The sequence below is a fragment of the Euphorbia lathyris genome, chromosome 2, assembly GCF_963576675.1.
Source record: "Euphorbia lathyris chromosome 2, ddEupLath1.1, whole genome shotgun sequence".
Lineage (NCBI taxonomy): Eukaryota > Viridiplantae > Streptophyta > Magnoliopsida > Malpighiales > Euphorbiaceae > Euphorbia > Euphorbia lathyris.
In genome coordinates, this window is record NC_088911.1 from 94928236 (window position 1) to 95000324 (window position 72089).

A 72089-nucleotide genomic window follows, 5' to 3' on the forward strand; every position below is an offset into this window, starting at 1 on the left:
AAATAATGATGCTCCATGCTTGTGCTTTGTGAAATTACAAACTTGCCCCTTGCTTGATGTCTATAAATAGATAGTTCTTGAACTTCATTTAACACCAATTGCATACTAGAGAGCTATACTATACTCTTTTCTTTCCTTGTAATTTAGATTCAGATTTTGTAGTTAAACTCTCCCCCTCGAGAGCTTGTTCGGTTGTTCCGGCGTTCCATCGAAGTTTCGCTCCATCATTCGTCACCAAGCTCGAGAGTTCCACCTCCACGGCCTAGGAGACGGCTTTGAGTCCGGTTAGCTAGTTCCAAGGGCGGATTCTCCCTTTTTACTTGCTAATTAGCTTGTACTCTTCCTATGTACTAGGCTTGGTTGTATTTCATCTAAACACTTCCCATATTTATAATCTATGATTTATAATCTCTATTTCCCTTTACGTGGTAATGTTTATTGCTTGTTTTGATATTGATAATTGATTATTGTGTAGGAGCACGCGATTACCGCCGCAATCCGGGCTATCTTTAGGGAATTATATAGGTGTTGCCCTACCGGAAGTGACAAACCGGAAACCGTAGGAATTGACAAGCCACGGAACTTACGGGCCCTAATTTCTAGTTCCCCCGCATTAGACACGCCTTGACTAGGAATCACGTAGTCTAAGTACTTCACGGGTCGGTCTTACTACACTTGGTCGTCTTTGCAAGAATAAACCATTATCCGTATACATTTAGAGTCGTTATTTATCGTGGTTATAACTTATCATACACGCCCCGCTTCATAGAGTTTTAGCTACACGAATCTGTGTCGCCAATAGTTAGGAATAGTGTGTGGTTGTGTCTTACTTTACCCCAAAGTAATCACCGCTTAAATAACATACGAAACCGAATCGTCTAATACTTGTAGTTATAAATCCCGTGGATTCGATACCCGGTCTTAACCGGATTATTACTTGATACGACGGGATACACTTGCCCCTAAGCAGTGACGTCTAGTAAAGATAGAGCATTTGTAAAGATCACATCCATAGTCCCATAGCACACTCATATCACACTACATCCGTAAACACACCTAGACGAAACACGCATCACCTCCCTTGATAACCGAATTATAATCCTCAACCCTGTTAAATTTAATGACATAGTAGTCATTTTCCAGGTCAGTAATACTGACTTTACCTTTCCTTGCCCACTGCGCTTGTATTCTTTGGGCAAAATAGTTAAAACTAATTCGCTTACCCAGGACAGTAACAATCAAAGACACCTTCCACTTCTCTCTAAGCTCACGCTTCTCTGCAGCGGAAAGTCTAATGACCGGACAGAGAGGATCCTCCTGGCCATTTTCTTCCTCATCAGAATCCGAGAACATATCATCAGAATCTCCCACCATTAAAACTTCCTCTAAAACCGGCTCTTCCTCAGCCATCCCCATGACCGTGTCCTTCCAAGAGTTTTTACCAATCTCGCTCATCTGAACCCTAGGTCTGGGGGAGACCGTCTTCCCATGAGCTACTCCTACAACACCCACCCTTCCCAAATTATTAGAAACATCCAGACCCGAGGCAGCCTGCCTCCCCGTCGTAGCCCCTGCCTGCCCCTCACTACCCGGAGGAGAGGATCCCGCGCAAGGCACTGCGCCGACAGCCCCAGCCCACTGCCCGGCCGAGGAGCCGGCAGCGCCTGGGCAGTGCCCGACACTATCGATGCATAGCCCTGCGCCAGGCACCCCTCGCCCCACTTCTCCCCCCGAGATTGGGGGAGCCTTACCCCCGGCATCAGAAAACCCAGCCGCCCGTATCTCCCATTGATCCGCACCCAGCCGCGACAACCTTGCCGAATCTACCGCATGTGGATCGCAAAGATCCGTCCCCAGCCGCACGGGCGGCGCCCGCGAGAACCCTGCCGATGCACCATCCATGCCCACGAGATCCCTACCGACGCCCCTGGATTCCCCTGCCTCCACCCCGCCAAGCGCCCCGCCCCGATCTACACCAGGCGCACGCTTGCCGCCAACAAAACCTGCCTCACCCTTCTCGCCCCAAACCACCAGGCCGCCGCCCCCTTCCTTGCCGCAAATCCCCTCCAGATCCGACCCCCCCTCGCCGTCCACAGCCCCCCTCTCCCTAGATCTATCCCTAACACGCTTTACCATGAACCCTAGCCGAGAGAGAGAGAGAGAGAGAGGAGATAGATCTAAAAGAGAGAAAAAGATCTAAAAGAGAGAAATAGATCTGAGAGAGAGAAGATAGATCTAAACGAGAGAAAAAAGATCTAAAATAGAGAAATAGATCTGAGAGAGAGAAGATAGATCTCAAAATTCTCCATCTTCATACAAATATATTTTTTAATTCTTATCTAACATCAAAATGTCAATAAAATTTTAAAAAATTCAAAAATTTATTAATCAATCAGTACATCTTTTTTATTAATTAGTCCATCTATTTTTAAAAAATATATTATAATATATATATATAATCAATAATATATTACAAAATTTTTTTTAATAACTAATAGCAAACAAAATGATAAATTTATCCATCTACCATATATTGTTTAATGTTTCATAATATTAAAAATAAATAATACTCGTATAATATTTAACTATTAAAATATTTTAGAAATTCAATATTGCACATATAATAAATACCATATAATTATGAAAAATATATTTAAATTAAAATACTAAATTATTATAAAACTGATTATCTATTTTTAATAAAAAATAAACTAAATAAGAATATAATTTTAATAATAAATATTATTTTTTTATTCTTGTATTAATATAATAAATAGAATTATATAAAACTTAATTAGACATATATGAAAATTGACTAGATAGAAGGATAAACGTGTCATTTTATATAAAATTGATGGATTGATGAACTAAGTAGTTAGTTTTGTCAAAATTCAAGAATATTATAATATGTTTTTAAAAATAATTAAACTAATTAGTGTAAACGGATAAACTCAATGACTAATAAATTATTTATTCAATAATTTATATCATCATATGAACAAAATAAATTACTATTTTATATATTAAAAAAGTCAAAATGAGATAAATTAATAAATTAAAAGATTGAATAAGAAGAATACATAAAAATTATACAAATGTCTCAATATTAGATAAATTATACTCTCTCCGTTCCATAATATTTATCTTTTTAGAGGATTTGTTTGTTCCATAATATATGATGTTTTGATTCAATCTATGCACATTAATTGATTTTTACCAAATATACCCTTCTGTAGCTGCTTTTTTTATTTTGGGAATAGATAAAAATTAATTAGTGGGTGCAATTAATACAAGCAAAAACTTGATGCGCGTTTTACGTATATGTGCATGTGGAGGCAAGTGTACCTTAGTCACGTATCAAGTAATAAAGTGAAAGTAGAGTATCGTTCTCACGAGGATGATGATTATAAGTACTAATCTCTTTGCTTACTATCTATTATTTAAACAATTAAAAGGTAGATTTAGTTGGACAACCAAGTTAAGACTTAAGTAAGAAATGAAATGAAAATTATACAAATTAGATGAGAGATTACTTGTACTGAAAAAAACTAAGGCTTCTAGCTTCACTTAACCTCTTTGATTGGTAATAACACTTGCCTTTTAAGTTGTTTTATCTTTTTTAAGATGATAATTTTTCTTATTAACTAATAGATTCTCGAGATCGACTCTAAACTCTCGATTAATTACTTTCACTTGGTCCGGCTCAAGTAATTAATCTAGAGAAGTATTAAGATTTATTAATCTAAACCTTTTTAACCTACTTTACCTTGGTCCTGCTAAAGTGATTACTTAAGATTCAAGAAAAACTGCTCGAGTAATTAGTTCTAAACTTTCGATTAATTACTTTCTCTTGGTCCAGCTCAAGTAATTAATCCAAAGAGCATTAAGTTTTCTTAGTTCCAAACCTTCAATTTATTACTTTCCCTAGATCCGGCTCAAGTAATAAATCTAAGATTTGTACTAAGATTCATGAAAAATCTTGGAAAACCAAGCCACACTAAATTGTCATTAGGTCCAACTTATGAATTTTGATTAATCAATTTAATCACGGTCAATATAAACGATCAATTATATTCAAGTAGGAATTTGGTCCATCTCCTACAAGTATTAAGAATCATAAGTTAGTTCTAAAAAAGGATAAACATAGCTCAAATAGGCTAAACATAATTACCACAAAATTAAGGTTAAGATCCGCTTTTAGCCTTAATTAAAGGGGGTTTTAGCCCATGATTAGATTAAAACACACATTAGAAAGATAGATAATGAAGTTCATAATAATAAAAGAGATTTAAGTTTAGAAAAAACCGTAATAACGATTGCCGAGCGAACTTCTTTGGTAACTTAAAACTTATTTTTATTGGATGAGCTTTTGCACAAACAACACTTTGAGAACAATGACAACAATTACAACAACACAAACAACTGATTCTTAAAGAGAAGAATCAGCAAAATAACATTATAGAGGGAGAGATTTAGCATTGAGTACTTTTTGTTGAAACACCTTTCCACAAGATTTTGATTTGACAAAATCATCCATGATTAAGAGACAATTAAATTTAAGTGCTTTGATTTAATTGTACTAATCCGTTTGTTCAATGTTGAGTAAAAATATGAATGCAAAAATAAGACAAGGCAAAAACACAACGTAAGCTGAGTAAAGAGCATCTCAGCATCATAAAAGATAAGTCATCATCACACCAACAGGCTGAAAATAAAGATGATCTGAGAAGCTGAGTAAAACGGAACTCAGCATAAAAGAAGAAATGTCTGCTTCAGAATGAAGTCTTACCGAACGAAGCTGACCTTGGAAGCTAAGTACGGGAGAACTCAGTATGAAATCTGGCAAACAATCAAAGGCAGTGGATAATGAAGTCAAGCTGAGTTATCCTCAGGACAGCATGAAAAGTCCGTTGGCTAAAAAACAAAGATTGCCAACCCTCTGCGCCAATAATAGAAATCTCATAATTACACAAAAGCCAAATTCCAAGATGAATGGGTCAACTGTCCGTGGCTAAAAGACGAACTGCCGTAAAAAGACAAAGTCTGTAGGAAGAAGACAAGCCTGACGTCTGAAGAATTCAGGATTCAGGATTGGCCTACACATCTGAAGCTGACTAGAGATTTGTCCCCTAAAAGAGCCGTTTTGGACTCAACGGACAAATCAAATTTCAAATGATCTGTTCCTACATTCCAACTATAAAAGGAACAAATGTTTCATTTGGAAGATTGCCGATTTACAGAAAATCATAAGTGAGAAAGATACAAATCAAAAGCACTCAAAAACAAGAAAAAGATCTTACACCAAACTTCCATTCTTTATGTAAATGCTAGATTGATTGTAATCATCTAAAGTGTTCTTTGTTTGAAAGGGAACAAGTTCTTATCAATTGTAATATTGAGAGTGTATGCTGAGTGCTCGGTGTTAAGTACTTAGTGATAGAGAAAATCTGGGTGTTCGGTTATAGCATTCAGTAGGAGTTGAGTAGACGAATAGAGGAAGGTACTCTTGCATATTCAACTGCCTTGTAAACGGGTTGTGCTCTACCTTTAAAGAGCTCAGTATTGGATTCTAAGAGCCCAGAGGACTCTGGGGACTAGACGTAGGCAGAGAGGCCGAACCAGGATAAGTGATACTGAGTAATCTCTAACTCTATATATATATATATATATATATATATATATATATATATATATATATATCCGTATGTGTTGTATGGTAAACTTACTCAGCATCTAAACTCTGAGTAAATTAGAGTGCTAAGTTGAAAGCTGACCTCTGTGAGCGTCAATTCTCAACTTACAAGTAGAACAGTTCTAGTCAATATCTGACTAAAGCTGTCTTACGCTAAAATTCGGTCAAGCTGACCAAAGCTGAGTTGACAAACTTACCAAAACTGTCAAGTCAGCATAAATAATTAAAGAAAAAGTTATATTAGTTCCTAACCCCCCCCTTGGAACTAATCACATGGGACCAACACTTTTTGCCTCTTGCAAAATAACATTATACAATCTTGAGTATTGTTTTCCTCTTGCAACCACCATCGAACCTTTGGTGAGCTTCCATTGGCCATTGCAGAAGGTATTACAGAAGCCTTCTTCATCAAGCTTGTCTATGGAGATCAGATTCAGACGCATATCTGGAACATGCCTGACATCTTTCAATACTAACTTCATGAGATTCTCAGCTTCTAGGTGAACATCACCTTTTCCCACAACTTTGGAGAAGTGGTCATTTTCCATCCTTACAACACCGAAATCTTCAGGTGTGTGATGAGAAAAATTCCTTTCGAGGCGTGGCATGAATAGTAACACAACTATCAATCACCCAACTAGCTCCTGGGTTACAAGATTGATAATATCAGCATCATAGACAATATTGAACTCGACAGTAATGTTTTCTCCATCGGTACTGTCATCTCTCTTCTCTTCCTTGCCTTTACTTTTCTCTTGCTTGAGCTTCCTACAGAATCTTCTGATGTGACCCTTTTTCTTGCAGTGATGAAACTCAACATTGGCATACTTATTGAATTTTCCTCTGCTCTTGCCTCTGTCTTTGGATCCTCTAGCTTCGCTCCTTCTCCTAGAATTCACAACTAAGATGTCTGATTGTGATGTAGATGCTCATTGCATTTTCCGCCGCATCTCTTCATTAAAAATTCCACTTTTGACAAACTCTATGGTAATTTTTTCATCTGGTGCTGAATTTGAAAGTGAAATTCTTAGACTCTCCCACGACTCCGGTAAGGAAGCCAGCGTTAGTAAAGCAGTGATCTCATTTTCAATTTTAAGCCTCATACTGGAAAGTTCATCCACGATCCCTTGGAACCCGGTCAAGAGATCTGCGAGAGAAGTACTCTCTCGATATTTTAGTTGAACCAATTTGGTCAAATAAAATTATTTATTGTTGCCGATCTTTGAGGCGTACAAATTCATAATCTTATTCCATAACGCCCGTGCATGAGTTTTACCAGCAATGTGATTATACACATTATCGTCAACAAATTGTCGGATAAATCCGCAAACTTGCTCATGCTCAAAGCCCCAGTCTCCATCAATCTTGTTGTCGGGTTTATCTGTCCCGAACACCGTTAGATGCATCTTCGTCACATATAGGAGATCCTTCATTTTGCTTCTCAATATGTGGTAGTTTGAGCCATTTAGACTGACTATTTTGCTTGTTAATTTTTCCTCCATGTTGACTAGGTTCTGATACCAGTTGTTGGGAATAACAACGAAAAAATTATTCCGTAAAAAAATATTGACGAGCAAAATAATCAATAAAAAATGACACTGATAATTTAACGTGGTTCACCATTGCAGGCTAATCCACGACTAAGCTCGAGAGTAAATTCTTCCACTATAAAATAGTAGGCGTACAAAGAGGGCGTTCTCTAGAAACTTTCTAGAGTTACAATGAGATAAACCAAAATAGTAGCACTCAGGTGTTTCCCGAAAATACTCAAGAATAATTATCTTAGTATTTTATCTCTCCCCAAAATAATCTGACTACCCTCTCAAAGACTTAAATCACTCTAAGTGCCCACAACTTCTATATTCAATCCGTGAGCAACGAACGTTTTTGTTCAACACAAAACAAAACTAATGAGTAATCAACCTTAAAATATAGCAATCACAATGACTGCCTCTAACGGAAATCGATACGAGATCAAAGAGAGAGTAAGAAATAAAGTGAATTAGCCGAGACGAAGACGGAACGGTTCCTCCTTCCTTTCTTTCTATGTTGGTCGAATTCTAGGGGTTAGGGTGTCTATTTATAGACTTCTCAAAACCCTAATCCCAGTTGTGTTAGGTAATTAAATAATTAGAATCTCATTCAGAATAGGATTGCTAATTAGATAATCAAATAAACACTTTATTATTATCTAAATAATAACTAATTATATCTAGATAATTATTATTAATCAAATTAATAATTTAATTATTATTAGGGATAATTAATTAGAGTTTCAATCACATAAAAACATCTAATTAATATTATCAGATAATCATTTAATTTATAATCATAATCTAATTACAATCATTAAATCAAATTAATTATTCCTACTAATTACTCTTTTGTCCTCTGGTTCCAAGTCCCATATGCGACCCATTAGGTTCTTTATTGCCACTAGCCGTATATATCCTTTGAAATTAATTCATCACGATTATTTCAACATATATATAACGGAATACCGTCGCGAGCTGTTACTAGCAGAACCTATGACATTCCCCTAGAGCAATTAAGAAGTCAGGTTGATAACTGACGTTAACCTTTCTGAATTAGGTACAGTATAATACGATCATTCATCAACTATATCCTGTCGGTCAATTCCTTATAACCATGAAACGTGTCAAGGTTACATATAATGAAGAGTCCGGTTTTACTTGTACAGGTTGAATTCACTCTGAAAGATAAGTTAAGTGAAATGTTCATTTCTACTATTAACTCTATCACCTTGCAAGGATTTCAGTTAATTCACCACAAGCGGCCATTTGGATATATCTCCCACTTATCGGGAGTGACGAATGCTCAATCTGACATTAACTATTTTGTAATTACTTTGTTTGATACCCAACCATGCGCTCACACACTCCAGGCTCTCACCCGTTGGATCGTGCTCGCACAGAATCAAAGTACCAGACTCCATAATCCAGAATCACTAATTAACGAATGTTTGAGTCTGAAGATTAGTTATACCTACTAATACCAATAAGATGAACAGTTGACACTTTTAGATAAATTAATCCATGCTGTTATCTCAAGTCGGGTCCCAATCCTAATGAACTCCTTCACCGGATCCATGTAACTGTCTAGATATCTAAATATCTAAAGCTTGTGAGATCAGCTTTCTGTCTCGACAGAAAACACTATTACATGTAAGTCTCAACAGTAATATGCCAACCCCTATAACATATTACTTAACTTGGGTTAACTTTAAGTTTATTGATCTTGTTATAAAGTATAGTCTCACTTCATGCTTGTATGAACCCTCTATAACTGCTTAAACAAACTTAAGATTACTTTCTTTATGAAAGATTTGTGCCTTTATATATAGTTACATTTTAATGCTATATATCTGATTGAACAAATGATTAAATAAATAATTCATTCATTAATATTTATATCCTAAAACAACTGTCTTTAGGACACTAAACTCCAACAGGGTGCACACTCAATTAATGCAATTGACTTTTTTTTTTAAATAATTACAAATTACAAAAATAATCATTTATTAATACAAATTATAAAAGTAGTCTCTCATTAATTGGGACATCACAACACATACTTCAAATGTTACACTATAACAATTCAACACTTATTATGTGCGTATTTATATTTATATTTTGATTTATATGTTAATAAATCTAATAAGATGAATTAATATTAATTCATCGATAACTAGTAACTAGATATTGATGATTTCAATAGAATTTTCAAGATACAATACAAGTATTCATCAAATCATTAGATAGATATTGATTACAATAGCATGAAAACCAGCTTTTCAAAAATTGGACCAGATCAGCCAGTTCGGTTTGATTAGTTCGGATTGAATTTATTAATAGTTATCTAGTTACCAATTCTACTTTGAATTCGGTTTTGAAAACATTGAAAAAGCACTATAAATACACAGAGACATTGGAACTTATAAAATCATATCTGTGTACTTAGAAGTGGCAGCAGCTTTTGTTTCAATTTTTCTAGTTTGGCTATGGTGGTCTACCAGAAACTCACTATTCATAGATTGGCCTGTGGTCGGTATGATCCCTGCACTTCTCTACAATGCATCTCAAATCCACGATTTCGCAACTGCTGTTCTTCAAAATAATGGAACATTTGTTTTTAAAGGTCCACGGTTCTCCTCCATGGACTTTCTCCTCACTAGTGATCCCAATGTTCATCACACTTTCAGCATAAACTTCTCTAATTATCCTAAAGGCCCTGACTTCAACCAGATCTTTGATTACATCGGAGATGGAATTTTCACCGTCGATTCGGATAGCTGGATAATTCAAAGGAATATGATTCATTCTTTGTTGAAAGACAAGAGGTTTGAGCTTGCCTTACACACCTCTTTGCACCAAAAAAATTCAGAATGTTTATTCTCGCTTTTGGATAATGCCTGCAAATTGGGAAATGAGGTAGATTTAAAAGACAAATTTCAAAGTTTTACTTTCGATCATATCTGTATTTTAGTGTTTGGTATGGATCCTAAGACTTTGTCCATGGAATCCTCAAGTGCTGCTGAGAATGCCTTAGATGATATTGCACAAGTTTTCTTTTATCGCCATATTGTTCCTGGTGTTATTTGGAAGCTCCAGAGATGGTTACCAATAAGATCAACATGCAAGAAACCATGAAAGCTCAAACAAGAAAAAAGAAAGATTTTGTTTCTGGAAAAACGAAATGTTCGAGAGAAAGAAAGCAAAGAGATGAAGAGATCAAGTACAACTGAAAAAGCTTTCAAAAGCTTTTATTTCTTGCCGGCAAACCCTTAGGGTTTCCAAAGGCAGTTGCGTCTTTTCTTAAGGCCAGAGGCTCTTTTGTCAAATACCAACTCCGGTATATTCTAGAAGAGGCACAAGTAAACAATGGTGCACCACAACACACCCAACCAGAACATCCCTTAATCATCACCATCAATTGTAAGCTCTAGAATTAAAGGATCTAATCATTCCAAGTGGCAGCACCCTTTTGGCCATTTAATTACTTAGCATAGTTGTTTTGCTTGGAGAGCAAACCTAGCAATAAGATAAATATGTAAATGTTAGAACTTTTGAATTAATGAGAACCAAGGGAATTACCCAAGTAATTGTTCATTACCTCATTCACTTTAACATGGTATCAGAGCAAACATCATCACTCTGTTAAAGCTCAAAATCAAGGGATCATGGCCAACCCGCCAATCATCAGCTCGAATAGCCTCTACCACATCCCACAAAATGAGACGTGGACATTAGCACTTGTATCGCAGGTCTTAACTGGGCCAAATCACCACCAATGGTCACGATTGGTGAAAGTAGCTCTAATGTAGAAGAATAAGTACTCTTTCGTGGATGGAACTATCACGGCACCGGGCGTGGCGGACAATATGTATAACTAGTGGGAACGCTGCAACAACATGGTGATGTCCTGGATACACCATGCCCTATCACCCTCGATCGCAATGAGCATTATCTGGCTTGACAAAGCCGATCAGGTTTGGGTAGACCTAAGGGAACGCTTTGCTCAAACAGATTCTTTGAGGATTTTGGAGCTACGCAGATAGATACATGGGTTAAAATAGGGAACATGAAATGTAACAGAGTATTACACAAACCTTAAGATACTCTATGACGAGCTGACCAACCTCATGCCAATGCCAAAGTGCTCGTGCAGTCCAGCTTGTTGCTGTAACATTTTTAAGATACTATGTGATCAGCAGAAGGCCGATCAAGTTATGACTTTCCTTCAAGGCTTGAATGAAGCCTACTCTACTATCTATTTGCAGATCTTACTCATCAAGCCGCTGCCCTCACTCAATAAGGTTTTTGCCTTAGCTATCCAACATGAAAGACAGATTGGACTCACACCTGCAAGACAAAGTGAAGGAAATGAGAACGTTTCCTTTGCGGGCTTCACAAATCAACAAAATAAACAGGGAAACTAACGCAACAAATTTAACAACCGCAAAGGGAACAACAAGAACACATCTTTGTGCATGTTTTGTGGTAACACAGGCCACACCAAGGATATCTGTTTCAAAAAACACAGATATCCACCGAATTACGGGAACAAAGCAAAGGGCAACAACTTTAGGGCACCATAGGTAAAGGCAAACTCTGCAACAAACCAGAACAAAGAGGGGTCAGATTCATGGGAGGAGGATAACTCTAATCAAAAGGAACCATTTAGCCTCACCAAGGAACAATACCAGAAACTCGTTGCACTTCTTCCCCAGAAGTCCCAAGCCTCAACAAGCAGCGTGAACACCTTCTACAAGGATAACTACACTTGTAATGCCTCTAAAACTCCCCCTGATAAAACTGCCATGTCTCACTGGATCTGTAACCCCCTCACTGGGATCACATGATATCTCACACAATATCAGTTATAGACATGCTTTCAATTCTCAATCATATAAACTTCAATCTCATATAAACTTTACATATTATACACAAGAGAAAGCATTTACAATTTACAATACACGTTTAAGTCATTATCCTGCATAGAGGATTTACAAAACAAAAGTACATCACAAGACTCCAAAATGCCTAGATGAGAATGGACTGACACTGCTGGTGCGACCTTAAGCAAGAAGAACTCCACCTAACCTGTAAAATCTGTTGGCAAGGGGTGAGCTGCCTACTCAATAAACATATTACGCATATATGTATATACAAAAGTAATGTAAAGAGCACAAAGCAAAATATATCATTAGTACCAAGTTAGAATTTATTCATTTGTTTCACTTATTATAATAATACTTATTTTAGAAAGGCCTTGCTGTACTTAAACAATATATATAAAATGGTCCTTGGGCCCAATCTGTATTCCGGCTCACTAAATTCGGAATAGAATCATCTGTGCTACGGAGGAGTTACACTCAACTCACGTACTCATATATCTCAACACATGTGCTTCCGGATCACAATATTCGGATAGCACTTTCAACTTGGACCATTTCACATATCCATCTAAGCAAGCTCATATTCATTTATAATCCAACCATTATTCAGTTCCAGTATGTGCACAAGGCTCAACATGCCGTATTCACTCATAACACTGCAACATACTCAATCATATCACTTTCTTATCAATCATGATGTATCACAAACACTCAAACATTATCCACATCATTCACATCAGATTCAACCACATCTCACACTCAGCAAGTCATAAGGCACAATACAGTCATACACATATATAAGCAATATGCTTACCGTCGCTCTTGGTTCGATCTATTCAACACGATCGGGTGTGCGTTCAGTTGCACCTTGCCCTCCTAATGTCACATAACATTTATACAATTAGCCTTAACATAAACTTAATAAAAATATAAACTAATGAATGCTATATGATTTACAAGACACTAACTCCACAAAGTTCATGCAATCTAATCCTTTTGTCTTAGATCATCACATGACCTACTTGCACACATTCTGCCATAACTTTCTCTATATTAATCCAAATGCCCTGATTCTTGAACCTACTGAAACTAGACATATATGGGTATTACATATCAAAAATTCACTTTAATATCACTTCTACACAATATATGGCATGCAAAATGATTCTGTCCTGTTTCCAGCCAAGAAACAGACTATCCAGATTTGCATCTACCATAATGCACTCAACCTATCTCACACTAAACACAATGGATTGCCAAAAACTTTTACATACATATACTTAAAGTAGTTAGGAACACGTTTGTATAAATAACCTTTCTCAAATTATAAATATAAGGTCCTCAAAATGCTACATCAACATGGCTGCCTCACATGACATTCAATTTCGAGGCAGTCATGTTCCATCTAGGTTTTCTTCATCTATATATGGAATTAAAGTCCCATATTTTACAGAGGGTTTCATAACACATATAGAAACATATGTTATTCTTTATGTATCTTCAAATTCGAAGAATATCAATATGAAAAACATGCTCCAAAATGACTGAAAGCAGTACCCTAGATTTCTGTTTAGGGCACTTGATACATATCTTTCATTTGGACAGCCTATAACCACTTGAAACAACACCAAAACTCAAAAAAACTCTATCACAACTCATCCACAATAAATCCTATGATCATACCTAGGTATTTCAGAATCTCAACCTCATAGAAAACAACTCTAAAACAACATACTAACCTTCAACTCGTGTCTATCACCTAGTATGCTTCCTAACTTGACTTGTTTGACTTGAAAATGGAAGAAATTGGAAGAGTTTTCCTTGGAGAGGTTTAGGGTATGAACAAGGAAGGTTTTGCTGAAGCTTTGGTCGAAATTTTGGCTGGAATAGATAAAGAATGAGTTGTGCACATCATTTGTAAAATGAAGAGGTGTATTGTGTCTTAATATTGGGGTGACACCTCATGCTTGCTCACAAACCTCAAATTCAGCCCTCCTAAAGTGTAAGTTAATCAATTTAGGACATATAAATTCATTCATTCATTTAAGTCCTAACTCAATTAACCAATCGTTACATCTTAACGACACACTAATCGCCTACTAATCGCACGATAATCGCATTATGCATACAAAACTTCTACTGACAATGAGATGAATCTAAAATGTATGTATTCAATCATGAAAATATATATGAATGTGGGAAGACTCATATGTTAGGGTTTTGGGGATGTTACAGGATCATTGACACTGGAGCCACTGACCATATTGTGTGCGACGTCGGTTTTTATAGCTCATGCACAAAAATAGAAAATTGTTGGGTCAGCTTATCGAATGGAGAAAAGGTTAAGGCTGATCATGTAGGCATAGTACCATTAAGTAAAGGACTCACCTTGAAAGGCGTATTAATTATGCATACCTAGATTCAATTACAACCTAATCTCAACTAGTAAACTTTTAGAATCAAATGATATGTGCATCGTCATAACTGGGTCAACATGTATAATACATGATGCCAAGAACTAGAAGACGATTGGCTGGGCTAAGCAACGAGAAGGACTATATTTTCTAGAGAATCTGTTACCAAATGTAGTCAAAAGTTTTTATGCTATTTCATGTTGAATTAAGGCAAATGTATGGCACTCTCACCTAGGCCACCCCTCTTATGAGAGGTTAAGAGCCTTAGGAATACCATGTAATAACTACAAGTCTTTCAAAGAAATGCCATGTGATGTTTGTTAAAGAGCCAAATAAAAGAAATTGCCTTTCATATTAAGTAACAGCATTGCAAAACAAACTTTTGACCTAATCTATGTTGATATATGGGGGCCGGTTAAGGAATCACATACAAACAAACATTATTTCCTAACAATTCTGGATGACTACAGTAGGTATACCTGGGTATCACTACTACATGACAAAAGGGAAGTTAGACAAGCATTACAAGCATTTTGCAATCATGTTAGCAGCAGTTCAACAAGGAAGTCAAGGCAATAAGGTCAAACAATGGGCCTGAATTCACAATGCAAAACTTCTACGAAAGTAAAGATATCACACACCAAACTTCATGCATAGAGACACCCCAACAAAACAGACGCGTTGAGAGAAAACACCAGGACATCATGAACATGACCAGGGCTCTCATGATACAAAGCTCCATGCCCAAAGTCTTTTGGACCGAGGCATTTAGCCATGCGGTTTATCTCATCACTAGGCTACCATCTATGCCCATACAGCAGCAAACACCGTATGAACGCGTGTATAAAGAAAGGAGCAACATCAGTGACCTTAAAGTTTTCGGGTGCTTGGCATATGCCTCGACCCTTGACAGACACAAAAATAAGTTTACTAACAGAGCCATACGATGTGTATTCCTAAGCCACAAAGGAGGCAGAAAGGGATTTAAGTTGCTAAATTTATCAACTAACAGCGTTTTTTTCCAGGCATGTAAAATTCTTTGAGGAACACTTCCCATTTTGAGAAAAGGGCAAAGCAGCCGAGATAACATATTGCAATAACATAGATTAGGAGTTGACTCATGTAACAATACCAGAAGAAGATGACGACGACATAGACACAGGCCCCCAAGACACAATGCAACCAGAGGAAACCACAACAGAACCAACACATCAAGAGCAAGTGAATAACAGACCAGTTAGAGTAAGGAAAGCGCCAACTTACCTGAAAGACTACCACGTAGCCTTGATGAAGGGTAATCCTCTGCCCACTTTCACCAACTCACCGCACCAGCTCACCAAGTACCTTTCTTACCAAAAGCTGTCTCCCAAGAAGCAGACTTTTGCCATCAATGTTTCGTGCCACACGGAACCTACAACACACAAACATGCCATGTTAGATGTTAATTGGCGACAAGCCATGAACGAGGAGCTCACATCCCTTGAATCCAACAAAACATGGAAGATAGTTTCTTTACCTGAAGGTAAGAAGCCTATAGGATATCACTGGGTCTACAAGTTAAAACACAAAGCCGATGGGAGCATTACGAGGTTTAAGGCCCGCCTGGTAGCCAAAGGCTACACTCAACAAGAGGGAGTGGACTTCACTGCTACCTTTGCACCTGTAGCAAAGTTTACCACAATCAAAACAATACTAACAGTGGCAGTTGCAAGAAGATGGAACATTCAATAACTTGACACAGATAACGCTTACCTGCATGGCGAGTTACATGAAGAGGTCTATATGACACTGCCACCATGGGTAGCCAATGACACTCTTGCGTCAAGCAGGAAGGCAATGGAATGTGAAACTCACAACCATAGTAAAGGCAATGGGGTTCAAACAATCGATCGCCGATCCCTCCTTATTCACTAGGAAGGTACAAAACTCCATCACTATCTTACTCATCTATGTGCACGACATAATTTTAGCAGGGAATGATGACTCAGAAATAGTCTTGGCAAAGGAACACCTCAACCGAGCCTTCAAAATCAAGGACCTTGGGCCGATACACTACTTCCTCGAGTTCGAATTTGCCTAGAGCTCCGAAGGCATGCACATGTCATAGAGGAAATATATTTTAGAACTCTTGCAAGACAATGAGTTACTTGACTGCAAACCAGCACATACACTAGCCCTACCAAACCACAAGACCAACATGCAACCTAAACCCTTGACAAATATCACGGCATACAGGCAAATCATGGTAAATTGCTATACCTAACCCACACAAGGCCCGACCTTTCCTACATATAAACCAATTATCCCAACACCTAAATTCACCCACATCAGAAGATGAACAATGGGTTCAAAGAGTTTTACGATACCTTAAAGGCACAATCAGCCTTGGACTATTTTTCCCGGTGAATAATGACCTCCAACTTCAAGCTTTCTGTGACTCTGACTGGGGATCTTGTACAAAAACTCGAAAATCCATCACTGGCTACGTCACTTTTCTAGGATCCTCCATTGTTTCCTGGAGATCCAAGAAACAGAACACGGTTTCTAGGTCCTTCTTGGAAGTCGAATACAGGGCTATGGCTTCCACGTCTTGTGAACTGCACTAGCTCACCATCTTGCTAGCAGATCTTGACATCCCTACTACATCGGCGGCTCTTCTCTTCTGCGACAACGTCTCAGCTATGCACATCGCCCAGAATCTGGTTTTCCATGAGAGAACCAAGCATATCGACATCGACTGTCACATAGTGAGAGAACAAGTTCATGCAGGCTTAATACGTTTGATGCTTATCTCCTCCGCCATGCAGCTCGCAGATCTCTTTACAAAAGCCCAACACTCTCCTCATCTCTGTTTCCTTATCAGCAAACTAGGCTTGCTAAATATTTACAAAGCATAGTTTGAGGAAGGGTAATAAGATCAATATGCAAGCAACCATGAAAGCTCAAAGAAGAAAGAAGAAAAATTTTGTTTCTGGAAAAATGAAACGTTCGAGAGAAAGAAAGCAAAGAGATGAAGAGAGCAAGTACAACTGAACAAGCTTTCAAAAGCTTTTATTTCTTGTCGGCAAACCCTTTAGGTTTCCAAAGGCAGTTACGTCTTTTCTCAAGGCCAGAGGCTCTTTTGTCAAATACCAACTCCGATATATTCTAGAAGAGGCACAAGTAAACAATGGTGCACCACAACACACCCAACCAAAACCTTCCTTAATCATCACCATCAATTGTAAGCCCTGGAATTAAAGGATCTCATCATTCCAAGTGTTAGCACCCTTTTGGCCATTTAATTACTTAGCATAGTTTTTTTCAATGTTTTGAAAACCGGACCGGACGTTGAACCGGTGAGACAACTGGTTCAAGGTTCAATAGGTTCAACCGGTTCAACCGGAATGGTTCAACCGGATAAAAAAAAATAAATATATATATAAAAAATAAATTGATGTTTCATTGAACATAAAATTAAAAATTTCATACATATAATAAACAATTCTTAAGTTAACATATTAATTAAAAATTAAAAATTCATACAGATAATATAAAAATTCACACATCGGTAACCAATCCTTAATTTAACACATTAATTAAAAATTCACACATCTAAAATCAAACCCATAGTTTAACACAATATTAAGATTAAAATTAAATTAATTAACACCAATTATTAAAGAGGTTGTTCTCTACCTAATTTTTAAATTTTTTCCTTAATTCAATATGTTTTTCAAAAAATGGCAAAAAACCAGGGTCAATCCGGTTCACTGGTTCAACACCGGTTCGCGGTTCAATCTCGGTTTGATGCGGTTTAATATAGTTGAACCTGTATAGCTAAAACCGGACCGGACACTTGACTGGTTCGCGGTTCAACCGGTTCGACCGGCCGGTCCGGTCCGGTTTTCAAAACACTGGTTTTTTTGCTTGAAGAGCAAACCTAACAACAAGATAAATATGTAAATGTTAGAACTTTTGAATTAATGAGAATCAAGGGAATTACCCAAGTAATTGTTCATTAGCTCATTCACTTTAACAGTTACAAATCGTAGAAGAGAAGAAGATGAAAAAAGTATCCCATATTTTTTATAACTTTGTGGAGAATTGCATTCAAACAAGCCAACAAAAAGAGAAAAACATTAACGAATTCGATATGTTAACATATTTTCTGCAGGTGGAAGATCAGAAAGAGAATCTATCAAGCAACTTTATAAGAGATATGGTTGTGAATCTTCTGGCTGCAGGAAGAGATTCAACAAGTTCTACTCTTTTTTGGACATTTTGGCTAATTTCAACAAACCCATCTTCACAAGTAAAGATCTTGGAAGAGATGGAACATCATTTTGGGAGTGGTAATAAGATGACAAGTTGAGATTTTTGGATTTTGAAAAAATGGGGAAACTTGTTTATCTACATGGAGTTGTATGTGAGGCTCTAAGATTTTATCCATCGGCACCGTATAACCGCAAAGTGTCGATTGAATCGGATATTCTCCCGAGTGGCCATCATATCTCTAAAAATACAAGGATTCTGTATTCTTTGTATGCAATGGGAAGGATGAAGGAAATATGGGGTGAAGATTGCTTAGAATTCAAGCCCGAGAGATGGATTTCGGATAGTGGAGGAATCGAACATCAACCTTTCTTACAAGTTTACAGCATTCAATACTGGACCAAGAACTTGTTTAGGTAAAAATTTGGCCTTTTTGCAGATAAAATCAGTTATTTGTGCAATCTTGTGGAATTATTCTCTTCACTTCATTGAAGATCAGAATGTTTTGCCATCTAGTTCTATGATTCTTCATCCAAAAAATGGTTTGAAGGTTAGATTTTCAAAAGACATGCTTATTAAGGAAAGAATAGCAAAACACAGAATAAATTAATGAGCTTTAATGATAATATATAGTTTATGTACTAAGCTTGTTCTTGAGAAGTATATGTGGTATTGTATTAAAATATTAATGTCTAAAAGACAAACAATATATTGCAATATTTTTGAAATATCCCAATTTTCAACATTGATATAGCAGTGGATGAAAATTTGTTAAAATATAAGTAGGAGGCGTGCCAAAAAATTAATTCTCGAGTGTGTATAATGGTAATTTTAGAAATAAATGATTTGCGCATAAACTTGATTTCTAAAAACGAAATGATTGAACGAGGGCTACAAGGACTAAAAATAAAAATATCCCTCTTGGGTTTCCGGTTTCGCTTAACAAGTCAATCGACTAAACATTTTTCTTAAAGCTAGTAAAATAAAATCAACAAACACAAAGACATTTTTTAACTTGTTCTTTATTTTTTATTCTTTTTTTTAATTCTTTTCAAATTTTTTTTTGGGTTACAATATGGAAATAAAGCAGAAAAATTACAACTTGGAAACGTAATTAAACGAGCATATATGCTTGAAAAGAAATCAGGTTGTTTATGACTACAAATATTGTCATGAACCCATGAAAAGTTGTCACACAATAATATATGTGACGATAAGTAGATGTCACGGGTGTTGTCACATAAAACTCCGTTGCTAATATTTTTTACAAATGTGACATTAAAATATTGTCAAAAAAATTATTAATTTTTGTGATAATAAGTTTATTGTCACACTACTTTTAATTGTTACAACTTTTATTGTAACTGTTAGCGATATTTTCGAAATATGCTAATTTCAACCTTGTCACGTGTGGTTAGAGTGCGGGCGTGCCAGAGAAATTATTTCTCAATTATGAAAAACGGTTACGTTTGTGAAATTGTGCGCCGAAAACATGAATTCTAAATCGAAGCGATTGGCGAGGGACGCAAGGATTGAAAAGTCCCCCTTGGGTCTCTAGCGCCGTTATAGAAACTTTGCTAGATTGATTATTTTTATTTAAGCTAAGCGTACAAATTGAAGACGGAAAATTAAAGGAAATTAAAGTGCAAAATTGACACGAGATTTTGGGAAAAATGGTATTTATTGATATGAATGAGTGTTGGAATACATGTGTTCAAAGTAAGCATTAAAATGAAATGAATTATAATTGAGAAATCTCTATATTAAACATATAGGTAATCAATTGAATTAGAATAAACAAATCAATACGAAGAATTGAAATGCGATAAAATAAATTGAAATTCAACAACAAACTCGGAGCCGCAATAGCTATCTCGGATTGATGTTGAATTTTGGTGTTGGTGCGAGGTCCTCGGAGAGCTGCAGCCGGTCGGGCCCATATGGTATGTGCTCTTGGCAATGACTAAACGTATAGTAGGCAAATGGGGCAGATTCAATCTTCAACTTCGGTAGGCTCGTTTGGATGCTTAAGAACACAGAATTGGACGAGTAAATAGGCTAAATTTAACTTTGGGACGTCAAGAACAAACTTCTATAAGGGATCGAAGGCTAAAACGGACTATAAGTAGACGAAATTGGGAGTTGAAAATAACTGGACGAATCTGGAAAATTAATTTGGAAACAGAGTTCTAGCTAAGAATTGAGCAAATTAAGAGCTTAGGAATGCTAAATTGAATTGAAAAACTTGAAAAAAGGCTATTGAAATTGAATTGAGGCTAAAGGAGAGCTAAAGAAGGAATTGAAACTAAGAGAAATGAAGAACGAAAGGAAGAACTTGAAGAACTTGAAGAACAAAAAAAACTAGAGACTAAGCATTGAAGCTTTGAGAGGAGGTTTTGTGTGTTGAATGAGTGATTTTTTATGAAGGGGAGGGGGTCTATTTATAGTTTTTTGGAATGGCGTTTTGGTAATTGTTCAGTGGTATTTTGGTAATTGTTCATCAACTACCTCTTGAAATTCTCTCCCACTAACTTGCCACCTCATCAACTACCTCAACTTCCTTTAACTGCCATTAACTTCTTGCCGAGAGAGAGAGCACGCCCCGCGTATGTCTGGCTACGCCCTGCGTAGTGTGGCTCTTGAACTTGGTGCGTCTTGTCGATGACGTTTACGCGTGGCGTATAGGAAGGTACGTCCCGTGTAGTGGAGTCTCTGAAGCGGAACGTCTTCGGATGGCAGGTATACGCCCCGCGTATGAGGATGCACGCCCCACGTGTTTGTGCTCCTAATCCTGAAACACCTTGTTGGTGCACTTTACGCGTGGTGTATAGGAAGGTACGTCCCGCGTAGTGGAGTTTTTGAAGCGGAACGTCTTCGGATGGCTGGTATACGCCCCGCGTATGAGAATGCACGCCCCGCGTGTTCGAGGTGAGTTACGAATATATTTTCATTTTTTTATTTTATCATTTATTATTTTCTAGGCAAAGTATAAACTATATCCTAAAATCGACACCCAAGTATCGTATATATATAAAATAAAATTTATTTATTTTTTGGGCCAACAATTGCCCCTCTTTTATGCATAAATAAAGTAGCAAAAATAAAATTTATGCATAAAAGAAGTTTTATTAAATATCCTTTTTTTTTCTTTTTTTTTATTATCAAGATAATAGAGAAAGAATCCTGCAGGATTTTTAGAATTTGAATTCCTAGGAACTCTCTATCTCAATCAATCTACAACTCTTCTTCCTCTTTTGTTATTTTTGTTTCTACCATTTCTTTTCCCAAAGCTCAACAAACATAAGGAATCAAGCTCTCAATTTTCAATCATGGGTATGCAAACTATCTTTTCTTCTCTATTTCCTTTCTCCGTTGATTTTTCTTTTGCTTTTACCGTATGTAGAATTATGTTTGTTGAAAAACGGATAAATTGAATTGGAATTCAATGTAAGGGTTTTAGAATTACCATATGTGGGTGAAATTTTATTGCTGAAAGTTTGTATCTGTCTGTCACAGCTAGCTGTTTATATTCTGACACCATTCGCGCTGATTCTCGCCTGGGCATAACTCTTGGCTTGCAGGAGGTAATTTTCAATGAATTTTGCAATTTCCTGATCATGTATTTGAAGGTAGCATCCATAGGCTTTAATTGATCGTGTTTATACTTCAATTTCAGGATAGTGTCTTTACCATTAGCCCTGTTGCTGCGAATAACTCCCCTTTGCCCCCTTATTCCATGAGTAGTTCTACCGAATTGGCTCTTCATAGGAAAACTTATCAATTCCCTGCAAGTAAGAAAGGGCTGATATTCCCTCGCTGGTACATTGGATGGAATGACCTTGTAGATCGCTTAGAGCCGAGATATGCGAGCGTTTGGGACCAGGTTGGCATTAGGGATTTTGTTCGTTTGACCCGTCATGAAATTACTCCTTGTGTGAATGTGCTTGAGGGGGTGCTGAATTATTGGTCGCCGGTATGTAACTCGTTGATCCTTCTGTTGGCTCCCATGTCTATCACTTTACGTGATGTAGTTGCTTTGACGGGGTTGCCTATTATTGGGGAGGAAGTCTCGAGTTGTGTCGAGACAAATGCGTTCCCTGAAGTGAAGGCTATCTTATCCAAAGAGGCCGGGACGTATGTCCAAATGATCAGAGGGAAATTGGACAAGAGAGAGTTGGATGATGAGGATCATGTGCATTTTCTGTGGATGATGCTCAACAATTATATCTTCGAGCCGTTAGGCCTCAGACCTACTGTAGAAATATTGATCATCACTAAGGCTCTGGCATCAGGCCGCCGTTTAGCTCTTGGCACCATGTTGTTGGCCTCAACATTCCACCGCCTAGCTCTTACTATTGAGGATAGACCATTCATAAAACCTAGAGGTGGTTTGTGGCTATTGCAGCTGTGGTTTTTTTTTTATCTATTTTCCTTATTTGGCCACCGCATCGTCAATGGAGACTTCGGGACATCTTGGCGTGGACCTTTGCTACAGCTCTTCGAGTTTGGCTGTTAGTGTAGTTGTGAGATTTCTTCGTACTTTGGTGCCATCTACTCATAATAAGCTGTTTCTTTTTTGGGAAAAGGATAACTCGTGTCTACCATCTTGGGCTCTCTCTTACTTGTCTGCTGCCCCCCATAAAGGTGCTGAATGGTGGATGACGGTATGTGCGACACGTCGGTTACACCATGGGGTGAACCGAACCAGAATCTCTCGCTCATCAAACCCTGGTTTGACCTTATATGCACCCTGTCTTTGGGCACATCAATTAGGCTTTTTCCAATCTATCCCGGGGCAACTCCCATTCCCTACCCCTTCTCAGCGGTGTGGGGCTAGTGATGAAGATATAGCGGTTGCGGTTCTGGATGCAGGATATGATCAGGGACCACTTCTGCTTGGATCGGATCAACCTTCGTTCGATGCTTGGTAGGAGACCGTTTTTCAGCATTGTATCCCACCTGTTGGTAAGTTCTTTTGCTTTATTTAGTTATATATATGTATATATATATATTTTTTTTTTATTACTCTTTTTTTTGTAGACTCAAGCTGTAGCTCAGGGAAAGACAACAATCCGAATTTCCTAGCTCCGAATGTGCTTGACACCAATGACAAGGGAAAAGGAAAGGCAGTCATGATGGATGAGGGAGAGCGGGTGGCTATTACTGAAGGGCCTTCCGTGAGACCAAGGGAAGAAGAGGACTCCGACGAAGGCCTATACTTCGGTTTTGAGGATGAAACACTGGATCAACTGGGGGAACGTTGGAACTTGACGTCTTCGCTTGGCACCTTGTCCCTTGATGAGGACTCGACTGAGGTGGCTATGACTCCATTGCAACTTCCGTCACGAACCCATCTTCCTTCCGCATCTTCCCTGAACCGACTAGTTCTTGCACCATTGTGTCAGGTTTGCATGATCTTGCTAATCTGTTATTTATGAGCCATGCTTGAGATAAATTGTTTAGATTGATTGATTGAATTGCTGAAATATGGCAGGAATCAGCTCTTGTGCGTCCTTTGTTGGTCCCTGTCGGTCTTAAAGCTGATAATCCTTTTGCCGGCTTAGATTTTTCATTTTTGAAAGGACCGTCTACTGTTGCAGCTGATTCACCCTTGCCTAGTGATGACTCGTTGAGTGACGCTCGTGCCAATCTTAGTAAGCTCATCGCTTCTCCTCTTGACTCCTGGACTCCCACCCGTATTGAAAGGGCAATGACTGATTTTGATCTCATGATGGGTGCGTGTGCTCATCCTTTCAAGACTGAGCCGTTGAAATCCGCCAAGAACCATGTGTTGTTTTGCTATCAGTCCTACGTTACTGAGAAAAAAGTGGCAACGGGTCTTGTAGCTCGGGTTAGATCAAACATGGCGGAGCTTGAGTCATATAGCAAGAAATTTAATGCTTTGGTTGACGCTGAAGAAGCGGATATGAAATGGTTAGCCAAAATTGCGGCTGTAGAGGAGCGTCTTTTGGTATTAGAGAAGGAGGTGGCTGAAGCTCGAGCATCTAAAGAGGAAATGGTTAGAGCCAGTTCCGGGTTTAGAGCTTGTTTCCCACGGATGGAGGAAGAGCTGGGCCGTGAGAAAGATCGATTGACCAATCATTATGACGAGATGTTGGAATGGCACCGATAGAGCGAGCAACACAAAGAGGCTGCCTCCAAACTTTGTGAATCTTGGGCGAAATACCCAAAGCCTGATTTTTGTTTGTTTCCGTGAGGTACGTTCGCGGGTTGCCTGTACTTTTCCTCTTTGTTTTGAGTTTGTGACCATGTACGCTCATTCGTTCATTTATTTATTTATGTAGCACAAATGGACATTATTTTATGAGCTAATTGCCGCCTGACCATTTGCTAATTTATCTATTTTTATGTCCTAAACATATGGTACATGTGAAATAATCGAAAATGCATAGGATACAAGGAGAAACGCAGGCATTAGTTGAAAATTGAAATGATTTATTGGTTAAGTTCCTACGTTAATTACATCCCACATATCTCGAAAAAACATTTCTCCAAATACTTACCGTTAGTGCCGAGATAGACAGCACACCCCATGTAAGTCTGGCTACGCCCCGCGTGTAGGAGCCTCTGATCCTGGAGCGTCTCATTGATGATGATTACGCGTGGCATCTCTGGTGTTACGCCGCGTGTAGTCGAGACTCTAGAGTATGATTTCTACGCGTGCCTGATCTACGCCCTGCGTGTTGGAGGAGCGCCCCGCGTATTCAAGCTCCTGAACCTGGAGCGTCTTTATTGATGAGTTTTACACGGGGCGTTTCTGGAGTTACGCCGCGCGTAGTCGAGCTTCCGGAGTATGATTTATACGCGTGTCTGATCTACACCCTGCGTATAGGAGGAGTGCTCTGCATGTTTTGAACTTCGAGCTGTCCTCCGACAGTAGCTTCCTCTACATCTCGTGGGCTGGCTGCTCCGCGTGTTATAACTTACGCTCTGTGCGGTGTAAGACGTTTTCATCGGTTCCTACGTTAATTACGTCCCACATACTTTGAAAATATTTCTTCAAATATTTGCCGTTGATGTATCTCCTATGTGGTTCTCCGCCCAAACTCTTCAACCAATACGCGTTCCCGGGAAGCACCTTGTGGATTTGAAATGGTCCTTCCTAGTTGGGCGACCACTTCCCAAGCTCACGGTCCTTCGTCCCGATTGGTAGGATTAGCTTCCATACTAGCTGGCCTTCTCTGAAGCTTTTCTTTTTCACTTTCTTATTGTACACGTCTTCCACTTTCTTCTTTTGGATCATCATGCAATCGAGCGCTTTCTGCCTTTCGTAGTCCAAATCTTCTAGTTCCATGGTCATGGCTTGCACATAATTGTCCGGCTCCAAGTCATTCTGATGCATTACTCGCAATGAAGGTACAATGACTTCTAATGGTATTACTGCATCATGACCAAACGTTAGGAAAAACAGGCTCACTCCCATCGCTCGTGTCTTAGATGTTCGCATAGCCCAAAGTGTTTCTTAGAGAACTTTATGCCACTCCCTAGGATTGTCTTCTAACATCTTCTCCAAGATTTGGATCAGGATCTTGTTGGATGCCTCAGCTTGACCATTCGCTTGTGCATAAAATGGAGTGGAATGAATCAATTTAATCCCGTACTCTTCTGCGAACTCATTCATATCTTCGCCTGTGAACATGGTTCCTTGGTCCGTGGTAATGGATTCTGGAATTCCGAATCTATGAATTAAGTTCTCTTTGATGAACTGGATTACTTGTGCTTGGCCGACTTGCTTCATTGGTGCTGCTTCTACCCACTTGGAAAAGTAATCTGTGGCAACTATGATGAAGCAATGGCCTTTTGATGAAGCTGGAAATATTTTCCCAATTAGATCGATAGCCCATCCTCTAAAAGGCCATGGTTTCACAACTGAGTGTAATTCTTTTGAGGGCACCCGTTGGACTTGGCCATACAATTGGCACTTCTTGCAACCCTTCGCATATGTGATGCAATCTCGTAGGATCGTGGGCCAAAAGTACCCATGACGATTAATAAGCCACCGTATTCTCCTTCCCGACTGATGAGCTCCGCATATGCCTTCATGGACTTGCTTCATGACCTCCATTGCTTTTGGGAAGCCGAGGCATTTGAGTAGCATTCCGTCGTAGCTCTTACGGTACAAATCACCTGCCATCAACATGTAATTTCGAGATTGAATGCTTAGTGAATATTTTACTTTTTTGGATGGGTCATTGAGGTACTCGATGAATGGTTTCCTCCAATCCTGAGCTAAGTTGATATCGATGTCGAATGATTCGAACTGGACACCTCTATCCGCCACGGAAGGATGACCCTGTCTTCTGATGATGACGACTTTGTATACTGTCTCTTTAGAGATCTTCATTCCAGAGGCGATTTGGGCTAACTCGTCAGCCTCCCAATTGTCATTTCTTGGAATATGCTCCAAACTGACCTCATCAAACATTTCCAGAAGTTGGATTGCAAATGCGAAATAAGGTAACAGAGATAAACTTGAGCATTTGTATTCTCCTGTTAGGTGCCGAATGACCAATTGTGAATCTCCAAAAATCTTGACTTCTTTTGCTCCTAGGTCGATTAAGATTTCCAAACCAATGATCAGAGCTTCATACTCGGCTTGATTGTTCGTGCATTCGAAGTCCAAGTTTACAGCTAATATCGTCTTAGTCCCGGATGGGGCTGTGATGATTACTCCTGCTCCGTTGGAGCTGTCTGTGCTCGAACCATCGAACTTTAACTGCCAAGGCTCTTTATGTGTCAGATAGATTAGAAGTTCCGCCTCTTCGGGATATTGGAAACTGGTTGGGTGATCGGCTACAAAATTTGCGATTGCTTTCCCCTTTACCGAGGATTGCGGGAGATATGTCAAGGTGAACTCGGCCAATGCTAGTGACCATTTCCCTATTCTTCCCGAGAGGATGGGCTGGTTTAGCATGTACTTGATCAAGTCTGTGCTGGCGATCACGTAAACTCTTACTTTGAGCAAGTAATGCCTCAATTTCGTGCAAGCGAAATAGAGGGCTAAGCACGTTTTCTCAACTGGACTATATCTTGTCTCTGCTGATAACAACGTTCGGCTTAGGTAGTAGATGGATTGTTCATGGCGGTTTGCATTATCTTAGGCGAGTAGACACCCAATTGACTCGTCGGTTGCTGATATATAGAGCTTGAGTGGAGTGCTCTCTCTTGGTGGCATCAAAACAGGTGGATTACTCAGGTAAGTTTTGATCTTCTCAAACGCCGCTTGATGCTTGTCGTCCCACTTGAAGCTTTCTTCATCTTTGAGCCTCAACAGATTTGAGAATGCTCTGGACTTTCCAGCCAAGTTGGATATGAATCGTCTTAAATATTTACTTGACCCAAGAATCGTTGTAACTCTTTTTTATTCTTCGGAGGTTGTGCTTCTTTGATTGCTTTTGCCTTATTGTCGTCGATCTCGATTCCTCTTTGGTGGACTAAGAATCCGAGAAAGTTCCCTGCTTTGACCCCGAAGGCGCACTTCAGAGGGTTGAGCTTTAGGTTATACTTTCGCATTCGTTTGAAGCTTTTCCTCAAATGGTCGACATGCTCCATTTCTCGCTTGGACTTGATAACGATGTCGTCTACGTATACCTCCATAGAGGTGCCGAGTAAATCGTGAAAAATGGCATTCATTGCTCTTTGGTATGTGGCGCTGGCATTCTTTAAACCGAATGTCATGATGACCCATTCGAACGTGCCGATTGACCCTGGGCAACGAAATGCCGTTTTTGCAATGTCTTCTTCGGCAATGGGGATTTAGTTATATCCCGCATAGCAATCACACAGAGATATTAATTCATTTTTAGACACAGCATCTATTAACATGTCGGCTATAGGCATTACATAGATGTCTTTTGGCGTGGCTAAATTTAGATCGCGGAAATCTACGCATACCCGTAGTTAACCATTCTTTTTCACTACGGGCACGACGTTAGATAGCCATACAGCATACTTTGCTGGTCTGATGAACTTAGCCTTGAAAAGTTTTTCTATCTCCTCCTTCACTTTGCCTTCCACTTCTTTTCTCATTCTCCTTGTTGGTTGCTTGAAGGGTTTGAATTCAGGTTTGATTGGCAATCTATGTTCCACAACGTCTTTGCTCAACCTGGGCATTTCGTCATAATTCCAAGCGAAACAGTCTTTGAACTCCTGAAGCAAACTGATAATGGCCTCTTTCAACATTGGGCGTAGTAGGCTACTAACAAATGTAACCCGAGGTTCCTCTTTTGTTCCTAGATTTACTTCGTCCAAAGGATCGACTGCCATGGAACCTTCATCTTCTAACTTTGGGTTTGCCCTCTTCAGATCTTGTAGTTGGATTTCTTCTCCTTGAGGATTCAGTTCTGTTATTCCTTTAGGGGTTTCGACTTCTGAGACCCTCATGTCGTTTTCTTGGTACAGTTTCTCCGCTAGTTATTGGGCATTCGGTTTTGATATAGCGGCTGAAGCTACCGCTTCTTTTCCCGATTTTGTGTTAATCATGGAATTTCTTCAATAATCGGTTCATTACGGCCTGGCCTTCGGCGAGGCACGATTGCCGTTGGCTTTAGGATGTTCTTAATCTCTTCGCCACATGATTGCTCTTTATGATTGGACCCAACTCGGATTGGGCCAACAGATTCCTCGTAGAGTCTGGCTTCGACCATATCAGAATAAGCTTCGAATGGCTTCTCGTTTGCCCGAACAACTTCCACCTCGTCTCCCTTCCAAAATAGAAGGAGTTGGTGTAATGATGAGGGGATGCATGAGTTGGAATGAATCCAATCTGTCCCTAAAAGCGCCTGATAGCTCGCAGTTGAATTTACCACGAAGAAAGCAGCCATGGCGGTGTGAGAGCCAACGGTGAGCTCCAAAGGAAGGACACCATATGTCTTCGCAATTTCTCCTGTCAAGGATGAAACTGACACCTCTGACGAGATTATATCTTCCTCCGATTTTCCTAAGGCTAGGACCATCTTCATCGGCATGATGTTAGCGGCTGATCCATTGTCGATGAGCACTCTGGAGATTGGTTTGCCATCTACGTGAGCCTTGACGTATAAAGGTTTAATATGGCGGGTCATCCTTGGAGTGGGCTTGTCAAAATAAACCCTCTTCATACCCTCTTCACTCGATGCGCTCGGTATCGTGTCTTCTTGCTCCTTATTCTTGAGTCTGGGGACTTCCTCCTTGGTGTCTTCCCCTCTAAAACCCGAAGGTAAGATTAAAGAGGTAGCTGCACACTCTATCCGTATGATGAAATCTCCAACCCGGATCTGGAGGGTTTTCTCTTGGTTTTTTCCTCCTCCTTTCGCATCATTAGAGTTGGCGCTAGATGATTCCTTTCGATCATTTCTCTTTTCTACCTCTCTTTTCCTTAATCTTCTTTTCGCGTTTTTGGAGAGAGGCCTTGTGAACTTCTTGTGGCTATTCAATTGCCATTGATAGATGGGCAACGTGCTCGAAGGTGTCACAAAACGTGGTCGTTGTTGTTGTTGTTGCACATCTCTTTTCTTTGTATTTTGTGATTGCCTTGAACTTTCCTCCAACTTAGACCGTATCGCTTTTGGTACCCATATCTGCCAGGTCTTTAGGTCGCAACGTTGCTTTCCTTTGCCCCCCCACACTAGCGAAGTGGCATTGATCATGTTGGCTACTGGGAATGGGTCATCGTCGATCAGCATGCTTTCCTTCTTCTCCGGGAATTGGAGTATCCCGCGGTTAATCCTATCCTGCACGGCATTTCTAAAACCAAAACAAGCCTGAGTATTATGGCTCCAGTTGTCGTGATACTTACAATAATCTCTTCCGCGTATTTCATCTTTGGATGGGATCACGTGTCTAGGCGGTAACGTGATGAACTTTTCTTTTAACAAGTAATCGAAAATCTCTTCCGTCTTTGAGACGTCAAAAGTATATTGGGTGGTCGGATTCCTTTTGACTACCTCTGGTGTTTTTGGATTTTCTAACAACAAGGGACATGTTCGAGATCCGGTGTTTGTTAAATCGGTGATGGCTACCTCATGTGTTTGTACATCCCCTTGATAGCTTCCCATCGAGTTCTTCTTGCGTCGATGATCTTCTCTCATCAGTTCCTCATACTCCGAAACCTTGGCCACCAACTCATAATAGTCGTGAAAATCAATCCCCTGAAATTTCTTCCGGTTCTCGAATTCTAGTCCACGTTGGGAAATCTTTACGAATTCGACCTCGGGGATATTGATTCGACATCGATGTCGCATCTTTTTGAATCGGTTGATAAAATTTCAACTGGTTCCCCATGTCGCTGCGTCATTCGGGACAGTTCCGCCACATAAACTTCAGGCTCCGTCCGGTAGAATTGGTTCTGGAAGAGCCTTTCCATTTGCTCCCATACGTGAATGGACCCTGATGGCAAAGTGGCATACCAGGAGAACGCCGGTCCTGTTAATGATCCTGGGAATAGTCGCAGGCGCAACATGTCGAAGTTCGTATCCATGCTCACACCACTGGACTGAAAGGTGAAGCGTGCCACATGTTCTACGGTGGATTGCCCTTCCTCTCCTGAAAATAAAGTGAAATCAGGGACTCTAAAATTGTGAGGTAAGGGATAGAGTTGGTCATACTGCCGTGGGTACGGTTTTTAGAATTCGGGTCGATACACCTCCTTCACGGCTGGCCCATAAATCTCTTGGACGATGTTCTTTATGCGTTGGGCCTCTCCTACGTTGTTGGTGGGTTCCACGCGTGTGTGCGTCGTCCGTTGTGGGTGAAAGCTGCTTCCTCTCCTATTGCCCCTCGAGTTACGAGTATAGCTCTCCTCGTAATGTTCAACATGGTTACTAGGCCCAGTATGAGACCTAAACTATTGTTGAGGTGGTGGGACTTGAACGGGTTCTGGGCTGATCCTATCGCCGCGCTCATTGAACCTGAGGTTTTCTTCCCGGATTGGTGGAGGGGTATACCTTTCACTGGCACCTGAGATCCGCGTTCCTTTTCCATTGCTTGCCGATCCTTGGGATCTTGACTTTTGTGAGAAAAGCTCGGCACATTTTTCTGGGATTTTGCCGATTTCTCCGGTTAAATCGACAATCCTCTCCTCGAGGGCCGGAACCTTGTTGGAATCGTTTATCGCCTCGCTGTTAGCTTTAAACATGGCCTCGTTGCTAGCTTGCATTGCGCTGTATATAGCCTCATGATTCTCTCTCATGGATTGTGAAAACCCATGTAGAAATTGGTTGATTTGCTTCTCCATATTTGCTATAAATGGTGCCAAGTCGAATATGGGCGGGCCTTGAGGTGGTTGTTGGTTTGTATCGCGACTATGACTCACAGTCTCGGCCACAAAGCCTTCGGGCATTCCGGACTCATTGTTACGGTCTTGGTTTTGATTTTGACTCTCTTCGGAGTCCGATGGAATTGGATCTTTCCCGGTGTTCTTCCTAGGAGGCATCCTTCGTGAGTAGTTATAGATAAAAATGATGAAATCGAGTTAATAATCTAGTGTTGAGAAAGAAAGAACAAGAAAATAAATAAACACTTATTGATGGAATAAAAGCAAAGCATGAAAAACAAGTAGTTTAAAAACTGAATGAAAAATACATACGTGGTATGAAAAGAAACGGGCTTTTAAAATTTTTGGTAGCCTAAAAAAAAAACAAAAAGGTCCCACTGGGCGTGCCAAAAATTGTTAGCTTTAGCTAATAAATTTTGGTAAGTGAAGTGGGGCGAAAAAACAAGTGAAAAACAGAGTGTTGTGAAAAATTTGGACATGTTAGAAAAAAAGGTATTGGAATTTTTGGCAAAAGCCTAAAACATAGGTCCCACTGGGCGTGCCAAAAATTGTTAGCGTCAGCTAATAAATTTTGGTAAGGTAAAGTGGGGCGAGGAAAAAAACATGAGTCGTGTTTAAATGCAAAAGGGTATTGAATTTTTTTGGCAAAGCTTAAATAAAGGTCCCACTGGGCGTGCCAAAAATTGTTAGCGATATTTTTGAAATATGCTAATTTCAACATTGTCTCGTGTGGTTAGGGTGCGGGCGTGCCAGAGAAATTATTTCTCAATTATGAAAAACGGTTACGTTTGTGAAATTGTGCGCCGAAAACATGAATTCTAAATCGAAGCGATTGGCAAGGGACGCAAGGATTGAAAAAGTCCCCCTTGGGTCTCTAGCGCCGTTATAGAAACTTTGCTAGATTGATTATTTTTATTTAAGCTAAGCGTACAAATTGAAGACGGAAAATTAAAGGAAATTAAAGTGCAAAATTGACACGAGATTTTGGGAAAAATGGTATTTATTGATATGAATGAGTGTTGGAATACATGTGTTCAAAGTAAGCATTAAAATGAAATGAATTATAATTGAGAAATCTCTATATTAAACATATAGGTAATCAATTGAATTAGAATAAACAAATCAATACGAAGAATTGAAATGCGATAAAATAAATTGAAATTCAACAACAAACTCGTAGCCGCAATAGCTATCTCGGATTGATGTTGAATTTTGGTGTTGGTGCGAGGTCCTCGGAGAGCTGCAGCCGGTCGGGCCCATACGGTATGTGCTATTGGCAATGACTAAACGTATAGTAGGCAAATGGGGCAGATTCAATCTTCAACTTCGGTAGGCTCGTTTGGATGCTTAAGAACACAGAATTGGACGAGTAAATAGGCTAAATTTAACTTTGGGACGTCAAGAACAAAATTCTATAAGGGATCGAAGGCTAAAACGGACTATAAGTAGACGAAATTGGGAGTTGAAAATAACTGGACGAATCTGGAAAATTAATTTGGAAACAGAGTTCTAGCTAAGAATTGAGCAAATTAAGAGCTTAGGAATGCTAAATTGAATTGAAAAACTTGAAAAGAGGCTATTGAAATTGAATTGATGCTAAAGGAGAGCTAAAGAAGGAATTGAAACTAAGAGAAATGAAGAACGAAAGGAAGAACTTGAAGAACTTGAAGAACTTGAAGAACTAAGAACAAAAGAAACTAGAGACTAAGCATTGGAGCTTTGAGATGAGGTTTTGTGTGTTGAATGAGTGATTTTTTATGAAGGGGAGGGGGTCTATTTATAGTTTTTTGGAATGGCGTTTTGGTAATTGTTCAGTGGTATTTTGGTAATTGTTCATCAACTACCCCTTGAAATTCTCTCCCACTAACTTGCCACCTCATCAACTACCTCAACTTCCTTTAATTGCCATTAACTGCTTGCCAAGAGAGAGAGAGAGCACGCCCCGCGTATATCTGGCTACGCCCTGCGTAGTGTGGCTCTTGAGCTTGGTGCGTCTTGTCGATGACGTTTACGCGTGGCATAGAGGAAGGTACGTCCCGTGTAGTGGAGTCTCTGAAGCGGAACGTCTTCGGATGGCAGGTATATGCCCCGCGTATGAGGATGCACGCCCCGCGTGTTTGTGCTCCTGATCCTGAAACGCCTTGTTGGTGCGCTTTACGCATGGTGTATAGGAAGGTACGTCCCGCGTAGTAGAGTCTCTGAAGCGGAACGTCTTCGGATGGCTGGTATACGCCCCGCGTATGAGGATGCACGCCCCGTGTGTTCGAGGTGAGTTACGAATATATTTTCATTTTTTTTATTTTATCATTTATTATTTTCTAGGCAAAGTATAAACTATATCCTAAAATCGACACCCAAGTATCGTATATACATAAAATAAAATTTATTTATTTTTTGGGCCAACAGTAACTGGAACAGAAAATATTGTCACAAACATAGTATATTGTCACACATTATCTTTTGATTAAAACTGAGGCCGTGTCACAATCTTACTTAGTTGCCACAAAAAAATATTTGTGACAATTAAAATTGTCATAGATATAAATTTGTAACACTATTTTTATATTATAACAATTGTATATCAGATACAAGTTTATTGTGTTATCACAAAACATGAAATACGGTGACAACTTTAACTTGTTACTATTTCATATATGCTACAATATTTAATTATCACAAATACAAATTTATAACAAACAATTATTGTAACTAATATATACTGAATTTCAATTTTATTTTGTCACAATTACGATTTTGTTACAATTTTTATTTATTACCAAAAAATATTGGGAGCCGGAGGCGGCCTAGGAGAAGCCAAAAGATGGGATAAGATAACATAATCTCTCCGTGAAGAGCAAAAACCTTTAGAAGTGGCAAAGGACTCTCGAATCATTCGAAAGAGGGTGATCTTTGAGTGCTGAATAGAAGGAGAAACTTCCTTAAAGATTGCTTCATTCCTGCAATGCCAGATTAACCAGATGCAAGTGATAGTGGCAACACGCCAGATCATCGACACATGTGAGCCAAAATGAATGCTACAGAGAGAGCTGAAGAAGTGGATGAATTGTGAATAACGAGGCAAAGAGCAGTCAAAGTGAAACTCAAGGGCCCTCCAAAGAGAATCTGCAAAAGAACAGCTAATGAATAGGTGGTTAATGGACTCAGCATCCCTACCACATAGAACACAACGAGAGGCAAATGAGAATCCAAGATGCTACATGAGGTTGTGAGTCGGAACCCGGCCATGCAAAACTCTGCAGAAAGTGAAGGAACGAGAAGGGGGAGTGTGAGCATTCCAAACAAATTTATACCAGTCCACCGAAGAGGAACTAGGACTGATAATCAAATAGTACTCTTTGGCAGAGAAAATACGCTTCGTAGAGGGCTACCAAGCGCAGAAATCAAGATCATCTCTACCACTGTGAATAGATCGAATACTGTCTTGAACAACCAAAGGAAGAGTGCCTAAGTCAAGCCACTCCGAATTAACCAAAAAATCATCAACAGGATTAAAGCGTGAACGCTTATCCTGATGATCAAGACCCAATTTGTCGGCCACCGATGGAATGATCTACCTATCTGTCCAGAAATTGAGCTTTGAAGACTGGCCAATCCACCAAAAAGTCTGGTCCCAAATGGATGAATAAACAAACTTACAAGAACACCAAATTGAGGCCGGAGCAATGGAAGCTTTAGGCAAACCAGAGACATCCAGAAATCTAGACTTCATCAGAGAAATAGCAAGACTGGTGCCTTGAATTAATTCCCAACACATCTTACCCAAGAGAGCCTGGTTAAAGATCCTAAAGTCCTTAATGCCCAAACCTCCATCCTCCAAACTTTTTCAACAAGTTTGCCAGGGAACCGTGATTGACTTCCTCTGGTCAACACAACCCGTCCAAAGGAAATTCCTAACACTTCTATTGAGCTTATTCAACAAACCCACTGGCCACTTATAGATCAAGAATGAGTGAACCAGAGAACCAGTAATAGCAAATTTAATTAGAGTTAAACGCCCTGCAAAGGAGAGAGAGCTACTTTTCCACTTGCTAAATTGAGAGAGAAATTTGTCTGCAAGGCTGCGGAGATAACAAGCTCTTGGAGCTCCTTTAAATAGAGGGACTCCTAAGTAACTGAAGGGGAGAGACTCCAGACGGATGCCAAGACAGTGAGCAAGATGAACCCTCCTCGGGGGACTCACCTGAGAACCAAAAAAGACAGCAGATTTGTCCCAACTAACCTGCTGACCGGAGATATGTCCATATAGCAGGAAGAAATTATTGAGCGCATGCAAATTGCTCAAGGATGCCACTCCAAAAATGAGCATGTCAGAGAGGGAAAAGAATTTCCACCAGAATAATACATAGGAGAATAAGTACCCTTCCTCACCATCTTAGCAAGCCAATGAGAGCAAAAGTCCTCAGCAATGTCAAATAGAAGAGGAGAGAGGGTCCCCTTGTCTAACCCCTCTAGAACAAGAAAAGTAATCCTTTGGAGAACCGTTAATCATCACAGATATATGAGCAGATGCTAGAATGTTTAGGATCCAATCTCTGAAAGTGAGAGAAAACCCATAAAAGTCCAATACAGCCAAGAGGAAGTTCCAATCTAAAGCATAAAAAACCTTACGAATATCAATTTTTAAGGTCATGTGACCACCAAATTTTTTTCTGTCAAGCATATTAACTCCCTGAGAAGCTAAGGCAATGCACTGGTGGCTTCTACCTTTAAGGAAACCATACTGGTTGGGAGAGACAATCATTGCTCCAATAACTGCAAGTCGATCTCCAAGAATTTTTGAGATGATTTTGAAATCAAAATTACTCATTACAATTGGACGAAAATTTATTAAATAACAATGTATTTATTATTTTAATTATTGTCACATAAGAGAATTTTATTTATATATTATTTTTTTATATCAACTTTATTTATATATTATTTTTTTATATCAACTTTATTTATATATTATTTTTTTATATCAACTAGTTTTATTGTATATATATATATATATATAGATTAAATTTGAAATAATACAATGGTTTCAATAAAAAAAATATCAATTTAAATAGCCATAATGACCAGCCACCCAATTAAATAGCCATAATACAATGGTCCAAAGTTTCATTCATCTCACTCACACCATACATATTCCCCACCCAAAACATTGATTCACTTACGAATCTCTTATATATGCTATAAAGTATTCAAAGCTTGTCCCTTTTATATTGTTATTCTCATTGATTGTGTGATAGACATTATTCTTTCACTGCTTATAACTCCGCCCAGAGAAATGGAATACTGCAAAATGAAAAGAAATTAAAAGCCAGTTAGACTTAGTTTATATAAAGTATTAATACACATAAAAGAAAACATATTGGACTGAACCAGGCATATTTGAGCAGTTTTAAGAAGGATCAAGCAATGATAAGAGTACTTCTATAAAGCATTACTAGTTTAAGGACTAAACATGTAAGTTATCAAATATGCATATCACTCATTTCATTTAGCATATTGACATACCACAGAATCACATAAAACCTTCGAGAACAAAAACTAATTCTAAAACTTCAACCAAACAAATATTTGTCATTTGTTTTTAATATAGGTGTAGTGTAGTATACTTACCCAAGTGCACAAGCAGATTGCAAAAGCTTCAAAACATTTTTTTTATCTCGCTTTACTTCGCTAATTTATCTATCTACCTCACCTCTCTCTTCCCTCTTCACTGTCACGACGACCTAATTTCTATCCCTCTAATCTCTTAACTTCACGAACGTAGTTTCTCCATCTCTCTCTCACCTCTCTAATTGATTAGCTTTGGAGATCACTCCTTACTCTGATTACATATGGTTATCGTCAACCTCTAGTGTCTTACTCCAATCCAATCAAACAATAATTGGTAAGCTCCCTTCCCTCTTCAATCTCATCTGCTCTAATTATTGGAATATTTGGTCATCCTCTGTGGTTTCTGTTGCAACAATGAATGAGAGGCGTTAATATTGAATTTGTGACTGGTAGCGTTTTCTACAGTTAATTGACATTAGAACTTGAATCAGGTTACCTTAATAGTTAAATATATGCAGATAGGTACGATCGAAAGGTCCTTTTCTTGATAACAATGGTAGAACTTCTATATGAGTTATATGTTTAAATTGCTGCCTCTTTTTCTTTAGCAATATCATTCTTATTGAATTTTTATCTTTTTGACTGCTTATTTCTATGTAAATGTGATTTTTCTCAGGACTAAAATTGCATCCGGAGCATTTTGGGTTTGGGAACCTGAAGCAGCAACATGATAGTGCAGCAGTCTTATATAAGTAAGCCACCAAAACCACTTCAGTCTCCCCTCTAGATGTAGCACCTTATCCCCTTCACGTGTGATACTTCATCTTATTTTCTTGAAACCTTAGTAGTATCAGATTTATGCTACAATATGCTTATTTTTTTTGTCCCTATTAGAATAATTTTCTTACTTCAGAGAACAAAATGCATTTTTCTACCCTAATACAGATTCGCTCTTTTACCTGCTAGGTTATCTCAGGCCCGTCCCTGAGCATGGGCAGGAGGGGCGTCTGCCCAGGCCCAGGAATGAAAGGGGCCCAATTATAGTAATTTATGGTACTATTATAGGCTTTTAGACTATATTTGATTAAATTCAAAAAGAAAATATACTTCGATTAAAACATTGTTATAAGATTCGTTCCAAATTAAAAATCTTGTCATTAGATTAAATTCAAAAAGAAAGTATACTTGATTAAAAACATGGGCATCGGTTACTAAGTAGTGTTTCCAAATTCTCTAATTTATCTCACATTCTTTCCAAATTTCTTAATAAAAATGTTGAACATCAATTCCCTAATTTATCTCAGAGTCTTTCCATAATTATCTCTCTCACCCATTATTCCTAACAAAATTTCTAATTTATCTCTTCCGTCTTTGCAAAACTCTATCATATTCTAATTTATTTGGTCTTCAAAGACAATTTGGGAGAAACGCATCAAAATCTTCCAATTTCAAGAACTTATCCGCTAAAGCCCATTAAGTGAAATGATTTTCAGATTTGATTTTTCATTTTTTTGTTATCAGACTCTGTGTCCTGAAGAACATAAAATCTATTAGAACTATTTCATAATCTATTAAATTTGAAAAATTTGTATTTAGAAATGCTCATAGACATCATTTTGTATAAGCAATTGAGTACTTAAAGGAATATAAAATGTTTTTTTTATTATGAAATGTTTTTATTAGATTGTTTGTTAAATGTAAAAAAAAAATGTCATTTTTAAGTAATATTCTTTTATACAATTGACTTTTATACTTTATTTCTTACTTGTACTTATTTATTAGAGCCCCAATTAGTAACTCGCCCCTGGGCCTCTAAAACCTCAAGATCGGCCCTGGGTTATCTGATAATAAAAGTTGGCATATCTGTTATAATTTTGTATTCAATGTTATTGTTAAGTACTCTGTTGATATAGAATATATTGTTGACAAAGTGATTGCATTTATATGATGTCACTACTATTTAAACAACTTACTTTTTGACAGATAATTGAATATTGGTAGTCAAACTGATTTCAACCCTTCCTATGGTTCAAACATCAGTTTCTTGTCTCACGCAAGTTTGTTGTTCATAATGGTTGACACAATACTGAGTTACATGCTATTTCTATCTATGTATTGCGAGCCATACGTTTTTTGGACTTCAGATTCTATTTACTAGGAAAATTCAACAATCTGATCTTACTTTATACTGGCTATCAAATCTATGTATGATTGTCACAGCTTGAGTTAAGTTCCTTTACTTCTATTTAATAAAATTTGTCATTTCTCATTAGGATGCAAAAATCTGAAATGCTTTGCTGCACTACCAGAAATCTGTGATCCATAGATGTTAAACACCTCGTCATTTTTCTATCAGTACTATGACCCTCATTGGTGGCTAAGGTGTTTGTCGTGTTTGTTAGGTTGGTGGCTATGGCAGAGCAGTCCATGCAAGGCGAGTTTGAGAACCTTGTGTGAATGCTGCATTTTGGGTTTATAAAATAGGTTGGTTCCAGTTTAGGGCTCATTGTCACTTCCACCATTGATAAGAAAGCTCTAAACGATTTTGGCCTCTTCCTTCTCAATCTGTTAATATTTTTGGTAACATCTCCTCTTCTCTTGTCTTATGCCATAACATATAATGTGGCCCTTGACAATTTTTCTTAATCTCATTTATTCTCTTGTACTTGATAAAATCTATATATTTCAGTGTTCATATTCTCTTTTTGCAACATTGAACCTTATGATCTTGAAATTTGGTGGATAATTAATAGGAAGACCATTTATGAGTGGGACAATTTATGGACTTGATGTTGTGTATGTGAGATTTTCAAGCATTAATTCCCTCGATATGATGCTATGCAGATCACTAATAGTACAATTTTGAAGGGAGATATGATCTGGTGAGATTACTAAAGTTAGAACAGAAAGCGAGCCTTTATGCTTATCTTTGAGTTGGACCTTATATTTGTGTAGAATAGAATTTTGGGTACTAACCATTTACTTTTTCTCTAGATCTACAATGACTCTGTTTTCCCCTTTTGAAATTTGGTTAATCTTATGGATGCTAAATTTATTCCTATTTGCAGAGGATTTCCAGTTTGGTCAAAATATGTCCGAGGCATCAGATTTCGAACACACAATGAGCCTTTCAAGGTTTTCTTTTTTTTCCTTAGTTGCTTTTATAAGATTAATTAGAAATTATATGAGCCTTTCAAGGTTTTCTTTTTCTTCCTTCATTGCACTTATAAGATCAATTAGAAATTAGTTGAAATTCTTGGGGTTTTCACTCTATAACATAGTTCTAAGAAGATCTTAACATGTTGTTGTTGCAGAGGGAAATGCAAAGGTTCATTGAAAAAATTGTTAATTTGATGAACAGTGAGCATCTGTTTTAGTTCCAAGGAGGCCCTTTTATACTCTCTCAGGTATATATCTGTTTGAATCATATTTTCTGCTTGTTATGTTGCTATTTTGTTAGATGAAATGTCTTAATAAGCTGAAAAGTTAGTAATGTATTAACATGGGATAAGATACCAAAATAGGTTTATGATTTTTAGACAAGTATCAATTTAGGCTCCACGTACAAAATAACATCAATATAGGCTTAACGTTTAAAAAATGGTATGAATTTAGGCCTCGATGACAGAACTTAACGGAGTAATATCAATGACGTGTCTCGTTCTGTTATCGAGGCCTAAATTGATACCATTTTTTAAACGTTAAGCCTATATTGATGCTATTTTGTACGTGGAGCCTAAATTGATACTTCCCCAAAAACAATAGGCCTATTTTGGTACCTTATCCCTATTAACATCAATGGATTTTGTTTCTTTTCTTTGTCTAGTATCTCAATTTCTTCATAATGTAGATCAATGCCACATATTAGTTGAAAGTCTTAGTGAGTTACTCATCTTCTTTAACCATTATTTGATGCTAGCTTTGGTTTACTTTTTATATTTTTATATTTAATTTTTCTTTATTTTATTTACTGTCAGACTTCATTCTCTTAACAGGTGACATATGTTGATGCAAAAGTTGCTTCTGCCCATATATTTCTTACCCTGTTACTCTTGGTTCTGATCAAAATTTGGATGTAAAGTATGCCAGAATATATGCATTTGGAGTTGTTGGGCAACAATTTAAATGGCATGGTATAAGTATGTTTATCCTTAAGCTGCATTTACAATTTTGAAGGAGCAGTTTATATGCTTAACTCATCCAATTGTGGTATTTCAGATTGTTGATAAAATTCGTGTTCAAATGGAAGCTTTGCTTGAAGATATAGACCCCATGGGGCTACTATTGATGTTGTCCACGCATTATTGAGATAAACTTAGAGACTATATAACTAAGTTTGACAAAATCAATTGCAGTATCGTGTTAAATATTATTTTCTATTGAGATAGTGAGGAAAAAATTGTTTATTATGTACCTTTATTAAGTCAAATCTCATAGAGATGTTTTTCAATAAAACTGTTGTAACATTCATTCGAGACTCTTATTTATGAAAATTGTTATATCAAGGACATAATAATATGCAATTTTAGAGTTGATATTTCAGCTGCAAAATATCATTGAATTTGAGATGCAATGAATTTAAATGTTGTCAATTTGGAGACGCTTTTAAATTAAAGTGTCGTGGTATTAAAGACACTATTAATATTTTCTGAAGCGAAATAACAACATAACAAATATCATGTGTCGTTTATTTTGCGACGCTTTATTAAAACGTAGTGGGAATTTCTAAAATTGAAAATCAATAATATTAAAAAAATTACGACGCTAAAAATGTAAGCGTTGGAAACATGACGACATTTGTATGAGGTATGTCATCAGATTGAATTTACCTACACAATGTCTTTTGCGTCGTTAAATTTAACGACATGCCATTTAATGACGCTTATGACGACGCTTTGAAAAACGTGGATAAACATTTAGAGACACCGAAAAATGTCGTTAAACCATAAATTTTAGCGTCGTAATAGACCACTTGTTTTGTAGTGATACCCGACTTGCAACATCAATTTTTAAAAAAGACATAACAACACATTTTTTTAATTTGTAGTTAAATATTAAAAAATGCCAACAAAAAATTAAATATGTCTTTATTATAAAAGACAACACAAATAAAAATTGTTGGTAAATTTTAGATATGTAAATAAATAAAAATATGTCCTTTAGTCCGGACATTTTTGTAGACACAAAATCAAAACTGTCTTTACTTTTTTAAAAATACCGATGCTTTTTTCAAAAGTGTAGTTAAATTTTTAAAATGCCAACAAATTCATAAAAGCGTCATTAAGTGAAAATAGAAACTGACACAAATAAAAGAGTGTGGTTAAGTTAGAAAATGTAGGGACACATTTCGTTTAGCGTCCTTAAAAAATTGTCGTAAGATACCCTTTTTTTGTAGTGTTATATCGATTGGAATGGGAGAAACAATTATAGAAAGGTATGAAATTTACTAAGCTTTTGAGCTAACATTGAGAATTGAAAATAGAAGGAGATAAACTTGAACCTGGAATTGAAGATAGTAGACTTGAAATTGACGAGAGTTTAATTGTTGATAGATTGTTTGATTGTTTGATTTTGATTTTTATTGGTTGTTTTGATTGAAGAACACAAGCTCGATTTATAGCCAATTTGGAAACCCATTACTCATGCTAGCTTCTAAAAACAGTCAACCTCATACACATTACTTCATTGCAGGTTTGGAGAAGCAAAAACGTGGGCAGAAACTTGAAGATAGTGGCTGGAACAAGCCTAAAAACTAGGAGCCCCAATTTTGTTCTGTTTTCCTTTTTTGTTTCTATAGCAATCTTTGTAAATTCATAACTCTTTCGCTACAGGTCTGTCTAATGCCTATGTGTAGTCTTTGGAAAACTTGCAACCTGAACTTTCAGAATTCCTTGAAATGTACATTTGACATTTCTTGCAACCTTTTGCATATGTCATACATTCTTCTAAGGTCGTAGGCCAAAAATAATCGTGCCTATTGGTGAGCCACATTCTCCTTTCCGATTGATGTGCACTGCATACTCCTTTGTGGACTTACTTTATTACCTCCATCGATATTGGGAGACTAGGGCACTTCATGAGCATTCCATCATAGCTCTTCCGATGCAAATCACGCCCCAAAACCATATAATTCTGAGCTTTGCACACGAAGTGAATATTTCATTTTATCGGACGAATTTTGAGATAATAGATGAATGACTTTCTCCATTCTTGAGCCAAATTAACATCAATGTTAAATGACTCGAGCTAGATCTTTCTTTCGGAGATTGATGGATGGCTTTGACGCTTGATGAGAATCATTTTGTACATAATCTCTTTTGGAATTCCCATCCTCGTAGAAATTTGTGCAAGCTCATCCGCTTCCCAATTATCACTTCTAGGAATATGCCCGAGCTCAATATCATCAAATTCCTCCAATAATTGCAACGTAAATGCAAACTATGGAATCAACGATGGACTGGTTGACTTTCTTCTGTCAAATGTCGAATCACCAATTGCGAATTTCCAAAATTTTTGACTTCTTCGGCTCTGAAATCAATTAAAATCTCGAGTCCAATAATCAAGGCTTCATACTCCGATTGATTATTCATTCACTCGAAATCTAGGTTGACAAACAAAATCATTTTCGTTTTAGTTGGTGATGTGATGACCATTGAAAAGAAGAACAAAAGCTCTATTTATAGCTACTTTGGGAGAAATTATACGGTGTGCCTGGCATACCAACTCAGAATCTGAGGTGGTATGCCAGAGCCAATTAAATAAGGACACTTGTCAAATAGTATATAATTTTTATATTAGTTATTAAACTCAGGTAAATCAGTAAGATTAGCTTTTTACTAGTCCCTTCCCTCTTATGCAATAGGTTTTATTTTTTGTGCCGCCGGTCCTTTGTTTCTTTCCGCTCCCTTTTTCTGCTCTGAATATACAATCTCCTGTAAATATTTATTTTTAATGGAATGAGTGGCTGGGTATTATGGTTTATAAAGTTAAACCATTGTTGCAAGTCCAATCCAATTGAATTAATTAATCATTATTTTAATTAAAACGTTAATTGCCCTTTCATTGAGTGGACCTTAGCATTTGAATTTTTTTCTGTGCAGAACACAAGTGATTTGAATTAGTTTCTTGTTTCGACTGTATTTATATAGTTCTTGATTAAAAATCCATATCAATTTTGATCGTTCCGAGGAGAAAATTTCATTTGTCCGGTGATGAATCTGTCATCATCTGCAGAACTCGATTTGGATCGCACCTAGAATAACCACCGTGGGAGTTTGCTTGACACGGCGATTACCACAGGAAAATGAAGGGAGCAGTGGTGGTAGCCGGAAAATGACGAACTGAGAAGTAATCGCGGGTAGTTTTTTGCGAGATATGGAGAGATGGGTTGAGAGCATTTATTTGTTTGCATAAGATAAGAGGGAAGGGACGAGTAAAAATCTAATCTCACTGTTTTACCTGAGTTTAATAACTAATGTAAAAATTATAAACTATTTGACAAGTGTCCTTATTTAATTGGCTCTGGCATACCACCTCAGATTCTGAGTTGGGCACACCGTATAATTTCTCCTAATGTGAACATCCATTCCTCAAGCTAGCTCCTAAAAATACTGAACCTCTTACAGATTACTTTAATTGAGATTTAGAGAAGAAAAATATTGGTAGAAACATGAAGATAATGGCTGAAACAAGGCTAGAAACTACCAGCCCCAATTTTGCTCCATTTTTCCTTTTGTGTTTCTGCAATAATATTGGAAAATTCATAACTTCTTCGTTACAGGTCCATTTGATGTCCATCCATGAGTAATATTTGGAAAGCTTGTAACCTGAATTTTCAAAAGTGAATACTAAAAAAATCTAGTCAAAGATGGATGTTTGGGATTGCTAAAAAAATAGCAGCCGTTTTATTCTCATGTGTTTATTTCTTTTTGAAGTTTATTCTTTTTCTTTTCTGTTTTTATAATTTTTATTTCATTTTATTTTTAACTATATACTAAAATATAACCTATACTATTTATTTATATAGAATTAAAATTAAAATTACTTTCCAACATAGTAATTACCTAATCAATCACTTAAAACTTCCATATTTAATATGAAAGGACGTACACGATGAAAAAATAAGTAAACAAATACCCTTAAACGAAGGAATACTAATTAAGAAATATATTTTTACAAATGTATTTTAATTTTTTATACCGATTATCTAACCGACGAATTTTTACATAGATGATGGCATTTTTTCCTTATAGTACACGATATCTAACTTCCAAAAAACATTAACTGTTGGGCTTGAATTAGGCAAATACATTGTAGCATACCCATAGAAGTGGATGGAAAACCATAATAATGTTAGGACCATTTACTTTGAGTACTGCTTAATTATATACTAATACTAATAGTGACAATATATATCATTGAATTTACTGTTATTGGAGCATTTACTTTGAATGCCATTTAATAATTCGGGTTGTAGTACAACTTCTAGTAAGATATTTAACAAATGTCAATCAATCGATTGAACACATTAACCTTGTTAATCCGGTTTGATTTTCGATCGGGTTTTTAGAATATAAAAAAAAAGCACTATAAATATATAGAGGCATTGGAACTTATAAAATCATAAGCAACCTATAATTAACACATTCACTAGAAATGGCTATAGTTGTGTACTTTGGAATGGCAGTAGCTTTTGTTTCGATTGTTCTTGTTTGGCTATGGTGGTCTACCAGAAACTCACTACTCACAGACTGGCCTGTGGTCGGTATGATCCCTGGACTTCTCTATAATGCATCTCAAATCCACGATTTCACAGCTGCTGTTCTTCAACAAAATAATGGAACATTTGTTTTTAAAGGTCCATGGTTCTCCTCCATGGACTTTCTCGTCACTAGTGATCCCATGAATGTTCATCACACTTTCAGCAAAAACTTCTCTAATTATCCTAAAGGCCCTGACTTCAACCAAATCTTCGATTATGTCGGAGATGGCATTTTCACCGTCGATTCTGATAGCTGGATAATTCAAAGGAATATGATTCATTCTTTGTTCAAAGACAAGAGGTTTGAGCTTGCCGTACACACCTCTTTGCACCAAAAAATTTCAGAATGTTTATTCTCTCTTTTGGATAATGCCTGCAAATTGGGAAATGAGGTAGATTTAAAAGACGTGTTTCAAAGTTTTACTTTTGATCATATCTGTATTTTATTGTTTGGTATGGATCCTAAGAATTTGTCCATGGAATCCCCAAGTGCTCCTGCGAATGCCTTTGACGATATTACACAAGTTTTCTTATATCGCAATATTGTTCCTGGTGTTATTTGGAAGCTCCAGAGATGGTTACAGATTGGAGAAGAGAAGAAGATGAGAAAAGCATGCCATACTTTTGATAATTTTGTGGAGAATTGCATTCAAACAAACCAACAAAAAGAGAAAAACATTAACGAATTCGATATGTTAACATATTTTCTGCAGGTGGAAGGTCAGAAACAGAATCTATCAAGCAAGTTTATAAGAGATATGGTTGTGAATCTTATGGTTGCAGGAAGAGATACAACAAGTGCTGCTCTTTTCTGGACATTTTGGCTAATTTCAACAAACCCATCTTCACAAAAAAAGATCTTGGAAGAGATGGAACATCATTTTGGGAGTGATAATAATGATGACAAATTGAGATTTTTCAATTTTGAAAAAATGGAGCAACTTGTTTATCTACATGGAGTTGTATGTGAGGCTCTAAGATTTTATCCGTCGATACCGTTTGAACGGAAAGTGTCGATTGAATCAGATATTCTCCCGAGTGGTCATCATATCTCTAAAAATACAAAGATTGTGTATTCTTTGTATGCAATGGGAAGAATGAAGGAAATATGGGGTGAAGATTGCTTAGAATTCAAGCCGGAGAGATGGATTTCGGAGAGCGGAGGAATCAAACATCAACCTTCGTACAAGTTTATAGCATTCAATGCTGGACCAAGAACTTGTTTGGGTAAAAATTTGGGCTTGTTGCAGATAAAATCAGTTGTTTGTGCAATCTTGTGGAATTATTCTCTTCACTTCATTGAAGATCAGAATGTTTTGCCATCTAGTTCTATAGTTCTTCACCCAAAAAATGGTTTGAAGGTTAGATTTTTCAAAAGACATGCTTATTAAGGAAAGAAGAATGAAACACAGAATAAATTAATAAGCTTTAGTGATAATATATAGTTTATGTACTAAGCTTGTTCTTGAGAAGTATATGTGTATTAAATAAATGAAATAACAATATTTGTTAGTTTAATAAAAGTAATTTTCTTATATATTGTAAGGACCGTTTACCTCTAATAAGTGAATTCAACTTTCATTTTTAGTTTTACATTTTGTTAATTGAAGTTAGGGTTTTGGTGTCTTTTGTGGTTTCCTTTAAGTTGTTATTATTAGTTATAGAGAGAGAGTAAGAATGACATGTGTGTGCTTGTCATTATCATGTTCGTATCTAAAATTTATGATCTTTAATTTTTTTTATACTATGAATGAAATAAGTTTGAAATTAAGTTGGAGTTTATATGTAAACAAACATATATCATCATTTATTAGCTATTGGTCATACAAAATATGTGTTCTAATTTATTAGTTTAAATTAACTTATTTTCATTAGCTATTGATTAAATTGTTTTTAAAAAGAAATTGAATAAAAAAGGTGTCGTAATGTCTTGAATCAGTATATCTTGTTTCCTATTCGGAGTAGTGTTAGGTTTCAGATTCCTAGTTGGATTAGGATCATGGGTTCCTAGTTGGATTGGGATCATGGGTTCCTAGTTGGATTAGGTTAGATTGGGTATTATAAATACCCCATTATGTAAACCTAATTAAGTAATCTGATTTCTGCCTCCTAATAATACTATTCTCCTTCTGCCCGTGGACTAGCCAACACAACGTTGGTGAACCACGTAAATCTGTGTTTTTCGATTGTTTATTATTTATCTTTCGTTAAATCCGCACAACAAACTGGTATCAGAGCTTTCGGTTTCCGATCGGGGTTTTGTTTTCTGGAGAGAAAGATGTCTGCGATGAACGTGAAAATCGAAAAGTTTACTGGGAGAAATAGTTTCAGTCTATGGCAGATCAAGATGCAGGCTTTGTTAAAACAACAAGGTCTGTGGACGCCGTTGAAGAAGGTAATGGGAGAAGTCACATCTGATATGGCGATTCTGAAAAAAAAGGCACATTCGACAATTATGTTGTGCCTCGTAGATGACGTCATCGCTGAGGTCTCAGACGAAGAGACTACTGCTGCTCTGTGGATGAAGTTAGAGAGCCTATACATGACAAAATCTCTAACAAACAAACTTCTTCTGAAACAACGTCTATTTGTCCTGTGAATGCAGGAAGGTACGCAACTCAGGGATCACTTATATCAATTGAACACATTATTACTAGAATTATGAAATATTGATGTGAAAATTGAAGATGGAGATGTAGCTTTGATTCTATTGGTGTCTTTACCGCTTTCATATGAGAATTTTGTTCAATCATTTATTGTTGGTAAAGATTCTGTGACTCTGGAAGAAGTTAGATCGTCTCTTCATAGCAGGGAGTTGCGCCATAAGGCGAACAATACAGGTATAGATAATCAGGCCTCTAGACTGTTTGCGAGAGGCAGTAAGGGAAAGGGAAACGGTGGAAATAAGAAGTCTAAGAAGCCATTCTCAAAGGGTCCCAACCCAGACGACACCTGTAATTACTGTAAGGAGAAAGGACATTGGAAAACTGATTGTCCAAAGAAGAAGAAGAAATCATAAAATCAACCAGGTTCTACTTCTGTAGCAGATGGCGACAGCAACTCTGAAAATGATATTGCTCTAGTTGCTGATGGACACACTCATCACTCTGATGTGTGGGTTCTTGATTCTGGAGCATCTTATCATATTTGTCCAAGGAGAAAGTGGTTTTTAACTTATAAGCAGGTAGATGGAGGTAGCTTTTCAATGCCTAATAGTCATGTCTGCAAGGCAGTTGGAATAGGCTCGATCAAGTTGAGGACACATGATGGTACGTTCTGCACATTGAACGAAGTCAGATATGTTCCGTTGATGACGAAGAATCTGATATCTCTGAGTCTGCTAGACAACAGGGGTCTCAACTGGTCAGGAAAAGATGGGGTTCTGCATGTTTGTAAAGGTTCTGATGTGATTCTGAAAGGTGTGAAGCATGGTACTTTGTATTTCCTGCAAGGTTCCACTATTACAGGTTCAGCTGATATTGCATCGTCAGAGATTCACCAGGAAGATATGACAAAGCTATGGCATATGAGACTTGGTCATATGGGTGAAAAAGGGATGCAGATTCTATCAAAGGATGATCTTCTTGGTGGTCATAAGGTCAAGAGTCTGGAGTTTTGTGAACACTGTGTCTTTGGGAAACTACATCGCAGCAAGTTTCCCAAGGCTATTCACATAACAAAAGGCACACTTGATTACATCCACTCTGATTGTTGGGGTCCAACTCGAGTTGAGTCTTTGGGAGGTCATAGATATTTTATGTCTCTGATTGATGATTATTCAAGGATGACTTGGGTCATCATGATGAAGCATAAAAGTGAAGCTTTCAAGAATTTCAATCAGTGGAAAGCATTGGCGGAAAACCAAACAGGAAAGAAGATAAAGAGGTTGCGAACTGATAATGGTCTGGAATTCTGCTCGTCTGAGTTTGATCAGTTCTGTAAGGATGAAGGGATTGCTCGGCATCACACAGTCAGGAATACACCGCAACAGAATGGTGTAGCTGAACGAATGAACCAGACATTAATGGAGAGGGCGAGGTGCATGCTCTCTAACGCTGGGTTAGATAGAAGATTCTGGGCTGAAGCGGTGAACACAACATGTTATCTGATTAACCGCGGACCACACACCGGTATACAACTCAAGACGCCTACAGAAATATGGTCAAGAAAGGTTGCTGATTACTCAAATTTGAAAGCTTTTGGATGCACAGTTTACTGTCATGTTAATGAGGGTAAGCTAGAGCCAAGAGCCAAGAAGGGAGTGTTTGTAGGCTATGGAGATGGAGTTAAAGGCTTCAGGATCTGGTCTCCATCAGAGAAAAGGGTCATTCTGAGCAGAAATGTAGTCTTTGATGAAAAATCTGTGCTTAGACCCATTGTGAAGCCTACAACTGCAACAGAAACTGATAGCTTTGATAAACAGGTGGAGCTTTAGGTCATACAGAGTGAGAGTGGCTTGAAGGAATAAGATTTAGAAGCAGAAATAGAGCTACCAAAATCTACACCATTAGTTTCTCAACCATCTGAAGCTACACATCGTAGCTTAGCTCAAGACCGACCAAGAAGGGTTGGAGTTGGGCCACCTAAGAGGTATGGTTTTGAGGACATGGTGGGCTATGCACTACAGGTTGCTGAAGAGGTGGACACTCGTGAACCATCAACTTATAAAGAAGCTATTTCAAGCAGCGATTCTGAGAAATGGCTTGCTGCTATGGGAGATGAGATGGAGTCCCTTCACAAGAATCAGACATGGGATTTAGTCACACCACCTCTAGGGAGAAAGATTATAACTTGCAAGTGGGTTCTCAAGATGAAGGAAGGGATATCACCTGCAGAGGGAGTCAAGTATAAGGCTAGAGTTGTTGCTAGAGGCTTCAATCAGAGAGAAGGAGTGGATTATAATGAGATATTCTCACCCGTAGTCAGACACACCTCTATTAAAGTGTTGCTAGCTATAGTTACACATCAGGATCTGGAGCTTGAGCAACTTGATGTAAAGACAGCCTTTCTGCATGGAGATTTAGAGGAATAGATATACATGACCCAACTAGATGGTTTCCAGATTCCTGGAAAGGAGAATTATGTCTGCAAGTTGAAGAAATCATTGTATGGACTTAAGCAGTCTCTTAGGCAGTGGTATAAGAGATTTGATAGCTAGATGATGCAGCTGAGCTACACCAGGAACCCATATGATTGTTGTATCTATTACAATAAACTCGAAGATGAGTCTTTTATCTTTCTGGTGTTATATATAGATGACATGTTAATAGCTGCAAGGAAGAAGCATGACATTTAGAAGTTGAAGGGTCTTCTCAGCACAGAGTTTGAGATGAAGGACTTGGGTGCAGCTCGAAAAATTCTGGGAATAGAGATTTCTAGGGACAGAAGCAAAAGGAAACTTTTTCTGTTACAGAAGGGCTATATTCAGAAGATCCTGTCAAGATTTGGCATGTCTACCGCAAAGTCATAGATACTCCTAGTGCTGTAAGTGCACATTTGTCTATTGCTTTTGCACCTAAGTCTGCTGAAGAGAAGGAGTACATGTCTCGAGTTCCTTATGCTAGTGCAGTAGGAAGCTTGATGTATGCAATGGTCTGCACTAGATCTGATCTTGCACAGTCTGTTAGTGTTGTTAGCAGGTTTATGGGAGAACCTGGCAAGGAGCATTGGCAAGCTGTGAAGAGGATCTTTCGGTACTTAAAAGGTACATCTGACGTTGGTCTCATTTATGGAGGTGATATAGAGTGTTTGGTGATAGGTTTTTCAGACTCTGATTATGCTGGAGATGTTGACAGTAGAAGATCTATGACTGGTTATGTTTTCACTCTTGGCGGTTCAGTTGTCAGTTGGAAAGCTACTTTGCAGCCTACAGTGACTTTGTCTACCGTAAAGTCATAGATACTCCTAGTGCTGCAAGTGTACATTTGTCTATTGCTTTTGCACCTAAGTCTGCTGAAGAAAAGGAGTACATGTCTCGAGTTCCTTATGCTAGTGCAGTAGGAAGCTTGATGTATGCAATGGTCTGCACTAGATCTGATCTTGCACAGTCTGTTAGTGTTGTTAGCAGGTTTATGGGAGAACCTGGCAAGGAGCATTGGCAAGCTGTGAAGAGGATCTTTCGGTACTTAAAAGCTACATCTGACGTTGGTCTCATTTATGGAGGTCATATAGAGTGTTTGGTGACAGGTTTTTCAGACTCTGATTATGCTAGAGATGTTGACAGTAGAAGATCTATGCCTGGTTATGTTTTCACTCTTGGCGGTTCAGTTGTCAGTTGGAAAGCTACTTTGCAGCCTACAGTGACTTTGTCTACTACGGAAGCAGAGTATATGGCACTAACTGAAGCTGTTAATGAGGGGATTTGGCTTAAAGAACTGGTTAGTGATCTTGGTCTACATCATGATCAGGGTACAGTGTATTGTGACAGTTTGAGTGCAATCTGTTTAGCCAAGGATCAGGTTCATCATGAGAGGACAAAGCATATAGATGCGAGGTATCATTTTCTGAGAAGTGAGAAGAGGTTAAAGGTGAAGAAGGTTGGCACTGCCGACAATCCTGCTCACATTTTTACTAAGCCTGTTCCACAGAGCAAGTTTCAACACTGTTTGAACTTGCTAAACATCAGAGATTACTAGTTGCCTGTGGGCAACTATGAGGCAGAGGGAGAAGTCTGTTCATCTGGCACTGTCATGGGTGCATCTGTTATGTTTTCAGGAGGATTCAAGTCAAGGTGGAGATTTGTCGTAATACCTTGAATCAGTATATCTTGTTTCCTATTCAAAGTAGTATTGGGTTTCAGATTCCTAGTTGGATTAGGATCATGGGTTCCTAGTTGGATTGGGATCATGGGTTCCTAGTGGGATTAGGTTAAATTGGGTATTATAAATACCCCATTATGTAAACCTAATTAAGTAATCTGATTTCTGCCTCCTAATAATACTATTCTCCTTCTGCCCGTGGACTAGCCAACACAACGTTGGTGAACCACGTAAATCTGTGTATTTCGATTGTTTATTATTTATCTTTCGTTAAATCCGCACAACAAAAGGGATTATTATTTAGGCAAATGATATATGCAACCCTAAGAGTTGTATATAAGCATTAATTCTTCATATGTTTTCAATAAAATCAAATAAAAATCTTAATTCTAAAGCATTTATTTGTATTGGAAATATAATTAATTTACTAGTTTTTATGAATATTTAATAAAGTATCAATAAATGTTATTATAAGATTATCTAGAAAACCCAAATTAACACTAATAATAGTAATTTATGGGTTTTTATTTACAGCCCTTAGGGCTGTAAATATCAGGACCCATTTATTTATTATAGTTAGATTGCTCAATTGCTCAATTGAAAATAAATATGTAGATAAAGTATATGTAGAATGAGGTTCATTTAAACTAAACACAGGACATTCATATAAATCATATAAATGTGAAATATGTAGGAAGCATGCATCTTGAACATGTATATATACTTACATAATGACACAACAAAAACATGTATCCTTACATAATGATACAAAGAAAAATATATGTCTTACATAAGAAAATGAGACATTATTTGTTAAAAGAGATATACTATTTTTAAAGAGAGTTTATAGGATATATAAGGAAAACAAATGGAATTACACCTAAGGAATAGGGAAAATAAATAAAAAAATTGGAAGAACAATATATATATACTACACGAGAGACATGAGAGTGATGAAAATTAAGACGAGGGTGAGTTCTTGTTAAGAGGAGGGTGACTTGTAGATTCAGAACAAGTTAATTGGTACAAACGTATTTCTAGCAGTGTCTCGAGTCTGATGGTTTCGTTTAGAATTACTAATATGGTCTGATGACTAAACATAGTCTGATAAAAGTATATAAAATTAAAAAAATTATTTGTGCATCTTTCTGTTTGAAAGCATAAAGTGAAATTCTAAGTTATATATGAAGTGTCTTTTAAAATTGAGAATTTTATCAATTAAGTCCTTAATTATGATTTAAAGTATAAATTGAAATATATAGTTTTTACGTGTAAATTTTAGTTTATAATTGATTGACATATGATTTAGATTATGTTGGCGATATTTTAGAAATATCCAAATTTTCAACTTTGATATGCATTTGCGGGGAAAAATGGTAAAAATAAGCGGGCGTACCAGATTTACAAATGTGGAATACCCTTCCAGACTTCTGCTCCCTTCTTGCTAGAGATAATGCCCTTGGTAGGGATATGTTTAGATTTTCTTAAAACATTCTTTGTACTCGTTTCATACTTTTTTCATCTCTTTATTTATATATTTGGTTCTTTGCCTTTTCGGGGATGCCAACCTGGTTGGACTTCCCATTGGGCTAGATCTGTATTTCAATTAAAAAAAAAGTGGGCGTACCAGAGAAGCTAATTCTCAAAGGGTAAAATGGTAATAAAATAAATAAATAAATAAAATGTGCTTAAATTACTTGAATTCTAAACGAAAAGCAATTGACGACCGTTACAAGGACTGAAAATAAAAACAATGGTCTTGGACCCCGACGTTACTTGACAGGTCGATCGGAAAAATAATTTTTTAAGATAAATACCAAAAATAAAGCGATAAAACGACACAAAGATATAATTTTTTTTTCTTTTATATTTGAGTAAATAATTTATTAGTCTTCGTCTTTATATCTAACACACTGTTTAGTCCCTCTATTTTAAAAAACGCATTATAAGGTCATTAACTTTTGTCAATATTAATGATTTGGTCATTCTGCCTAGTTTTTTTAGATTTTTAACCGAATATATCTTAGCTTTTAGGACAGCCATAGTAGAAACAAAATGGTCATGTTACTCCGTAATTTTTTATCTATCTGTTTATGTCAAATATAACGGTTAAAAATCTAAAAGAAAATAGACAGAATGACCAAAGTGTTAATAATGATAAAAGATAGAGATCTTATAATGTGTTTTTCAAAATAGGGAGACTGAACAATATGTTAGGTAAAAAGAAGGCGACTAATAAATTATTTACCCTTTATATTTTTATTGATTTTGTAGATATTTTTTAATGTTTGTGTATTACAAAAATAAGCATAAAGAATAAAAATTACAACTTAACAAACAATAACTTTAAAACTAGAAATATAAATAAGTCGTAAAAAAATACTTACGGGGTTAAATAAAATTAACCGATTTTTTTTGACGTTGTTGGGATGCGTGAAAATGAGAACTGGAACTTCGGAAACTCGTCTCGAAAGCTGTTGCATTGTCCGGGAAATTCTAGATGAATTTGGAGCAATTCAGAGAGTTCAAGGACTTAACCAGCAATTTACCATTCAAATTAGTAGCAGTCCTCGGACAGAAATGATGATCTTGTGGGACTTTCGGACTCGATTTTGAAGGCTGTAGAGGTCGGATTGGAGCGAAACGAAGGCTGATATTTAAAGTTCGTGTGGAAAGGAAGGGTTTGGAACTCGAATTTCAGAAAAATACTGAGTAACAGAGTCAGAATAAATTATTGAAAATGGCAGAATAGTTGCTTGATGGTTGAAAAATCAAAAGGTTGAATGGCGATTTTGGAATTTGTAGGAGGTTTTTTATGAAAAAAAAATTGGAAATTCCGGGTCTGATGTAACTAAAGAGACTAAAATTAATTTGGTATGAAATGATAGACTAATGAACACGGAATAAATTTTGGAAAATGGCTCTTCAGAAAAGTTATTTGATGAATTCTTGAATGATGAAAAATTCAAAAGCTTGTTTCTCGGTCTTTTTAATTGATTGAGATCAATAAAAAGTTTCTAAACATGATTTAGAATAGATGTGTAAATTAAGAATGACTCGAAAATGAGGTTTCACGAAAAATGCTTAAAGTTCGAGGAAGATGACTATGGTGCATTTTTTTATAGTCTAAGAGAGCTTGAATTGAGGATTAGGCAATGATCTTACTGACCTAACTAAGAGATTGCAAAAAACGATTTGGGAATTGATTGAGTAACTAAGAGAATTTCAGACTTGAAGTTTCTAAAAATTGGAAACTTTGTTGAAGTATTTGAGATTGAAGAACTAATTCTGGAAATTGAGAGCTTGTTTAAACTAATTAGATGCTAAAGAATGATTTCTAAGAACCTAATGATCGATAAAGTGGCCGAATTTGGCAAGAGATTTGATAGATAAATTGATTTGAAGATTGATTTGTTGTGTTTTTTATTGAGTTCAGTGGGGATTGAGAATTGAAGGAATTGAGTTCTATTTATAGACTTTTGAGCAACAAATGTTCTATAAATGGTCTTTAAGATTCTCTTCCATGATTCTCATTACCTCCCCATAAGTTAAGGGATGGGTGGGTTAGGAGCTAGAAAAGTGGAGTTGAGGCCATGAAACACGTTCTTGAAAGCTGAAGAAAAGTTCAACCCGTTTTTCAGCACTAGTGATCTTTGAAAAATTCCACCGGCTTCGTTACAGCTCCGTTTTTTACATTCCGGAAAGCTAACATCCCGAAATTTCTGAGAAAAATATTGGCCGTCCGATATTTCACTGTTTTAGAGTCCGTTTTCATCGTCAAATTTGCTGGACGGGTTGCTGAAAAAATGGTACAAATTTACCCCTGATTTTTATTTTTTCTTTTTCTTTTTTTATTTCTGTTTTTTTTATAATAATCTTTGATATTATTTCTTATTTTTATCACATTTTTATGTTGTGGCAAAATAAATTTAATTAAAACAAATTAACTATAAAGTAAAATTAACTTATGCTAAAAACGCAAAAATTAAATTACTCCCGAACAAATTGTTTATTGATGAATTGGAGTTTCTTTGATTAACAATAGTCTATGGTTGATACTTTAAAGCAGTGAATTTGAGAGAAGTAATTGTCAAATTAAAAGATTAGTTTATGTTCAATGGTATTTATATATATAGTGTGAGATTTTGGTATTCATCTAGAGTAATATGGACGGGTGGTTTTTAGTTAAAGACCATATTTAATGAGGAATATGATATATGTACACATTTGAAAAGTCTATTAGGTATGATAAAAAAAAGTGTTGGATAAAACTATGCAGAATTAGGCAATGATATTTTGATATCTCAAATAAAGTTGTGATTTGTGGTTATGATATAAAAGGGGATTAACTATTTGATAGATACAAAATTTATTAAGTATTTAACTATGAGTTGGTTTGATAAAATTATTTATATAAGTTTATGATTTTAAATTATTGATTTCATGATATTTTAGTAGATGAACTTATTTGAAATATTAAATTAATCTAATTTTTGTGTGTTATTAAACTATTGCGTTTATTTTGTGAACAGTGTAAGCATGAGTAGTTGTACTATAAGCAATATAAGCAATAATCATATGTAATAGGGTAGAAGTTATGCTTACTTTGTGTGTTTTCACCATTGGAAAATTTTTACACTCCATTATCCAATGGTGAAAAAAACAAAGTAAGGTTTACTTTGTCAAAAACAAAGTAAGCACAAAAGATACCGTATATTATTCTCAATTTAAATAACAAATTAAGAGGTTATACGTAGGAAGTTTATTGATAATAAATTATTATCAAGTCCAAGCCAAATAGGTAGGAAATAGAATCGTGTTTAGACTCTTAGATGTCTATAGGTAGGAAAATAGAATCGTGTTTAGACTCTTAGATGTTTGTAACTTCTCCCTGTCATATCCGATGTGGTTGGTCAGGTTTGACATTCCTTTCCTAAACGACTATTTAACATTGAGCAATGTGAAATATGAAGCATTTCTCCTCTCAATTAGTTTGTCCTCTCTTCTTCATTATTTCTTCTTTATATTGAATTTACCAGCTATCATTTGGTATCAGAGCATCAGAGCATCGTTCCTCACATGCTCTATCTCCCACCACATCCAAATTGGCCATGGTAGATGGAACTCGATCTTAGGATCTCAAGAAAATCGAAGACAGCCTAAAATATGGTGAAATCAATGTTAACTCAGCATAGCAGCAGGAGCAGGCATTGGGAGACTAATCTCCAAAAATCCAGAGCACCATCATCGAAAAACTTAAGCTTTTGATTCCCAAACACCCAGTCCTTCAGTTAACCTCAACTCTGAAAACTCCTAAGAACCCTTTTACCAGTTATCAACCAGTTACATAAAAGTCGATTTTCCTAGATTTGATGGTACTAATGGTCTGATGTTTAGGTGCGAGAGATTTTTTCAAATCAACCCCACTCCACCTCACAATAAAGTAAAACTTGGTTCATTGCATCTCTCTAGATGTGCTCTAGAATGGCATCAGTCATATTTGAAGAACCGCGGCAGAACTGGAGATCCGCCATGGGAGGAGTATGTCATGGTGATTAAGAATCGATTGGTGATCGAGTTTATGAGGATCCAATGTCAGACCTCAAACCCCTTACCCAAACAGGTACCTTAATGGACTATGTAGAAGCTTTTGACATTTGTTCCCACAAAGTCATAGTATCATAAGAGAATGTGCTTAGTTATTTTCTGAGTTGTTTGAAAAATGAAATTGGGTATCCAGTGTTTATGCAAGGCCCAAAAACTCGGCAGCAATCTTATGCTCTAGCTAGAATGCATGGCGCATACCTTACAGCTATTAGGTTGGGAAGGTCTATGAGCAACAAACCAACTTAACCTGATATAACTTATACAAGCAATACTTCTTTTAACGTTCCTTCTAGCTCTAAACTACCCTTACTCCTAACTCCAAATACACCTAAACTCTTCACTAACCTTACATAGACTCCTACAAAAATTTAACCATGCCCAAACAAAGCCACCCATCAACCACAAACTAGGCGATTATCTAAAGCTGAATTGGCCGATAAACGAGCCGAAAATATGTGTTTCTGGTGTGATGGGAAATTTACTCCGAGTCATTAGTGCAAATAGAAGTATATGTGCATGATTATGGTGTCCAGAAGACGAGATGAAGGGGAGTTTCCTTGAATCGAATGAGGAGCATATTGATGTATATATAATATCATTATGTGTTGTTGGGGACTACACGAGTTAACTTCACAAAGTATGAGGTTGTAGGGTACTCATAAAAGCAAAACCACCCATATACTAGTGGATACGGGCAACACTTACACCTTTCTAGATGTTACCATTGCTAAGGGTATTGGTTGTATGTTGAAAAGTATATCTCCTATTAGTATTACTATAGCTAATGGATAAGTCATTAAGTGCTTCTATCTATGTGAAAAGTTTGTGTAGGTTATGTAGGGACAACAATATACTGCTGATTTTTTTAGTAGTGACTTTAAGGGAGTGTGAAATGGTTCTAGGAATCCAATGCTTAACTACCTTGGGAGATATTATGTAGAATTTTAATTCTTTATTTATGAAATTTAAGTTGGGACATGATAAGCATACTCTGCAAGGCCTTACACATACTTCTGTCAAATTTGTGTCTGAGCAGAACATGCTTAGGGTGCTTAATCATGGTCATATTACTTTCTTAGCTCAAATACAACATTTCAATCCTCAAATACCTGCCCATGATGAAATATCAACAGAATTGTTACCATTGTTAGAAGAGTTTCACCTTCTCTTCAATAAAATAACCTCATTACCTCCTCAAAGAACCCGTGATCACAGAATTCCACTCGTTGGCGGGGATACCATGTTAATATATTAGATGTTAAACCCAAAATATACCTAAAAAATCATTAATAATTACATTAGTTTTGTATGAAAATCATGTTAATTATATTCATTCAGAATACTTTTATGTCTGTATTTGTTTCTATTATGCAAGGTACTCAATTATTTGGTAAAATCCAAATAGGAGCTAAAACGGAGCAAAAACGAGAGGAAAATCACATTTACGAGCTAAAAGCACGCGCGAATTCAGAAGACCGATACGAGGAGTTGGGAAGCAGTCGAGATCGGGCACAATCACCCGTGTCACGATCGAGATTCCCATATCTCGGTCGCGACACGCTCATTTTAGACACGAAAATGCACTTTCATTCAAGCCCCATGTCGCGACTGAGATTCTTAAATCTCGGTAGCAACAGTAGCAATTTCAGCACACATTTTACATGTGTTAATTTCCAAACGACGCATCCGTTCATCCGGATAGAAGTGACTCTTCACCAACGGACGCATCTCTTCACCAACGAACACGTCTCTTTAAACACACCTCTTGGAATATTATAAATAGATGAAGAAGTTTAGAGTTCAGTTGGTTCAATGTTGATTCTTTCAATGTTGTTATGTTGGTTGTTCTAGTTCATAGTTTTGTTACACAAACTTGTTATAAAGTTACAAGTTTGTGTAAATAGTTTAAGATACAATATGTAGTTATTATAGTTGTCGTTTAGAGTTCAAGTTTTGTTCAAAGACAAGTTCACATTCTGGTAGTAGATCCGACAATCTCTATTCCGAGATTCAGCGAGAGGAATTAGTGGCTGAAGCGCCCCAGGGTCTGACAAACCTACTAAGTTTGAGGAAAGGATTGACAACCCGAAACTCAAATTAGTTAAAATGCTATCCATGTTTCTTCTTCTATGTTAACTTGATTCTATTCATAATCAATTAATAAGATATCCTTTTAATGCAATATATTTTTCTGTTGTTACTTTGATGTTACCTTCGAAGTAAGGTTCTGGTGTTTTCATTAAAACGTATATATTTCATATAATTACAAGGAAACTTTGTTAAACACTTAAAAGAATTAGTTTTTATGGATGATATGATCATTGAGTCGGATTACCAGACATAGAATACCAATTTGATTAAGGTAGAAATCTGCTCCGATCCAGAGAGATTTCTACGGTTCAAAGCCCATTAATTGTGTTAATCGATAAATTGTTACATCTTAATAATCTGATCAAAGTTATAAGTTGTTTTCTTACTTTGTGTAAACAAGTCTCGAATTTTACATTAACCTAAACTTAATTTCTATATGTTGTAATCTTAATTATAACCAAAATTAGGATTAGAAACCAATTTAAACCATTTTAAACCATTAACGTTCTCCTATAAACTTTGAGAAGATGAATGTAATCAAGACAATAAATTCTAATCAAATTATCATACGTTCTCTGTGGGATCAATATTTTATTACTACAAGCGAAACCGTGCACTTGCGGAATTCGCCTAACAACTTTTTGGCGCCGTTGCGGGGAACGGTGTTGATATTTCATTTTTAATTACTGTTTTATTTTATTCCGAATCTTGGTTTATAGACTTATTTTTAATTTATGTATTTATTTATATTATAGTTTTTTTTATTGAGGATGGTCACTAGGACTGAATCCTCGTTGTTATTTAATATTTTCATCTAGATTGTTTGCAGATAAACAGAAAAAAAAATTCCGAGTTTTCTCAAAGAAGATAAACGGGAGATTTGATCATCAGTACAAATTTACCGAAGGAGTCTACAAAAAAGAAATTCGGCTAGCAGATACATCAGAAGGGAAATGAAATTTTTGAAAAAGCTTAAGACGTCACAGATGGTTTTTCCAGAAAAATTTACCTCGTCCCAAACACATTTACCTCTTTTCTATACACTTAACCCTTCACCAAAACATCATATCTCTTTGTAAAAAAATTATTCAATTCCTACATAAAACCAAATAATTTCTTCTTTTATCATATCATTTCCTTAAACACCTACATCTATCTCTCTAACAAATCACCATGGAAAATCTTCTCAGACAAATACATCAGAAAGTGGAATGAGAAATACAGTCAATGAAATTATCTTATCCGTCAGGAAGGAATTGTCTACTTTTACCATAGTTTTTGAACGTTTCGGTTCATGTGCGTAGTTTTTGTTCATGCGTAGAACTAGAAGTTCGGGCATTCAACCCAAATCATTAGATCCTTAATTTGAGAAAACGCTAAAAAAAAAAGAGAAAGAAGAAAACGTAAAAAAAAAAATCTTTTTCCAGGTAAGTTAAAATGGACGGGACCATATTTAAAACCGGTCCAGGTAATTGATTTTGTCCATGATTTTGATTCTCCTTGAGAATTCTTAAGGATTATCACATTTTTAGTTTTTAGTTTTTCGTATTTTAATTTTTCATATTTTAATTTTTACATTTCATTTTAGTTTAGTTTATATATTAATATCTTTAGTTTAGAAAATAATAGTTAGATTAGAAATAAAAAAAATTGATTATTGAAAGATATTCAAAATATGTTATGTATCTTAAATATTTGTAATTGATTAGGAAAGTGTCTTTAGATTTTTAAGAAAATCTCAGTTGAATAAAAATTGAGAGAAATTACATCAAACTTAAAATTCTGCTCATGCAGAGATTTTTTTTTTTGAGTTTGATGAATTTCTGCTCATACTGAGATTTTGATAATCTGAACTGAGATTTTTGATTTTTCAGCATTGTAGGAGTTTCTGCTTGTGCATAGATTTTTAAAATCTCAACTGAAATTTTTGTTTTCAATGCCTTTTAGAATTTCTGCTCATGCAGAGATTTTTAAAATCTCTATAGAGATTAGGGAGGACCAACACAAAGCATTTCTTGCCAAGGGGCAAGGCGTGTCACGATCGATATTCCGAATTCTCGACCACGACACGCGTATTTTGAGAAAAATAAATAAATTTTTTTTTCTATGTATTTAATTTCTAATTTTTTATTTTATTCACCACAAGGCACAAAAGACATCATTTCACTTTTTCAATAGTCATGATTTTTGGTTTGGAACTAACAAATTATAAACTTGACATATTTTTCAACATTACAATTTTAGTTCTCAAAATTTCTGAAATCCTTATTTGTTTTAATTCATTCGTTAAAAAAAAATTCTTTTACAGTAATGTTGTGGATTCTTCACAAGTTTTAATAGAAGTTTTGATATCTACTTCCCGTTCAAAGAACAAGAAAATTAGATATGAGAATTTTATTAGTTGTATCTTAGCATGATTTCCGTTCCTTGGAATGAGAATGAACCTTTCCCCTTCGTTAATTTCGAGTTCTTGGAGAACAACGAATTTGTCGAACATGAATACTAACTTTTAGTCTAAGTTATACATCTTTAAATTAAGTTGATAAAAAGGATATACAAACATGATAAGTAGTATCAAACACAACATTATGCCCAAAATAAGTATGGCTAATTTTGAAAAAGGCATCACCGCCATTTTTTATGAGTTTTCACTCTGTAATGGGGATGATACGGTGAATCGTTTTTCAAAGTTTTGTTGAATTTATAAACCTTATACGGTGTCTACTAAATATAGGGCATGTTAATGGAGATACATATTGCTTTGACCTTTATATATTTAGGGGATGAGAGATATAATGTTCTGTTAATATAATGCAGAATTAGATTACTGCTCGAGAAACTTCTACTAAGCACAAATCATTTACTATTAAATATGTGATGTAAAGGAACTCCTTTCAATAAAATGTGTTAAGTTATTTTGCTTGTCACTTTATTATTACTTTCAAATTGATAGTAAAGTAGATAATATTTTTGCTTTGTTGAATGTATAAATTCTGTTGATTGATCTCTATTTGTACTGTATAATTGTCAAATAATATTTTCATCTGTTTCTGTACATATGTTTTTAGTTCTTGTTTGCACATCTTTCAATTTTTGTAGTTGTGCATATATGTTCCATGTTAATGTAATTATATATTTTATAACTCTTAGATTAAGGGCAGCCCTTAAGACTAACCTTTGATTTAATTTTTAGTTTTGTTTTTGAGTTTTTACAGGTATTACAAATCATTAAAGGAACATTAGTGCAAGAAGAAATAAATTTAGCAAGTTAAAAATGTCAGAAAATGGAAATTCTGGTGTACAGCTCGAAAATCTTGGTAGAGATTTTCAATATCTCTAGAGGAACAGCCAGCAGGTGAAGTTAGGAAGAATTTTTCTCCTTGCAAAACGTCTATCGCGACCGAGATTCTGAGAATCTCGATCGCGACACGGTGGAAAGCAGTTGCATATTTAAAATGTGCAATTACAAAATCATATCACCTTTAACTTTTACAAATTTTCACCTATCCAACACACTTCTTTTTCCATATAATATTTTTGATTTTCCATACACCTTTTTACTATTCATCTTTTTCCCCAAACACAAACTCCATAACCTAACCTCCATTTTTCTATCTTTCTCCAAATTTTTCTATCTTTCTCTCTCACAAAGCCGACATTTATACACCAAGCCTAGACATAAGAAGGTTACTTACAATGTTTCCTTTACCTCCTACATTAATCGTTTCCGTGTTGAATATAGAGCTCAAATTTGACATTACTTCAGATTAGGAAGGGAAGCATTATAGGCACTCTTTTGGGACAAAGTTAGTGTTTCACGATATTCTTTTTGGATTTTGCTACAAAGATTTACATTTAGGTCATTGGGTACAATTTATGAAGTAGGATTAGATGAATTTAATTTCAAGCACACTTCTAGCAAGCTCATTAAGGATAAATTGTATTTTCTATATCCATTAATTTTTATCCTATTCTCTTTCTAGGCATGCTAAAGGGTAGAAGGTTCGAGGTCGGGATTTATTTGTTCATTTTGGATTACATCTTTAAGGGTTTCGTGGTAGATTAACATTGGGATGCTTTTTAACAATTAAGTCCATACTTCTGTTTCAATCCATAAGCAAGTTCCTTATGGTCATTTGATTACGGGTTTTTGTTTTAGATACTACGGGTAGTATAGAGCAATTTCAATCACTTACTCAAATTTTTTTCCGATATTGGATTATGCCGCATGTCGGTGGCGGAGATGCGTATGTTGAGATGGATGTGTGGTCATACGAGAAAGGATCGGGTGAGTAATGAAATAATTAGGACAAAAGTAGGGGTTACACATATTGAGAATAAAATGAGGAAAAACCGACTAAGGTGGTTTGGCCATGTAAGATGAAATGCGCTGGTTAGGAGGACTGAAGAGTGGCAAAGGGATGTAGTGGTGAGGGGTAGGGAAAGACCTAAGCAAACTTGGAGGAGGGTGATCGAGAGTGATATGAGTTTATTGGGGATTGAGGAAAATATGGTAGTGGATAGGAAAGAGTGGATGGAGAGAATTTGTGTCGCTGACACGACTTGATTTCATGGGTTTATATGATGGTTCATGTTAGCCGACCCCGAATCATTTTGGGACTAAGGCTTTGTTGTTGTTGTTGTATTGGATTATGCCGCAGTTTTACACATTAATTTAGTAGTTAGCCAATGTTGGCTAGTTTACTTGAAAGTTCGATGTTGGTACTGCAAGTCCGGTGTTGGTATTTCAAAGTCACATAGCAATGATATTCCAGAGGATGGTAATAAGGAAGCGGATTTTGGTGAGGATGAAGATATGCATGAAGATGAGGACCCACGTGAAGACGTCAGGGACAAAATATATGAAGTTGTGGGTTGACAATGAGTTTTGGATCACATATACGGTTATTAGAGCCATTACAGCAACGAGCAAACAACAACGTTTTTGGCACAAATAAATGCCAACAATAGACAAATTAACTTAAGCATCGATGCGGTAGATAAACACATCAATAATTTGAGGAAGGAACTTAAATCCACTCGTCGTCAGTCATTATCATATTTCTGCCGCCAAGGAGTCCAATCGACGCGGTCGGTTTCTCCCATTCAGGTTTTATCTTTCCTTGCTTTTTAGTCTATTTCTATTTTTTTCATATTTTATGCTTGTTTGTTTCATATTTATTTATTTCGTTTTATACTTTCGTACTCCATCTTTTATGAATTATCAAATTTTTTTGCACAATGAGGACATTGTCCAATTTAAGTGTGGGAGGAGATAGTTCACTTATCTTATTTTGAGTACGAATGTTTGTCAAATTATTTTTGAATACACATTTTTGCCTACGTAAAAATAATAATAATACATGTTACATATGCTAAAAAATTATTATAAGTACAATATATATCCATATACTATTAAGGTTATAAATATGTTAGAAATAGTTAAATATTTCTACAAGGGCAACAATATTGAATATTATTATAATATCTCCGACACGATTTTATAAAGAAAATGTCTCGAGTAAATGTATATAAGTAATAAATTCTTTATTTCGATTTTTCTTTTATATTATGCCAATGCATGATAATATAATTCTTATTTCTATTTTTCAATTAGGTTTATAGGCATTAATCAAACTAACACTTTTCGCTTGGTTTGATTCCGTGTTACTTTAAATTTAATTGAAGTTTTTAGGGAAACTATAGCCATAATACATGTTGATTTAAGTCAATAGAGGATGAATGTACTATTTTTCTTTCCCATTTTAAAATTTTGTTTTATAACTCATATTAACTTAATCAAGTAATCATATTCTTAACTTTTGGCCACGATTGCGACCACCCATGTCATAGTCGAGGTATGAAAGGGAAGAAAAATAAATAAAAACGGTACTTTTGGCCACGGTTGCGACCACCCTTATCACGATCGAGGTATGGACGGAACGTTAAAATATAAATTAGAAGCAAAATAAACATGTCTAAGTTTAAAGTCATGGTTGCGTCCACCCATGGCATGGTCGGGACCTCTTAAACGACCATAAATCAATAAATATTTCAAAGTCACGGTCGAGACCACCCTTATCACGGGCGTGACTAGCAAATAAATTAACAAAAACCTAAGTTCATATAAATTCATACTTATAAATTTTAGTATAGGTTTGGGAAAAGGAAACTTTGTGCTTATAAATGCCTTGAGACCGAAGATAAAAAACATGCGTGCTAACACCCGTCCCGAATGCTTCATTACAAAAATTGCCATGCAAGACGGATGATAATCACTTTAATCCTAGCTAGTTTGATGTTTGCGTATAATGTCCCTAAAAAAATTTATCTTTTGGTTTAACTAATTTAAAAATGTTATGTGGAAATATATTCTATTTTCAAAGATCATTTGAAAGGATAAATTTAATGATAATTTTGCTCGGGTCTAGCAAAAGCTTAAGTGTGGGAGTCTGTTAAGCCCAAAATATACCTAAAATATCATTAATAATTACGTTAGTTTTGTATGAAAATCATGTTAATTATATTCATTCAATATTTGTTTCCATTATGCAAGATACTCAATTATTTGGTAAAATCCAAATAGGAGCTAAAACGGAGCAAAAACGAGAGGAAAATCATATTTACAAGCTAAAAGCACGCGCGAATTCAGAAGACCGATACGAGGAGTTGGGAAGCAGTCGAGACAGAGCACAATCACCTGTGTCGCGACCGAGATTCCCATATCTCGGTCGCGACACGCTCATTTTAGACACGAAAATGCACTTTCATTCAAGCCCCAGGTCGCAACTGAGATTCTTAAATCTCGGTAGCAACATCAGCAATTTCAGCACACATTTTACATGTGTTAATTTCCAAATGACGCATCCGTTCATCCGGATAGAAGCGACTCTTTACCAACGGACGCATCTCTTCACCAACGAACACGTCTCTTCAAACACACCTCTTGGAATATTATAAATAAATGAAGAAGTTCAGAGTTCAGTTGGTTCAATGTTGATTATTTCAATGTTGTTATGTTGGTTGTTCTAGTTTATAGTTTTCTTACACAAACTTGTTATAAAGTTACAAGTTTGTGTAAATAGTTTAAGATACAATATGTAGTTATTATAGTTGTCGTTTAGAGTTCAAGTTTTGTTCGAAGACAAGTTCACATTCTAGTAGTAGATCCGACAATCTCTATTCCGAGATTCAGCGAGAGGAATTAGCGGCTGCAGCGCCCCAGGGTTTGACAAACCTACGAAGTTTGAGGAAAGGATTGACAACCCAAAACTCAAATTAGTTAAAATGCTATCCATGTTTCTTCTTCTCTGTTAACTTGATTCGATTCATAATCAATTAATAAGATATCTTTTTAATGCAATATATTTTTCTGTTGTTACTTTGATGTTACCTTCGAAGTAAGGTTTTGGTGTTTTCATTAAAACGTATATATTTCATATAATTACAAGGAAACTTTGTTGAAAACTTAAAAGAATTAGTTTTTATGGATGATATGATCGTTGAGTCGGCTTATCAGACATAGAACACCAATTTGATTAAGGTAGAAATCTGCTCCGATACAGATAGATTTCTACGGTTCAAAGCCCATTAATTGTGTTAATCAATAAATTATTACATCTTAATAATCTGATCAAAGTTATAAGTTGTTTTCTTGCTTTGTGTAAACAAGTCTCGAATTTTACTTTAACCTAAACTTAATTTCTATATGTTGTAATCTTAACTATAACCAAAATTAGGATTAGAAACCAATTTAAACCATTTTAAACCATTAACGTTTTTCTATAAACTTTGAGAAGACGAATTTAATCAAGACAATAAATTACAATCAAATTATCATACGTTCTCTGTGGGATCGATATTTTATTACTACAAGCGAAACCATGCACTTGCGGAATTCGCCTAACATTAGACTTTATAATCACTCCACCCTTCAAAATGATGCTATTGAGAAGATGGTATATGAATTATTAGACAATGATAATATTCAGCATAGTGTGAGTCCGTATTCTTCTCTAGTGGTGTTAGTGAAGAAGAAGGACAACACCTAGAGGATATGTATAGATTTACAGGAAATTGAATGTCAAAACAATTAAAGATAGGTTTCCCATTCTTGTAATTGAGGGATATTTGATGAATTACATAGTGCAAGCATTTTTACCAAAATAGACTTGATTTCAGGGTATTACCAGATTAGGATGCATGATGCAGACATCTATAAAACAGCCTTTAGAACTCATGAGAGTCACTATGAGTTTATTGTCATGCTATTTGGCTTAACTAATGTCCCATCTACCTTCCAAAGTTTGATGAATGAAATTTTCAAACTCTATTTAAGGAAGTTTGTTTTAGTTTTCTTTGATGACATACTAGTTTATAGTCCTGACTTGGTTTCATATATTCATCACTTAAGGTCCATGTTTACTAAAATGCAAGAACACCAACGTGTGGCTAAGAAAAGTAAATTCTCTTTTGGTAGTTCCACATTTGAATACATATGGCATGTTATTCATAAAAGGGGGTAGCTACTGATCCTAATAAGATTCAGGCAGTGGCGAGTTGGCCAATACATTCTAATATGAGACAGTTAAGGGGATTCTTAGGATTGATATGGTATTATATGAGATTTATTAAGAACTATAGAGTTAAGAGTAAACTAGTTGCAGATTTCTTAAAGAAATATAGCTTTGTATGGAGTGAGCAAGCCACTAAAGCTTTTGAGCTACTTAAGTAAGAACCATAACACCTATATTATCCTTACCCTCCCCTGATAAATAGTGTATTATGGAAACCGATGTTTATGACATAGGCATTGGGCCAGTACTTATACATGAGGGGCATCATCTAGCTTTTATTAGTAAAGCCATATCTATTAGGCATCAAGGCGATCTGTGGATGAAAAAGAACTGCTTGCAGTAGTTCATGGTGTTAAAAGGTGGATCATTACTTGGGGCACATAAAGTTCTTTATCAAGATAGATCATATGAGTTTGAAGTTTCTCTTAGAGCAGATAATCACAACAACTCGTTAAGAGAAATACATAGCAAAAAAAATTGGTAATGACTTTGAAATAACTTATAAGTATGGAAAAGAAAACTTAGCTGCTAATGCTTTATCAAGACTTCCTATTGCATAAATGATTGCACTAACAGTTTCAACCCTAATGGCTAGTTTAATGCCTGAAATTGAAGCTAGTTGGAGCTCAGATTCAAAACTATAGACAATAATTAAGGAGTTGCAGAGTGGCAGTGGTGCAGATAGTCTTTTTTTCTTATTATGAAGCCTTACTTAGAAGGAAATGAAACTGGTGGTAGGAAATAATGCAAAGCGAACGCTTAAGTTGATGCAACACATGCATGATACAACTACATGAGATCATTTGGGGGTGCAAGCTACCTATAAAAGGTTTCATATGTTGTTTTATTGGAAAGGAATGGAGAATGACATACGAAACTACATCAGAAATTGTACCACTTGCCAAACTTGTAAGTATGACACTGTGAAATCACCTAGACTACTGCAACCCTTACCAATTCCTGAAGGTATATGGACAGATATTAACATTGATTTTATTGAAGGGCTTCCACCATCCAATGATAATGAGGTGATTCTGGTGGTAGTAAACATGCTTAGTAAATCTGTATACTTCATAAGTTTAAGTCACCCTTATACTGCACATTCTGTGGCATTAATGTTTTTAAGTTGCATGGGCTTCCTACTACAATTGTTAGTGATAGGGATCCAGTTTTCTTAAGCACATTTTGGAGTGAGTTGTTCAAATTACAAGAAGTGCGACTAGATCGATCCACTACCTACCATCCACAGTCAGATGGACAAACTGAGGTGGTTAATAGATGTTTGGAAACTTATTTGAGGTGCATGACACATGGTAATCCAAAGCAGTGGGAAGAATGGCTTTCACTTGTAGAATAGTGGTACAATACCAATTATCACACCTCTACTCATCTGACACCATTTGAGGTTGTGTGTGGAATTCCCCAACCAATATACATTCCCTATTTTCCAGGAGACTCGAAGGTGGAATCTGTGGATCAGCTACTTTAAGAGAGGGGGATGGCCCTAGAAATTATGAAGGATCAGTTGCACAGTGCTCAACACAATATGAAAGAATATGATGATGGAAACAAAATTGAGAGGAGTTTCTAAATTGGAGACTAGATATATGTTAAGTTTCGGCCATCTAGGCAGCAACGTATTACACCGAGAAGAAATCAGAAATTAGCTCCTCTGTACCATGGTCCTTCTCAAATGGAAGATAAAGTAGGCATGTGGCCTACAATCTCTATTTACCTTCATATTCAACCATTCACCCAGTGTTTCATGTATCACAGTTGAAGAGGAAGATTGTAGAGCAATTAGTTCCTACTATCAACCTACTAGAGATTCCAATACTTCTAGCAACACCCACGGCTATACTTGATAGGAAAATGGTTAAAAGATGGAACATGGCTGCAACTAAGCTGCTTGTACAATGGATTGGAGGAACAGCTGCAGAGGCTACTTAGGAATTTGCTTATGAGTTGCATAAGCGGCTTCCAGAATTGGACCTTGAGGCAAGGTCGTAAGGGGAATGGAATAATATGTGAAGTATTCACCTTTCATTTTCACTTTTGCATTTTGTTAATTGAAGTTAGTGTTTTGCTGCTTTTTTTGTTCCTTTAACTTGTTGATGTTAGTTATGGAGAGAAAGTAAGAATAACAAGTGTGCACTCATTCCTTTTCTAAACAATTATTAGCCTCGAGCAGTGTGCTTAGTCTTTCCTCTCAATGATAATAATATGAAGCATCTTTCCTCTCAATTAGTTTCACCTCTCTTCTTCCTCCTTTCTTCTTTCTATTGAATTTACTAGCTATCAATGTGTTGTTTCCGTTGGAAAAAGCTCTTTTTGGAAAAAAAAATCTATTTTTCATGTTTAAAAGACAAACAGTAATTACCTAACGAAACACCTAAAAATCTCATATTTAATATGAAAAGGCAAACATAAAGAGAAAATGAGTGAACAAACACTCGATATGAAATATATTTTGCAAGTGTGATTATTTTAGTTTTTACACCTATTACCTACACTATGCCATTTTCCCTTTCACATGACACAAGATACATGATAGACATTTGTTTTTATATCGTCCGAATATTTTTCGTGATAATATTTTAAATTTATATCATCTGAAAGCGTAATTAAAAACGCGCTCGATTCATATGTGACCTTCCGATGACAGAATCCTATCATC

The 72089-nt window shown here is 36.6% G+C and overlaps 1 protein-coding gene, 1 long non-coding RNA gene and 1 pseudogene across 4 annotated transcripts; all 3 read left to right on the forward strand.

Moving 5' to 3' along the window:
- The first annotated feature begins 9491 nt into the window (after nucleotides 1-9491).
- LOC136217259 (alkane hydroxylase MAH1-like) lies at nucleotides 9492-19388 on the forward strand (annotated as a pseudogene).
- Nucleotides 19389-37707: 18319 nt separating this feature from the next.
- LOC136220722 (uncharacterized) lies at nucleotides 37708-42122 on the forward strand. 3 transcript variants are annotated; one of them, XR_010684690.1, is made up of 7 exons: nucleotides 37708-37953; nucleotides 38296-38371; nucleotides 40022-40587; nucleotides 40688-40754; nucleotides 40934-41026; nucleotides 41615-41752; nucleotides 41838-42122. It is a non-coding gene; the product is annotated as an uncharacterized lncRNA (long non-coding RNA). The 3 variants fall into 3 exon arrangements; XR_010684691.1 differs by having other exon boundaries at nucleotides 40022-40501; nucleotides 41615-41758; XR_010684689.1 differs by having other exon boundaries at nucleotides 40022-40501.
- Nucleotides 42123-46274: 4152 nt separating this feature from the next.
- Nucleotides 46275-47800, forward strand: LOC136220723 (alkane hydroxylase MAH1-like). Its single transcript, XM_066008514.1, has one exon. The coding sequence runs from the start codon at nucleotides 46275-46277 to the stop codon at nucleotides 47769-47771; it is 1497 nt and encodes a 498-aa protein (XP_065864586.1). The 3' UTR covers nucleotides 47772-47800.
- The last annotated feature ends 24289 nt before the right edge of the window (nucleotides 47801-72089 follow it).

Coding starts and splice junctions, on each gene's coding strand:
- LOC136220723 (XM_066008514.1), top strand. CDS start 46,275: ATGGCTATAGTTGTGTACTTTGGAATGGCAGTAGCTTTTGTTTCGATT.